General features: G+C 42.4%; 1 protein-coding gene and 1 pseudogene across 1 annotated transcript; one reads left to right on the top strand and one right to left on the bottom strand.

The window, feature by feature from the left end:
- Positions 1-33,362: 33,362 nt before the first annotated feature.
- Positions 33,363-50,574, bottom strand: Chi3l2 (chitinase 3 like 2). The gene is made up of 11 exons (XM_074050775.1): positions 50,447-50,574; positions 48,551-48,580; positions 47,809-48,010; positions 47,443-47,499; positions 44,033-44,183; positions 43,369-43,493; positions 42,982-43,111; positions 41,523-41,705; positions 38,888-39,004; positions 38,027-38,166; positions 33,363-37,145 (listed from the first exon to the last, which is right to left on the bottom strand). Exons 1-10 carry the CDS (start codon positions 50,469-50,471, stop codon positions 38,029-38,031), a joined length of 1,158 nt encoding a protein of 385 aa, XP_073906876.1. The 5' UTR covers positions 50,472-50,574; the 3' UTR covers positions 33,363-37,145; positions 38,027-38,028.
- A 13,348-nt stretch (positions 50,575-63,922) lies between these two features.
- LOC109699592 (outer mitochondrial transmembrane helix translocase-like) lies at positions 63,923-65,254 on the top strand (annotated as a pseudogene).
- The last annotated feature ends 2,779 nt before the right edge of the window (positions 65,255-68,033 follow it).

The following is a 68,033-nucleotide window of genomic DNA, read 5'->3' on the forward strand; positions in this document are numbered from 1 at the left end:
TCCCAATTACTTGGAAAGTAAAAGTAGGAGCATTGTAGTCCAGGCTGGCCTGGGCAACAGCACAAGGCCCTATGCGAAAACAAACCGAAAGCAGAAGAAAGGACTGGGGACTACAGCTCAAGTGCTAGAGCCTTCGTGCAGCAAGCATGAGAGAGACAGAGAGAGGGAGAGAGAAGGAAGGGGGAAGGAGGGAAGGAGGGAGGAGGAAGGAAGGGGCAAGGGAAGGAGGGAGGAAGGGCTGTCTTTGTCATTTGATTGTAAATAGAGGAGGGTTGGTGTCTTATGCAATTGGAATCATCTACATAGTGCTCCATGTATAATAGATGTATGCTTGTGAAATTAATGAATTTATAAAGAAACAAAGAGCCATATTTGTTCTTCCTACCAATGGTCAAACTTTGACCAACACGAATGGAACAGAAATCATAAATCACATGCATAGTTGCTCTCTGACTTCCAGGAAGACTTAGATTTCTCTCAGTTCTGAAGCTCAGGTCCCTTCTTACCTCCTAACTCATTTGCTCTTGCATTCTGTAGGCCTGGGACATCCTTTAGGGTGGTGATCACAAGGAAATTTGCTCTGATTAAGAAAGTGCCTGTGGAAACATTTAAACCAATTCTTGGGCCATGGTGCCTCCAAAGTTCTTCGGCCAACTGGCCTATGATAATTCAATTATGTCCAGACACCAAGGCTCACCTGTGGCTCCAAAGCCACAAATGGGAACAGACTCACAGGTAACAATAGTCCATAGTATAGTCTACATGGAATTTGAAACTCTTGTCTTGTACAAGTCCAGCACTTCTAGGAACACCCTTGATAGCCTCCCATAAATCAATAGTTCCATTCTTCAAGAAATCACAGATCTAAGAGAACATAAGAAAGAGATAAAGAGATAAAGGGTCTTTCAGCACAGGTAAAAGGACATGGGGAAGGGGAATGAAAGGAGAGTTGCTTGAAAAATACTGAAAAATGAAAGCCTGTGGCTCTATTAGAAAATTTCTTTGTTCATTTGGGATTTTGATTTTTTTATCATATTTGGTCAGTTATTTTCAATGCTGTAGAAGCTCTTAAAAAAAGTAATTCCCCAAGAGTCAGAAGTATTTATAAATTGGTGAAGTCTCACTGACAATATCCTCACTTTGTGTTTGGAATCCAGCCTAAAAAGACCCCCTAGTGAAGGTCCATCTGAAGTATTACAACAGGAGAGCTCATGTTATTTTCCTTCCAGACAGCCATGAGTTTCTACTTTCAGCCCCAATGGTTTGCTAAGTTAGTCAAGGAGCATCAAATATTGTTTATATTATTAAATACATGGAGCAAGAGAAGGCTACCTTTCTGCTCTTTCTAAAATTCCCAGGTATTGAACTAGAGGTATGGTTCAAGTGTTAGAGTGCCTGCTTTGCAAGTGTGAAGCCCTGAGCTCAAACTCCAGACCCACTGGGAAAAAAAGGGGGAAATGCTGAAATTTCCAGATATATACATTATACCAGACTCAGAACCCAAACTTCTGGTATAGGGCCCATAAGGAGCACAGCCAATAGTAGAGTCACCAATCCCATGGTTTCCAGGGATTTCTCAGAATGAAGGGTGTGTCCACAGGCTGAGAATCTAATAATGAGCTCCCCAGTGGGGCCCATTGTCCTTCCAATAGTTCATGACTGTCCTGCAATAGCTGCAGGTTCCACCCACAACTGATAGCTTAGTAATTAATTATTAGGTAAGCTTGTGTTGATTTGGTTGTGCCTGCTGTACAAACTGCTTATGACCGCTGTGTTATGCCTCTATCTCAACTTCTTTTAATAGCAAGCCAATATGTAGGCCTTTCATATACCCTTCTGATAAAAAACACATGATAGAAGGTCTAAGCAGTTTTTGTGATATTCTAGTATGATCTGTTGGTTAATGGCTGAAATTCTATATGGCATACATGAACAAGGAATTAGAAAAGTAGAAAATAGACAAGACCAAAGGGGAGCAGAAGGGAATGGTGAGAGAGACAGGTTATGATCTATTCAGATATAAGCAATGGTGTCTCATTTTCTTTTTTTGTTTTATTTTGTTTTGAGTTTTTCTTTATTCATTTATTCATATGTGCATACATTGTTTGGGCCATTTTCTTTTCTAAAAACAAAGTGCTAGCTGGGTGCCAGTGGGAGGCAGAGATCAGGAGGATCACAGTTCAAAGTCAGCCATGGGCAAATAGTTCATGAGACCCTATCTTGAAAAAACCCATTACAAAAGAACCAGTGGAGTGGCTAAAGTGGTTAGAGTGTCTACCTCCTAAGTATGGAGTCCTGAGTTCAAATCCTAGTGCTGCTAAAAAAAACAAAAAAAATCAAAGTGCTCCTTATTAATTTTCATTCCTACTGCATAAAATTATCAGTACAGTGTTAAGTCAGTGAATTTTTAGTGAATATTAATTAGCAAATTAATTGTAAAAGCCAAATTTCCCACTTGAGAAAATTACTAAATTGATGACACATTTGTGTCTGAATCTCCATGTGATTTACATAATGTTTGCTCGGTGCAAGGTTGAGGTAGGTCTGCTGAGTATTTGTAGAAAGGATTGTTGTCTTTAGTGTACCCCTCCTAGGACCATGGAGGTCATAGGTCATGATGTGGATGTAGTCCAGGAACCTGAGGTAACATAACGGACTTAATGCCATTCCTAAGGACTATTTCCCACACTGTTTGTTGCAGGCAAAAGGCACTTCTTCCAAAGCCTCCTGAACAAGGTCCCTGAATTGTAAGCAGAGAAGGTTAAGTGTCTTCTGCATAAGTGACGTACAAAACCCACAGAGCTGTTGAGGGACAAGTCACCACTCACTGGGAGAGTGGGGGAAGCTCATAACCAGACTGGATGTTGGAGATGCCAGCAGCTACTGTGGCAGTGACCATCAGCCCAAGCTCATTGATCTGCTTGAACTCCTGCTCAAAAGCCACACATATTTCCTACACAGGAGAGGGAGAAGGAAGTCTGTGAGTATCAACTCTAGGTTGACTTTCACGACTTTGAATTAATGTCTTCCATCCTAATCCTTTAACATTTTACTGCAGTAGGGTCTCCAGATCTGAGATTGTAGGGAGATAAGTGCTCTGTGTGACCCCAGTATTTTTCATAGGAAATTGGTGAATACTTTCCAGTCAAAATGACATCAAACTCAGGTCACCTGTACCAGGGCAGTGAAGGGATGCTTGTCCCAAAGAGTACTCCATAAAAGGCAAGGCACCCCCAGTCTAAATCTAGCCCATCAAACTCATACTGGTCAGGTATCTAATAACTGAGTCAATGAAAGCCCAATGGTTCTCAGGAGTGAAGACATTGGCAGTAAATCTGAGGGAGACCCAGAGGTTACTTAATACTTTGTAGTAAAATCAACCTGGGTAGTCATTTAGAAAAAAGCTTAAGGATCGCTAGCAACATTTCAGTCACCAATAGTCAGGAGAGTTTTCAGTTGATGGTTTCTGATGGAAAAGTAGCAAAGTGTTGTGTCAGACAAATGGAAAGAAAGAGAAGCCATTCCAACATTTAGCAGCTACAGTGAGGAAGAAGCCAGGAGAAGCCTCATGCAGCCTTCTCGCCCTGGTTTGTCTCCATTTCCATCCTTACTGGCTACATTGTGAGTGGCTGGAGTAGGTAACTCAGCTTGGTCACATCCCCACAGTTATAGTTGTTCCTAGGAGCTAAGCCCCTGACTAAGGAGACTGACTTCTTTATTAATGCCAGTTTTAGGTTACATCCAGGTAGAAAAGTCTCTTCCTCTTAGTCCACTAGTAGTTGGACATGTCTGAATTTCCCTTGGCTACTAAACTTCAATTGATAACCACTTCCTATGAGCCAGCCATTCCTCTTAGTGTTCGCATCATCCCTGCACCAGGAACAGTGAGACAGCTCTGCAGGTGCCCCTGTGCTGCTGGTTGGCCTGTTTGGAATTTCAGCTTGGAGGCTGCTGTGGAAGGTCTTGTTCAAACGGCTCTTGAAGGTTAAAAGATTTTGAGCCTCAGGTTTTTTTATCATTTACTTGTTTTTCAGACCATTGGTGACTTGGTAGAGTCATGCCATTTCCTCTTGTTCTGAATCCCAGCAAAGGTGTGGATTAGGTCCACAAAGGTGTGGAAAGGTGTGGATTAGGTGTGGATTAGGTGAATGCACAGGAAGGCGTCAGTAATTAACGTAAGAACTTTGTGTACTGCAGAAAATAAAATAGTAAGATCTCGCTTAGATATATATCTGTCCTTCCAGGACAGAAGCAAAGAACTTTAGAAATCAGTGCCTTTAGCGGAAATAAACTTTAAAACTGAATTAGATGTTTTCTAGACTCCTCTCCATGCTACAAATAAAATTACTAATGTTAACTTACGTACCCAGCATTGTTCAAGAAATTTACTGACATTTACTCATTGGTCCTCACAGGTACTGTTATTTTTCTCATTTGGAAAGTGAGACACCGAAAGCATAATGGGACAAGTGAGAGCCTCAAGCAGTAAGAGTGCCTGCCTAGCAAGCACGAGGCCCTGAGTTTAAGCCCCAGTGCAGAACAAAAGTGTGTGGGGGAGAGAAAACAGAAAGCATAATGGTATAAGCCTACTCAAAACTTGTATCTGTGTTTTTTCATCCCCCTGAGAGAAATGAGCTGCCCACCAGGAGCCAAGTCCTGCTTCTACTTCAGATTCAGCCAAGTTGTAGGACTCATCTTTGCCTTAGTTAATTGGCCTATGAGTTGGGGTAATGGTACCTCACAGAGAGAAGAGTTGCTTTCCAGACTCAGTAAGATGACAGATTTGAACATACTTTTCACAGAGCAGAAGGCTCCATGTTGATGCCTCACCATGTTATTTTTTTCCTGGCAGCACTGGGGTTTGAACAACAGGGCCTCACAATTGCTAAGCAGGTGCTCTTACCACTTGATCCACTCTGCCAGCAACTGTTAGAATTTTTTAAAGACCATAATCTAGTTGGTTTCAGCTTTAGGATTTTTAGGTCAATGTTTCCAGTCCTTTAAACTTAGAACAACTCTCTAAAACAAGTATGAATACTCTTTGCTTGAAGTGGAAATACTAGAGGGTTAAGTTTGCAACTTATAAAGAAACAAAAAGGGAACAATATGGTTGAACACCCCAAGAATTCATACCATTTGTGGCGGTCAGCACAAGGAGCTGTGAGTTGTGAGTCAACAACTGCATTTTAGCAATACCAGATTACCCCTGTGTTTTGATTCTTTAGGTAATTTTAAGACCCTCTGCAGGTTCCCAACCCACTGAGGCTGACAAAGCCTCAGGGTCCCTCCTGAAAGCCCATTCCCTTCCATGCCCAGTCCAAGATTATTGAAATCCACAAGTCCTTGGGACATGGCAAAGGGAAGGAAACTGCTGGGCAGTGGGAGACCTATCACCAGGGAATGAATTTTGTCCCCATACTTTAGCCAAAAGCAATAATCTCAGGCTATTTTGTTTGAATTTGAAATATAAGAAAGTTTTAAAGAGGCAGAGAAACAACAGGTAAAGTGTGTCTCACTGGCACAGGGGCAAAGAGGTTCTTTACCAGAAAAGAGGGTGAGCTAAGCCATCTTCCCTTTCCAACCTGCCATTTGTACCCTCCTCCTGCTCCAAAACCTTATCAAATTCTCCTTGACCATGACTGCCTCTAAAATGTTGATGTTGGCAGTGCTCACAACGCTTAAACCCATTTGAGAACTCTATTGATTGTGAAACAATACTCTCTTGATTTCATTTTATAAGAAGAAAAAATTGGATCCAAGTCCAGAAGCCCTACTAATAAGCTCCATTATGGAGGAACTTTATAATCCACATTGATTGATGTACAGTGGGCTATATTCTCTGATTGGGTAGTGATGCAGCTAATTGGCTATTTCACTCACTCTTCATCAGGCAAAAGCATTGACTAGCTTTGCATTCATTCATTCATGGCAGTCATTTATCACTCATGGTAAGAACACAGGGCCTTCCTTAGCCGAAGGTGCAGAGGACTGTGGCCTATTTTTCTTTGCCCCAAATTCATTACTTCATTTTCTTCTATTTGTGTTCTTATTCCTATGCTTTCTACTCTGAACCAGTGTTCTAGTCCCCAAAAGGTCTTCACTTATTGCCTTTCTGCTCAAGAAGCTACTCTTCTATGCATTTTCCTGGTTTATTAGGTCTCAGCATCCAACACAATGCACCTGGTCACCAGATCCTCAGTATAAGGGGTGACACTTTCTAGGTAGTTCTTTCCTCTAGCCCAGCAGCTTTGGTTCATGCCCATATTTCTATGAATGGCTCCAGAGTTTTCCTGGTCACTGGAAATCTCACCACACGAGTCATGATGTCATCTCACATGGGTCTTTTTGACTCATCGCCTTCCTCTGCTTTTCACAGAGGTTTGCTAGCTGAGATACGAGTCTCGGAGGCAGATTAGCAAGAAGCAGCATTTATTCTACTGGCACAGACCCAGCGGACTCGTGTCCAAAGGCTGACCCCTGAGAACAAAGGGGTCTCACCTTACATACCCTTGCAAGCAGATTACAGAAGCAAAAAAGCAAAGCTTAACCCACATATGGCTGCATGTGACTTCATTGGCTATTTCATCTCCCCAGTGCTATGTGACCTTCATGTTTCAATTCTTTTAAGTTTATCTCTCTGCTTTGCCATCCCCGCCCCCTGACTCATTGTCAGAACACAGCCTGTCTGTTTCTTTCCTGGCCTCCCCTTTCCTGCTACATCATTCCCCTCTCTGATGCTTGGACCTACCCAGGGTCAAAGAGCATCGTCTTGATCTAGGGGTTTGTATTTCCATAGCATCATTACGTGTGCGGCCATTTTTTTTCCTATAATGGCTAGTCTATCAAGACTATTATGGAGGCTTCAGAGGAGCCAGGCAGGGCAGTGTTAACCATGCTCCCAGGACTAGGCCTGTTGCCCCTATCAGAGTTTTAAATCTACCTACGGCAGAAAACCACCCTCCAAACAGGTTATTGGGATCCCATCCTCTCCAAGTCTGGATGGGGACATGGGCAAGCTTTCTCCTCTTGTCTGTGATCTCTTCTATGACCTTTCCTTCATCATCAATCTGTAAGCAGCAGTTCTTAGGTTAAATTTTCCACAAACTCCTCCATTAGAGGCCAAAAAATAGTGTAAAGCCAAGCAGTTCTGATAGATGGCACTGTGCATCTTAGTGCTTTGTTTTGGCAGAAAATTGAGGGTTCTTGTGGTTTCATTAGTTATAATTTCAACAACAGCCTGCAGCTTGATGATGTGGTTGAGCATATATATAAGGGTGCAATAGCCCCAGGACCTGTCATCTGCCCGGGTGGCAGAACCATAGTACTGGATAATTTGCTCAGAGGGCCATTTGTCATCTTTCCAATTGCCAATTTGTAAGTCACCCCATTTTTGTCTACTTAATCTTTCTTCATATATGGGGACTCCCAGTTTTTTACCTTGTCCAAGAGGAAGCAAGAAGAAAGATGGTCTGATTGAGCCTAGCACACAAGATCCAAACAAGCTGCTAGGTAGCACTGTGTAAGCTTGCGTTTTACAGATCCAATACAGTCTCCTGGGCACCTGCCAATCTGTGTTTGCTATAAGGTTGTTCCATGCTCTCTGGAGATTAGAAAAGTTGGCCAGTGGGTGAGGCTGGGGTTCTGTGTGGTCTGGAGCTCCACACCTTTGGGTCTCTTGGGCAGTGTCATTGTAAAACTTCTGTCCTAAACAATTTAAATCCCTACTGAGGTGGAGAATTGGCCTTCTGGGTGGGAGATACAATAATTTTCCATGATGGAAGATTTAGGAGCCAGATCCCTTTCCTGTGCTTTGGAAAAGCAGTCTCATTAAAAGGTTCCCATGGATTTAACTCTTTTGCTTCCCAAGCCCAATGGTCTCCTATGTTGGTCCCCCACAAACATAGCATGAAGTGACATTTAGTGTCTGGGCTACAGACTCAGCTAGTGAGAGGAACAAGTTTTTAGCTTTGGCAGAGATTGAAAATTCATTCCTCATTTCCTCATAAAAGGAGTGAAAAACTTGGTAAGAGGAACTCTCACAGGTAACAGTTACTAATTTGAGGTGCATCAGACTGCCAGGGTCAAGGCCCTTTCCATCTATCCTTATGCCAGTTATATGTCCCCGTGTGCAATACAATGGCTCAACTACAGTGAAAGTTACAAGGTTACAGGTGCCATGGGTGCAGTCAGGGGCAGCTTTTCCCTTTGTGAAGGAGGGCTGTGTGTTCAGCCCTCTGCCATGTGGCCCATGAAACACAACTCCAATAAGGACAATAATAAGAACCCACATCATCACAGGACAAGAGTTGTCTCCCCAGCATATATACTTATCATTAGATGTACAGGCTCTTTCCCAAGTTAGACCCCACCACTCACAACCTGTACCTCCACACCCACCCTTGTCTATGGCTGTACATACATCAAAGAGCATTGACGCTGGTTTATCAGGACTAAACACCTGGGTGCAGCTAATGAGGTTCCCAGGATTTTGGACATTCCTGATCGCTAACCATTGCTTCTTAGGGTAGTAAGTGGGGTTAAAGCAGATATGCTGGTTACCATGGGAGCACAGTGAATAGATGGTATGGTTGTGAGTGCATGACCTGAGGACAGTGCCTGCACAAGAATAGTAAGTATGGAATAGCAAAGTCCTAGTGACAACATTTCCTCTCCGAGTAGTATGCATAGAGAGGTCACAGGAGGAGGGCTCTGGGACCACAGAGGGAAACCACATCTGTAACAATAAACAGTAATTATGCATCCTTCCCAAAAGAGATAGAAGAGAGCAAATAAAAACCTTTCACCATGAGTCCAATCAGTGGGGGCGGTTTCTGCCAAACCTATGGCAAAGATTATGGTGAGAATTACAGCAACAGATACAAACCCTGTGTGACAAGGCATCACAGTGAGATAACTGGTGTGAAAACTGTCCAGTTGTCCAGTTGGAGAGTTGATTCCTCAGCTTCTGCCGTGTGTAGACTAGTCAGCTTCCAGGGAGTGACTAGTGCAGGGCTGTTGTCCTGCAGTTCTTGGTCCCCTGTTGTTTCCTAGGAAGTGGAGTCCTGCCTGGGGAGGGCGCTCAGGTTCTGGAGATTGATAATCCTACATGGTGAAGCTGGATCAGGGATGCACTCCCATTTGAGAGAAGCTGGTTTGACTCACTGTGGTGGATCCAAGGAGCAATCTCTGCTACTTCAACTGCGGTGGGAGTAGTAGACAAGATAAAAACAAAAGGGTCCCTCCAATGGGGTTTTAATGGGTGGACATTTTATATATATATATACTTTTTTTTATCTAGACAATGTCTTTTTTATTTTTTTAAACTAAGTAGAAATTACCATGGCAACAATATATTATCAGTATATTTGTCCAAGAAAACACATTGTTTTAAAAAGTTAAAACCATCATCTTTAAGTATCAAAGGACATGTTTAGAGCCAGTAAAAATGGTTATCTTGTCTGTATTTAAGTAGAAGACCCTGTCTAAAAGTATGAGTTTGTGTCTGGAAGGGCTTTAATGCCAGATAGCCACACATGCATAAGAACCATTTCTTTAATCCTCTCGGCCTTGGTTATTTTTGAGAGGTCTGTCACGAGTGACTTCATTGGAACTTTGATGGCATCCCTCCTTTGTCTCCAAACTGCTTGTCTCTGAGCAGTCTCTTCTGAAGATCTGTCTTCCATCCAAGTACTAACCAGGCCTGACCCTGCTTAGCTTCTGAGACCAGACGAGATTGGGTACATTCAGGGTGGTATGGCTGTAGACTGAAGATCTTGATTGGTCATCATCGGGATTTGCTTTTTCCTGGATTTTGTTTGGTCCCATGCTGGGGGCGGGGCGCAATAACAAGCATATCAGGTGGGAGTCAGTGCCAACTAGACCCTTTTGGCCAAATTTAAGCAACAAAGAGGCTTAGAAGGAGTGGCTCTTAAGCAGTGGGCTTCTAGACAAGGACAATACAAAACAAAATCTAACAAAAACAGATGTCTAAAAAGCTAACCTGGTTGACACATAAGTAGTTATTAGAGTCATTTTTTAGTGCACTTGATTGTAAATGCCCCAGAAGGATCAGAACCATAATGACAAAAACTTGAGTCATGATTAAAGTTTTGATGGACAATTTGTCAACTAATAGAACAGTATATCAGTACTAATAACTTTCTGTTACCATTTTTATCTAAATTTTGTATTTTAGAAGGCTCGATATACTTGAAAAACATAAATATAGGAATGAGCAACAGCATCATAACACTAGAGAGGTTAAATATACATATTAGTTTAGTTGTTCTTGAAGTAAAACCTTAGATTTTTATCAGTAGAGGGAGGAGAACAGGGTCAGTGACCCCAAATAGCCCAGTCACAGACACATATAGGATACCAACTGTATTAGAATCACCCAAGACAACAGTTGTTTAACCATGAGTTCATCTAGAAAGTTTTACATAAACTGTTAGAAAGTAAGAGGCATGGAAGAGGCAGAGAGATGGCTCAAACACCAGTACAGGGTTTATTGTTTAGGCACAAGACCTGTGGAGGGAGACCCCAGCAAGAGAGCTAGAGCCCATTACCAAACACAGGCTTGGGCTAGATATAGGGGGCTAGTGGAAAAGTACCAGGAAGGTCACTAAGGGATATTGTTGCTGAGCAACCAAGAAAAATAAATTGTAGTTAGGTCACTGTCTGCCCAACCATCCTTGGTATCTATCCAGGGAGATAAAGGTAAGCCATCTGCAAGGGGGGAGGAGGGCAAATCCTAATATGGCTGTCTTCATTGTTAACCCCAACATAAACCAACTCTTAAATGAACATGACTTAGTTACTTTAGTAGTTAAAACCCCAACAAAAATCACCAGAGAACACAGGTAAATATTCATGGGGACTAAGTGTGGAGTTAGGAAAATAGTGGTCAAGAATCATGGCTCAGATGTTCATAAGGGCTCACATCCCAGATTGTTGACATTAACACATGGCTCACGACATACTGCAGGATCCCACCAACCTGTAGTCAATGGAGCCCCCCTAAAATAACAGGCTCAATCCGGACATCCCAGGCCAAAAATTCCCTCCATCCAACATGTGGAAGGAGTAAGACTAACACCTCCACTCTGTTGAGTCCAATAAAAACTGGAGGTCTTGACTTCCAGTGTCGTGTTTCTTTTTGAGTTTTTTAAAAATCCTATCTGGAGGGTGACCTTGGCTTTACATAAGTAAATCTGTCTTAACCCTTATATCAGTGCACCAGTATTCCTTATGTTTAGCTGCCTCTTGTTTTTCTGTGTTTTTATAAACTCATTTTGTCTTGCCAAATTTTTGGCTTAACCTGCTGCACCAAAAATTCCCTGACAGTTATCTTATAAAACAAAAACCATTTTTAAGACAATTTTTTGGTAAATGTTATTAAGAACAATATAATATTTTAAAGATAGCTTTGGTTGTTATGAGCTTAGAGAATTAAGTTTTAGTTTAACATCAGTACATTAAATTTTGACCTAATTTTGACCTGGGTATTGAGGGGGGGGGAGCGGGAGGGGGTGGAGTGGGTGGTAAGGGAGGGGGTGGGGGCAGGGGGGAGAAATGAACCAAGCCTTGTATGCACATATGAATAATAAAAGAAAAAAAAAATTTTGACCTTACAAAACCTTTAATGTAATGCTTAGATTTTACTTAACTTAATCACTTAAATAAGCATCTATAAGCTCCATCTTTTTATGACAACTTACTCTGTACCATTATGACAACTTACTTTGTATCCCCTGGGGGAGCTTGTCTTTATCCTTTTTTAAAGTATTTTTTTATCCTTTTATTTTAAAAAATCATGTTTTTAATATCATGTTACTTGTTGAAATTAATTTATAAAATCTTTTAATTTACAACCTTATATTTGTATGGGAAAAAAACAGAAAGAAAGCAACCTTAAAATTATTATTTTTTTGTATAAAAACAACTTATAGAAAGCCCATTTGTTAATAGACCCCGTATTATGAGAGAATTAAATTCCAGATTGTAATTATGAAACATGTGAAGGTCATTTCTTTAACTACCCAAATTCCAAGATTTTTGTTGCAGGCTGTGGCTCCCCTGTTCTTTGTTTTTTTTCTCCCTCTGGTCTAAGCCAGAGTGTTAACTCCTGAATGCCTGCATCTTAGTGAGACCTAATTGAAGAAAGTTTGATAACCTGTTTTCTTAAAAGTAGCAGTAGAACAGAGTAATAATTTTTACATTGACTCTATAATAAGAACTGTTCTCAAGATGTTTACATACACATACACACTGTGAGCACACGATTAGATTGATGCATAATCTGACCAGAGATTAGCAAGGGACACATAAGCATCTCAGGACTGTCTTAATATCAGACCAAGCTTACTGCACCAACCTTTTGGAACAGTTTTTTTTTTTTAAACCAACAACAGTCAAAGTTGTCCTTCTTTTATCCTTTTAGGTAGGTTCTCCCTGTTTATACTTCCTAGAAGTAAAGGTGCCAGCAAGTTCAGTATTTCTGGCATATTTTAATAATCCTAAATTGTTTTTTATTTACTTTTTATTTTTAAGACATAAAAACTCAACTGAAGGAGTGTATTAAACCTTTCATCCTTTTTTGTCTTTAAACATTTTATGACATGTCATTTTTTCTTTCTCTCTTCTTCCTCCTTTTATCCATGAAGACCTTATCTCAATTTTGTTTCCTTTTCTTTCAAGCCAGACCAGAGCTTATGTATCAGTGCAAGTCTATCCTTCATGTGTTAATTTTTATAAGAGCTCAGTTAGTGCTGAGCCTCAGTCCTCCTTTAGGATGCCCATTTTAGGTGAAGATGTGCAAACTGGGGCACCAAAGCTACCCATCAAGACTGATGACTTCTCCTCAGTCTGCCCAATAAATTGGTACCTGAATTTAAATAAACAACAGAGTCTGGTTTTTGAAGACCAGTTTTGGTGGGAAGATGGCGGCTAGAGGTAGGAAGCAGAAAGCGAGCCTCCTATAGTGAAATCTTGGAGAGACGCTGGAGACACACTTTGCAGGCATAATCACCAAGAAAAGGCATAACTTTGACTCCTCCACATCTCCAGCCGGCGCAGAGAATCTCCACTTCACGTTAAACGGAGAACCGAGGAGGCCCCCGGGCCGCCAGTGGCCGGCGCCCATACGGCTTGGGAAGACGCGGACCAGGTGAGCTTCGCGGTACCGCGGTTCCCCCACAGACAAGCCTGGGCCAGAGCAGCATAGCCCCCTGGACAGACTGACCTCCACCTGGGAAAAAAAGAGAAACTGAGTACTAAGCAATAAGAACAGTTAAGACACGCTGGAAAGAGGGTGGGGCGCCCTGAGCGCTGAAGATTGGGGGAAGGGAATCCTTCCCGGGACTGGAAATAAACGAGCCGGGCGGGCCGGAGAGGCTCTGGCGGGAGCGGGGCGCGCCCAGCAACCAGGAGCGGGGACGCTTGTGAGAGGAGGGAAGACCCACTTCCCACGTGAACTGTAAATAAACACGCAGGCCTGACAACGCGGGGCAGTGTCGCCTTTCCCAGTGCTTGGAAAGGGAAAAGCCTGTAGCAGAGGCCCCCCTCCCCCGCACAGGAGAACTCTGAGCAAACAAAGCCTGTGGGACCAGGTGAGTGCTAGCTCACCCCAGAGATCTGCATAAATAACGCCGCCAGCTACAGGCTGAGAGCAGCAGGCAGGCAAGCCACAGTTGCAGATACCACTCTCAGAACTGCCTCCAGACGCTTTTTTTTCTTTTTCTCCCTACCTTTGATGAGAGAACAACCGAATTACACCTGCAAGCCGAAAAACTTACTGAAACTGTATTGCATTTGAACTGGGGACACTTGGTGGGGCTTTTTTTTTTTTCTTCTGTGTGTGTGTGAGTGTAATTTTGTTCTACTTTATGCATCCCCTTTGATGAGACAACTACAGAACAACATCTGAGGCACCAACTCCAGGACTGGAGATTGAGACGGACATCCAAATTATTAAGACTGAAATTGCATTGCATATAAACTTGGAAGTTTTTTGGTTTTTTTTTTAATTTTCTATTTTCCATTTTATTTTAATTCATTTTTATAAATAGATATTACTTTCATATACTTATTTTTTATTTTTTTATCTTTGATTTTCAATCCTCTCTCTGTCACTCTATTGTCTGTTCAGCTTACTGTCGATTAGTACACTAACACTCCCTGTTTATACCTTTGAAACTCTCTTGTCTGATACCTTGTTCTGCTTTCTCCCTCTTGTCTGTATATTTGTTTTCCCCTTTTCTTTAACTTCTTGCTTTCCATCTCAGCTCACTCTTCCATTCTCAATATTACCATTGTTATTATTACAAGCTAGAAAATACTTAATTACACACAGTACAGGGACAGTAACAACACCAAGGACAATGACAGGAAGACAGAAAAAACAAGGAAACCAGTTTCCCCACAGCAAAAAATTAGTACAGGAACCAGAGGGGAATGAAGAGAACAGAAACTCAGAGCCAGACTCCAACAAAATGAAGATAAACTATGCCAAAGGACCCAATGAAGCCTACAAGAATAATTTAAAAGAAGACATACTACAAGTACTCAATGAGAATTTTATAGAGATGATACTGGATAGGGTCAACCAAAATGTACAGGAGACACTCAAGAAATTCCAAGACAATAAAAATAGAGAATTTGAAAAAGCAAAAGAAGAAATAAAGGAAACCATAGAAGCACTGTATAAACGCCAAAGTGAAAGAGAGAACACAATGAATAAATGGATAAATGAACTCAGGACAAAAATAGACAACAATAAAGAAGAAAACAGCCAGGATATGGAAAACCTCAGAAAAAAGAACGAAACAGAACTGCAAAACAAAACGGAAGGCCAATCCAGCAGAATAGAACAAACAGAAGACAGAATCTCAGAACTTGAAGATGAAATGGTAATTAAAGGAAAAACTGAAGAACTACTAATTAAACAACTCAAGACCTGTGAAAAGAAAATGCAAGAACTCACCGACTCCATCAAAAGACCAAACTTGAGAATCATGGGCATCGAAGAAGGAGAAGAGGTGCAAGCCAAGGGAATGCGTAATATATTCAACAAAATAATAACGGAAAATTTCCCAAATCTAGAGAAAGATATTCCCATACAAATGCAAGAGGCCTCCAGGACACCAAACAGACCAGATCAAAATAGAACTACTCCACAACATATCATCATTAAAACAACAAGTTCAGAAACTAAGGAAAGAATATTGAAGGCTGCAAGAGAGAAAAAACAAGTAACATACAAAGGTAAACCCATCAAAATCACAGCAGACTTCTCAACAGAAACATTAAAAGCAAGAAGAGCGTGGGGTGAGATCTTCCGGGCACTGAATGAAAATAACTTCAACCCCAGGATACTCTACCCAGCAAAGCTATCATTCAAAATAGATGGAGCAATAAAAGTCTTCCATGATAAGCAGAAACTAAAACAATATGTGACCACAAAGCCACCATTACAAAAGATTCTGCAAGGGATCCTGCACACAGAAAGTGACACCCAACTTAACCATGAAAAGGCAGGCAGCACCAAACCACAGGATAAGAAAAAGCAAGACAGTAGAGAGTAACATCAAGTTAGGTACACACAATCAAACCTTCAAACAACTAAGACAACTAAATGGCAGGAATCACCACATACCTATCAGTACTAACACTTAATGGACTTAATTCACCCATCAAAAGACACCGTTTGACAAAATGGATTAAAAAAGAAGATCCAACAATTTGTTGCTTACAGGAGACTCATCTCACCGACAGAAATAAGCATATGCTTAGGATGAAAGGCTGGAAGAAGATTTACCAAGCCAATGGCCCCCGAAAACAAGCAGGAGTAGCAATACTTATCTCTGACAAAGTAGACTTCAAACCTACATTGATCAAACGAGATAAAGAAGGACATTCCATACTAATAAAAGGGGAAATAGACCAAAAGGAAATAATAATCATCAATCTGTACGCACCCAATGTCAACGCACCCAATTTCATCAAACATACCCTGAAAGACCTAAAAGCATATATAAACGCCAACACAGTGGTTGTGGGAGACTTTAACACTCCATTATCATCAATAGATAGGTCATCCAAACAAAACTCAATAAAGAAATCCAAGATCTAAAATATGCAATAGATCAAGTGGACCTAGTAGATGTCTACAGAACATTTCATCCAACCTCTACACAATATACATTCTTCTCAGCAGCCCATGGAACCTTCTCCAAAATAGATCATATCCTAGGGCACAAAGCAAGCCTCAGCAAATATAAGAAAATAGAAATAATACCATGCATACTATCTGACCACAATGCAGTAAAAGTAGAACTCAACAACAAAAGTAAAGACAAAAAACATGCAAACAGCTGGAAACTAAATAACTCATTACTTAATGAAGAATGGATCATCGATGCAATAAAAGAGGAAATTAAAAAGTTCCTAGAAGTCAATGAAAATGAAAACACAACCTACCGGAACCTATGGGACACAGCTAAGGCAGTCTTGAGAGGAAAGTTTATAGCCATGAGTGCATATATTAAAAAGATTGAAAGATCCCAAATCAATGACCTAATGATACATCTCAAACTCCTAGAAAAACAAGAACAAGCAAATCCCAAAACAAATAGAAGGAGAGAAATAATAAAAATAAGAGCTGAAATCAACGAAATAGAAACCAAAAAAACCATACAAAGAATTAATGAAACAAAAAGTTGGTTCTTTGAAAAAATAAACAAGATCGATAGACCCCTGGCAAACCTGACTAAAATGAGGAGAGAAAAAACCCAAATTAGTAGAATCAGGAATGCAAAAGGGGAGATAACAACAAACACCATGGAAGTCCAGGAAATCATCAGAGACTACTTTGAGAACCTATATTCAAATAAATTTGAAAATCTAAAAGAAATGGACAGATTTCTAGATACATATGATCATCCAAAACTGAACCAAGAGGAAATTAATCACCTGAATAGACCTATAACACAAAATGAAATTGAAGCAGCAATCAAGAGTCTCCCCAAAAAGAAAAGTCCAGGACCTGATGGATTCTCTGCTGAATTCTATCAGACCTTTAAAGAAGAACTGATACCAACCCTCCTTAAACTGTTCCATGAAATAGAAAGGGAAGGAAAATTGCCTAACACATTTTATGAAGCCACTATTACACTTATCCCAAAACCAGGCAAAGACAGCTCCAAAAAGGAGAACTATAGGCCAATCTCCTTAATGAACATTGATGCAAAAATCCTCAACAAAATAATGGCAAATCGAATTCAGCAACACATCAAAAAGATTATTCACCACGACCAGGTAGGCTTCATCCCAGGGATGCAGGGGTGGTTCAACATACGAAAATCAATAAACGTAATAAACCACATTAACAGAAGCAAAGACAAAAACCACTTGATCATCTCAATAGATGCAGAAAAAGCCTTTGATAAGATCCAACATCATTTCATGATAAAAGCTCTAAGAAAACTAGGAATAGAAGGAAAGTTCCTCAACATTATAAAAGCTATATATGACAAACCTACAGCCAGCATTATACTTAACGGAGAAAAACTGAAACCATTCCCTCTAAAATCAGGAACCAGACAAGGATGCCCACTATCTCCACTCCTATTCAACATAGTACTGGAATTCCTAGCCAGGCAATTAGGCAAGAAGAAGGAATAAAAGGAATACAAATAGGTAAAGAAACTGTCAAAATATCCCTATTTGCAGACGACATGATCCTATACCTTAAAGACCCAAAAAACTCTACTCAGAAGCTTCTAGACATCATCAATAGCTATAGCAAGGTAGCAGGGTATAAAATCAACATAGAAAAATCATTAGCATTTCTATACACTAACAATGAGCAAACTGAAAAAGAATGTATGAAAACAATTCCATTTACAATAGCCTCAAAAAAAATCAAATACCTAGGTGTAAACCTAACAAAAGATGTGAAAGACCTCTACAAGGAAAACTATACACTTCTGAAGAAAGAGATTGAGGAAGACTATAGAAAGTGGAGAGATCTCCCATGCTCATGGATTGGTAGAATCAACATAGTAAAAATGTCTATACTCCCAAAAGTAATCTACATGTTTAATGCAATTCCCATCAAAATTCCAATGACATTCATCAAAGAGATTGAAAAATCTACTGTTAAATTTATATGGAAACACAAGAGGCCACGAATAGCCAAGGCAGTACTCAGTCAAAAGAACAATGCAGGAGGTATCACAATACCTGACTTCAAACTATATTACAAAGCAATAATAATAAAAACAGCATGGTACTGGCACAAAAACAGACATGAAGACCAGTGGAACAGAATAGAGGATCCAGATATGAAGCCACACAACTATAAGCAACTTATCTTTGACAAAGGAGCTAAAAATATACGATGGAGAAATAGCAGCCTCTTCAACAAAAACTGCTGGGAAAACTGGTTAGCAGTCTGCAAAAAACTGAAACTAGATCCATGTATATCACCCTATACCAAGATTAACTCAAAATGGATCAAGGATCTTAATATCAGACCCCAAACTCTTAAGTTGATACAAGAAAGAGTAGGAAATACTCTGGAGTTAGTAGGTATAGGTAAGAACTTTCTCAATGAAACCCCAGCAGCACAGCAACTAAGAGATAGCATAGATAAATGGGACCTCATAAAACTAAAAAGCTTCTGTTCATCAAAAGAAATGGTCTCTAAACTGAAGAGAACACCCACAGAGTGGGAGAAAATATTTGCCAACTATACATCAGACAAAGGACTGATAACCAGAATATACAGGGAACTTAAAAAACTAAATTCTCCCAAAACTAATGAACCAATAAAGAAATGGGCAGGTGAACTAAACAGAACTTTCTCAAAAGAAGAAATTCAAATGGCCAGAAAACACATGAAAAAATGCTCACCATCTCTAGCAATAAAGGAAATGCAAATTAAAACCACACTAAGATTCCACCTCACCCCTGTTAGAATAGCCATCATCAGCAACACCACCAACAACAGGTGTTGGCGAGGATGCGGGGAAAAAGGAACCCTCTTACACTGTTGGTGGGAATGTAGACTAGTACAACCACTCTGGAAAAAAATTTGGAGGCTACTTAAAAAGCTGGACATCGATCTACCATTTGATCCAGCAATACCACTCTTGGGGATATACCCAAAAGACTGTTACTCCAGAGGCACCTGCACATCCATGTTTATTGCGGCACTATTCACAATAGCCAAGTTATGGAAACAGCCAAGATGCCCCAGCACTGACGAATGGATTAAGAAAATGTGGTATCTATACACAATGGAATTTTATGCAGCCATGAAGAAGAACGAAATGTTATCATTCGCTGGTAAATGGATGGAACTGGAGAACATCATTCTGAGTGAGGTTAGCCTGGCTCAAAAAACCAAAAATCGTATGTTCTCCCTCATATGTGGACATTAGATCAAGGGCAAACACAACAAGGGGATTGGACTATGAGCACATGATAAAAGCGAGAGCACACAAGGGAGGGGTGAGGATAGGTAAGACACCTAAAAAACTAGCTAGCATTTGTTGCCCTTAATGCAGAGAAACTAAAGCAGATACCTTAAAGCAACTGAGGCCAATAGGAAAAGGGGACCAGGTACTAGAGAAAAGGTTAGATCAAAAAGAATTAACCTAGAAGGTAACACCCACGCACAGGAAATCAATGTGAGTCAATGCCCTGTATAGCTATCCTTATCTCAACCAGCAAAACCCCTTGTTCCTTCCTATTATTGCTTATACTCTCTCTACAACAAAATTAGAGATAAGGGCAAAATAGTTTCTGCTGGGTATTGAGGGGGGGAGTGGGAGGGGGTGGAGTGGGTGGTAAGGGAGGGGGTGGAGTGGGTGGTAAGGGAGGGAGTGGGGGCAGGGGGGAGAAATAAACCAAGCCTTGTATGCACATATGAATAATAAAAGAAAAATGAAAAAAAAAATTAAAAAAAAAAAAAAAAAAAAAAGAAGACCAGTTTTATCCTCTTGGCTTTTCCCATTCTCCTGGGTATTAGGGTTTTTGTTTTTTATTTTTTTTTTTTAACAATTACTCTAGAAAGTTTATTAATTACAGTTTTATCCAGTGACCCTTCCAGGGGCCATCCTACACCAAAAGCAGGCCAATCTATTTCACAAAGGATGCTTAGCTTGTTAGGAGCTAACTTAACTCCATAATCTCCATTAAATCCCTTTTTAAAGTTATTAATCATACACTCCAAGGGAGTGTTTTTACTCTGATTTTCACCCATCTCCTCCCATTATCAGATGGCAAGACAGACACAGAGGAGGAGGGGTTTTGGAAAAACACTCGCTTTATCTGTCTCCTGCCGCTCCCCTCGTGGGGCCTTAGGTGACTCTTTGACCCCAGTGAGTCTGTATAAGCCCCAGACCAGGGGCCCCATTGGGGCTCACCCTTGACCTTATGAGTTCACCATGGAACTGAGGATGAGGACTCCTCACTTCGCAGCTGGGCTGTGTCTCAGGCTCACACTTTCATACACTCTCACACAGCACAGTACTTCCACCCTGCTCCCTAAACCAGAGAGACACAGTTTCACCTCAACAGGTAGTTACTAGCGGTCTCTGGGAGGTGATCAGGCTCCTCTTCTGCCTCCTGAGCAGGCCTGAATTCGAATCCGGGTTCTTACCAGTATGAAGAGCAGTGCTCCTAAGTTGGTTCCTGTGCCTCAGTGGGTTCCTTTGTGCATCCGAAACCCTCGCCCTGACCTTCTGGGAGAATGAATCCCCCTCTGGATCAAGCTGTCCATTGGCACTTGGTGGGATCTCCTCCTGGTGGTCGGGGGGATGCACCCTGGTGACAAGGTGCATCTCTTGCAATCCTAGACAAGCCCCCAAGAAATGTTGCTGGAGTTTGCTAGCTGAGGTACGAGTCTCTGAGGCAGATTAGCAGGAAGCAATATTTATTGTGCCGGCACAGACTCAGTGGACTCGTGTCCAAAGGCTGAGCCCTGAGAACAAAGGGGTCTCACCTTACATACCCTTGCAAGCAGGTTACAGAAGCAGCAAGCAAAGCTCAACCCACATATGGCTGCATGTGACTCCATTGGCTATTTCATCTCCCCAGTGCTCTGGGACCTTCATGGTTCAGTTCTTTAAGTTTTATCTCTCTGTTTTGCGATCCCCTCCCCCTATCTCGTTGTCAGAACACAGCCTGTCTGTTTCTTTCCTGGCCTCTCCTTTCTTGCTACAACAGCTCACTGGTGACTGAGATCTACAGTGACTGCTCACTGGTCCTGGAATCACCCTCTTCCCAAGACCCTCCATTCAGCTCCTTATTGCACTGCCTATCACTGTGACAGTTTACTGTAATTTCCTCTTTTTCCTTCTAAATCTGGTGTATTTATAGCCCCAATTCCCTGGGGAAGGTATGGATAAGGTTTAACGACTTCCCATTGCCTTTTAAGGAGAGTTCTTTCCCTTTTGCCTGTCATTAAGACTCCAGAATCTTTTTTTTAAGATATTTTTTTTAATTTATTTTTTCTTTTATTCATATGTGCATACAATGTTTGGGTCATTTCTCCCCCCAAGACTCCAGAATCTTGAATCATTTACCTTTCTGGCCTTACTTCCTGTTTGTCTGTCAATATAAATCTCACATATTAAATCATTCTATTCTCCATATTCAAAAGAAGTCTCCTCTCTTCCCTTTTGTTGATGCTGTTTAGAACATAGAGTGTTTTCTTCCTGTACCTATCTCCCATCACTGTCTCTAATGACCCAGCTCAAATGCTTTCCCCCATACTGTCCTTGACCATGACAACTGGAAGTGACCACTTTCTGCATCTCTGCTTCTCTGGCATTTTGTTTGTGCCATGCAGATAACTCATTGTTTCTTTTTATGGACTGTTTGAAGGGATGAGGCCATGCAGTGGAAAGGGCCACATAAAAGGAGGTTCAAATCCTTTCTACCATTAAGTTTCAAATCCTGCACCATCTACTGGGCATGGGGAATTAGAAAGGTTCCTTATTCTCAGTTTCAGAGTCTGTAAAAGAAGATACAAATGCCCACTTTGCAGGGCAGTTTTAAGCATTAAATAAAGTACTTGTGAAGAGTCAAGTGCATAATAAACATTCCACAAATGATAATTGTAATTATAGGATACTTGCACATCTCCTGTAGAACTGAAAGCTCCTTAAGAATGCCAGTTGAACTGATGTTGGCTTCAATTTTGCTGCTAAAATTGGAAGCTAAGCTTTGCAGGATGTCTTTTAGGTCAGTCTTTAAAGTTTGAGGAGGGCTGCAGTGAAGGTCATAGCCATAAAGGTGAGCAATGAAGCACCGTGTGCACCAAGTACACCTGCAGGAAAGGTGCGTGGTTTCTCATCTTGACTCCAGCCTTCCTGGGTCCATCCTGTGGTTCCCTAACTGTGTTTCAGAATGCTTAAAGCCTTCCTCGCCCTTTAAGGTGAAAGAGATGAGTTAGCAATATGGCATTTGAAGCTCTCTGCTGGTGCCGATGGGTCCTGGACTCAGTTTTACCTTTGATTTGTCTACTGCTTTTCACAGTAATAAAACAAAGCAAAAGCCAGTAAATGTGTTGATATGAACACACACACACACACACACACACACACACACACACACATATATATATGTGTATATATTGTGCAACTGTGTATATGGTGTTATATATATATTATATATAATATATGGTGTTATATATATATACACAGTTGCACAATATATACATATATATATAAAACACCAGATACACAGTTGCACAATTGCATTCTTCTCAAGTGCACATGAAAGAATTGGGTGAAGGGACCCTTGCTTCCAGACAGTTCACATCTCTTCATTTTTTTTTGATGGGACTGGGGTTTGAATTCACGGCTTCACACTTGCAAAGCATGCTTTCTTCCACTTGAACCCCAACTCCAGTTCGTTTTGCTCTGGTTATTTTGTAGATGGGGTCTCTTGAACTATTTGCCTGGGCTGGCTTTGAACTCCGATTTTCCCAGTCTCAGCCTCCCAAGTAGTCAGGATTACAGGCATTTGCCACTGGTGCCCAGTCAGACAGCTCACTTTTCTTAAAGTATTCACCTACTGAGGAAAAATACTCTAATGAAGAGATAGAATCTAGCAGGTAGCTCTCATAGATGTGTACAAAAGAAAGTGGAGAGTGTTAATTTGCCTATGAGAAATTACAAAAGCCATCCTTCTAGTAAAAGGTGAGTCACAAGTTGGAATGAAGGAAGAAAAGGAGGAAGTCCTCTATAATGTGTCCTCAGGTGCTGCAGTCCATAGTAAACACCACGGGATAGGAGTGCGCCTGCATCAACCTGTTCATTCATTCATGCTCATTCACTGTTAAAAGGTCCACAGTGCTTTCAAGCTCCTTAATAAAGGAAGTAGATTTGCTTACGCCAACCCAGAAAGCTGGGATGGCCTGAAATCTGCTTCAATTAATAGAGCGCAGCCGGAGTGACACTGTGTGAGTTCTGGTCCTGGTCCCAAAGAGGCCATGTGGCTTTTGCTCTCACACTCTAGGAAAGCAGACAGCTTGTGGCCAGAGCTAGCCAGAGGATGATAAGAAACATGGGGCCAGTCACTCCCATTGGTCTCAGCTGACAGCCAGACAACCCTCTGAGTCATCTAGTTAACCATCAGCTGACCACAGATACATGTGACAGCCCGGCCAAGTCCAGAAGCACCCAGCTTATCACAGCTCAAACTGCCAGCCCACAAAATTGTGAGCTAAACAGTTGCTGGTGTTTTAAAATATTTAAACTAAGAGCTGGTGGAGTGCATCAAGTAAGTGGTAGAACACCTGCCTAGCAAACCCCTTAGTCCAAATCCCCTACAGAACCACCGAAAGAAAACAAAATTAAACTAATTTTTAAATTGTGATTTAAAAAACACATATGTAAAATTTACCCTCTCAATCATTTTTAAGTGTACAGTTCAGAAGTGTTAACTATAATCACATTGTTGTGTAATAGCTCTCTAGAACCTTTTCCTCTTGCAAAACAGAAACTCTATATGCACCAAAAACCTCCCCACTTCCCACTCATGAAAGTGGAATCCTATGCTATTTGTCCTTCTTTGTGACTGGCTTATTTCACTCAGGATAATATTCTCAAGTTTATCCATATTGAAACCCATGAAATTATTGCTGTCTTATGTGACATTTTGGGGTGATTTATTACACTTGCAAAAGTTACCTAATACAAAAAAGGATTGATTACTAAGAGTTCAAAATCAGTTATGTATTTCACACCTACAACACACCTCAGTTAGGACTAGTCACAATACCAAATGCTCAGTAGCCACCTGTGACCAGTGGCTCACATGTTGGTTAGAATGGCTATAGACACCAGCAGACAGCTAAAACTTGCCACTTATTTATGATTTATTTATTTATATTTGCTGTGCTGGAATCAAACCCAGGCGTTGCACATGCTAGGCAAGTGCTCTTCTGCTGAACTACACCCTGGCCTTTTATTTTATAAGCTCCCTATAAGATTCGCTTTGATGGGTTGCATTTTGGTCTTAAGCCCTTCCTTTCTTTGAGGGCTGCTATAGGAAGCATCCAGAGGTAAAGCAGACTTTGTGTAAGGATGTCAGTCTTCACATTACATAGTGTCCCAGTTATTAAAATACATTTTTGGCCTTGGACTCTAAAAGAGTTGCACTTGTCTTATTGTTTTGTTCTGAGTTTCTAGAGATTATAGGTTGTGTAACTAATTTCATTTCCCATTTTTCTTTGGCTACCAGAAACATAGAACCAAATTGTGGCCCATACATAGTACTAGTATAGGACAGCATTTTCCAAAATGTCTTTGGTTTGTCACTAAGAAATAAGCACATCCTCAAACTACCCCCCAGGAAAGCCTGAGTCAAGGCTGGGTTCTTCTGACCGACTGTTCCGCACTCACAATACTCTGTGAAGCTTTAAGATTTGGTTCCTCTTTGCCATAAGACTCTTGGCCTTCAAAGATCTCAAAGGGGTTGTCTGCTGGTAGTCTTGCGGGAAATTACGAGCCGAGATACAAGTCTCTGAGGCAGATTAGCAGGAAGCAACAGTTATTGTGCCGGCACAGACCCAGCAGACTCCTTTCCAAAGGCTGAGCCCTGAGAACAAAGGAGTCTCACCTTATATACCCTTGCCAGCAGGTTACAGAAGCAAAAAGAAAAGCCCAACCCACATATGGCTGCATGTGACTTCATTGGCTATTTCATCCCGCCCCCAGGGCTATGTGACCTTCATGGTTCAGTTCTTTAAGTTTTATCTCTCTGCTTTGCCATCCCCGCCCTCTGCCTTGTCTTAGAACACAGCCTGTCTGTTTCTTTTCTGGCCTCCCCTTTCCTGCTACGTTATTCCCCCCTTTGATGCTTGGATCCATCCAGGGTCAAAGAGTATCACCTTGATCTAGGGGTTTGTATTTCCATAGCATCATTACACGTGCGGCCGTTTTTCTTTCTATAATGGCCTCCATAATAGTCCTGATAGACCGCAGCACCAGGGGAGCCAGGCAGGCAGTGTTAACCATGTTCCTAGGATTAGGCCCATTGCCCCTATCAGAGTTTTAAATCCACCTAAGGCAGAAAACCATCCTCCAAACAGGTCATTGGGATCCCATCCTCTCCAAGTCTGGACGGGGACATGGGCAAGCTTTCTCCTCTTGTCTGTGATCTCTTCTATGACCTTTCCTTCATCATCAATCTGTAAGCAGCAGTTGCTTAGGTTTAATTTTCCACAAACCCCTCCCTCAGAAACCAGCAAACGGTCTAAAGCCAAGCGGTTCTGATAGATAGCACTGTGCATCTTAGTGCTTTGTTTTGCCAGCAAATTGAGGGCTCTTGCAGTTTCATTTGTTATAATTTCAACAACAGCCTGCAGCTTGATGATGCGGTTGAGCATATATATAGGGGTATGATAGCCCCAGGACCCATCTTCTGCCCAGGTGGCAGGACCATAGTACTGGATGATTCACTCAGGAAGCCATTCGTTATCTCTCCAATTGCCAATTTGTAAGGCACCCCGTTTTTGTCCACTTAATCTTTCTTCATGTATGGGGACTCCCAGTTTTTCACCTTGTCTGAGGGGAAGCAGGAAGAAAGATGGTCTGATTGAGCCTACCACACAAGATCCAAACCAGCCGCTAGGTAGCACCATGTAAGTTTGCTTTTCACAGATCCAATACAATCCCCTGGGCACCTGCCAATCTGTGTTTGCTATAAGGTTGTTCCATGCTCTCTGGAGATTAGAAAAGTTGGCCAGTGGGTGGGGCTGGGGCTCTGTGTAGTTTGGAGCTCCACACCTTTGGGTCTCTTGATCAGTGTCACTGCAAAACTTCTGTCCTAAACAAGTTAAATCCCCCACTGAGGTGGAGAATTGGCCTTCTGGGTGGGTGACAAAATAATTCCTGATGATGGAAGTTTTTAGGAGCCAGATGCCTTTCCTGTGTTTTGGGAAAGCAGTCTCATTAAAAGGCTCCTGTGGGTTTAGCTCCCTTGCTTCCCAAGGTCCATGGTTTCCTATGTTGGTCCCCCATAGTATGAAGTAACATTCAGTGTCTGAGCTACAGACTCAGCTAGTGAGAGGAGCAAGTTTTTAGTTTTGGCAGAGATTGAAAATTTATTCCTCATCTCCTCATAAAAGGAGGAACTCTCACGGGTAACAGTTACTAATTTGAGGTGCATCAGACTGCCAGGGTCAAGGCCCTTTCCATCTATCCTTATGCCAGTTATATGTCCCCATGTCCAAGCCAATGGCTTAACTACAGTGAAAGTTACAAGGTTACAGGTGCCGTGGGTGCAGCCAGGGGCAGCTTTCCCCTTATGAAGGAGGGCTGTGTGTTCAGCCCTCTGCCATGTGGCCCATGAAACACAACTCCAATAAGGACAATAATAAGAACCCACATCATCACAGGACAAGAGTTGTCTCCCCGGCACATATACTTATCATTAGATGTACAGGCTCTTTCCCAAGTTAGACCCCACCACTCACAACCTGTACCTCCACACCCACCCTTGTCTATGGCTGTACATACATCAAAGAACATTGACGCTGGTTTATCAGGACTAAACACCTGGGTGCAGCTAATGAGGTTCCCAGGATTTTGGACATTCCTGATCGCTAACCATTGCTCCTGAGGGTGGTAAGTGGGGTTGAAGCAGATATGCTGATTACCATGTGAGCACACTGAATAGATGGTATGGTTGTGAGTGCATGACCCGAGGACAGTGCCTGCACAAGAATAGTAAGTATGGAATAGCAAAGTCCTAGTGACAACATTTCCTCTCCGAGTAGTATGCATAGAGAGGTCACAGGAGGAGGCTCTGGGACCACAGAGGGAAACCACATCTGTAACAATGAACAGTAATTATGCATCCTTCCCAAAAGAGATAGAAGAGAGCAAATAAAAACCTTTCACCATGAGTCCAATCAGTGGTGGCGGTTTCAGCCAAACCTATGGCAAAGATTATGGTGAGAATTACAGCAACAGATACAAACCCTGGGTGACAATGCATCACAGTGAGATAACTGGTGTAAAAACAGTCGGTTGTTGGAGAGTTGACTCCTCAAGCTTTCACTGTGTGTAGACTAGTCAGCTTCCAGGGAGTGACTAGTGCAGGGCTGTTGTCCTGCTGTTCTTGGTCCCCTATTGTTTCCTGGGAAGTGGAGTCCTGTGGAGGGAGAGTGCTCGGGTTCTGGAGAGTGATCCTACATGGTGAAGCTGGATCAGGGTTCACTACCATTTGAGAGAAGCTGCTTTGACTCGACTGTGGTGGATTCAAGGAACAATCTCTGATACTTCAGCTGCGGTGGGAGTAGACAAAACAACAACAAAACGGCCCCTCCAATGGGGTTTTAATGGTTGGACATTCCATTTCTTTACCAGATGGCATCTCCTGGCCTATATGGGTGTTAGTCTAATGGGAAGTCTCTCCCAGACCCAGTCATTAATCTTTGAAAGAGTTAACCCAAGAGCCTGCATCTGTTGACTCAGGGTAAGTTCACCTATTTCCTTAAGGTCCCCCCTTATGCCTGTGACTAAGGGGAATGGGCATCCATAGAGGACTGCAAAGGGTGAGAGCCCCATCCATTTCCTGGGGCTAGACCTAATCCTTAGTAATGCTATGTGCAGTAATTGATCCCACTGCAGATGGGTTTCTAGGAATCTATTCATGCACTCCATTTTTCCTGAACTCTGGGTGTGGTAGGCCATGTGCAGCTTCCAGGTACAAACAAACACCAACAGATATATGTACCCTTGAATTCTTGGCATTTCACTGAAGTCCATGATCAAGTCTTGAAGGGGAGCTCCACCAACACATTGGGCACGAAGGGGCGCTCTTGGCCCTTGTCTGGGGCTGTTTTTGGCACATAAGGCACATCTCTCACATACTGTCTTATTTATGCTGGAAAGCTGGGGGACATAAAAATGCTAGGCAAGGGTGGTCTCAAAGGCTGTTTTCCCTGAATGAGTTCCTTCATGGAACTCTTTGACAAATGTAGGGGTCAGCAGCTCAGGGATACCAATAAGTTATCAGTAAATTTCCACCATCCATTTGGTAGAAAATTTCCCTCCTCAGTCTTAAACCGGGACCATTCTTGTGGTGAGTACCATGGGTCCCATTCAGCTAAGGGGCATGGGAACAAGGCAACTGTCAGAACAGCTGGGGCTGGTATCCTCATGAAGGCCACTTGTTTGGCTTCCCTGTCAGCTTTCCTGTTTCCCTGAGCAATTGTTGCATCTCCCTTTTGGTGCCCTTGGCAGTGCATAATTGCCACTTGTTTAGGGGCCAATACAGCATCTAGCAGTTTAAGGATTTCTTGCCCATACTTGATACTTTTTCCTCCCGAGTTGATGGGTTCCCTCTCTTTATATAAAGCTCCGTGAACATGAATGGTTGTGAAAGCATATTTAGAATCAGTATATATGTTCACCTGTACTCCTGCAGTGAACTGGAGTGCCCGTGCAAGGGTGACAAGTTCAGCCTTTTGTGCAGAAGTCACTACCAGCATGTAGTGCTAGTGCCTCAATTACTGAGTCCAAAGTTACCAGCCTGACAAAGCTGCTGCTGTCTGGAAATACTCAACATCCAGATTGCTGATTGACTGATTGGTTAAATCTGGCTGGCTTGAGAAAACCTCATCCATATAACCTATAAGTAGTCATGCTCAGGGAGACTGGTGTCAGTTGGTAATAGAGTGGCCGGGTTTGGAGTCTTAACAACCTCCAGCCGGATGCATGGGTTTTCACATAGCATACTCTGGTATTTGACTAGCCAAGAGTTAGTCAGCCAATAATTTCCCTTATACTCCTTAAGTGTCAGGACCGAGTGGGGAACTCGGGCAGTGAGTTCTTGCCCCAGGGTGAGGTTATCTGCTTCTGTTACTATAGCTACAGTAGCTGCCAATGCTTGCAGACAAGCCTGGAGAAACCACATCAAGTTGTTTTGATAAATAGGCCACCAGGTGGTGCCAGGAACCCAGCAGCTGGGTCAGGACTCCTACAGCCATCCCCAGTATCTCATGTACATATAGGAAGAAGGGCCTCATCACATCTGGCAGACCCAGAGCAGGGGCGTTTGCGAGTTCCTTTTTTATTTCCTTAAAGGCTTTTTCTTGATCCCTTCCCCATACCAAAGGCTCCTGTTGTCCCCCCTTTGTGGCCTCATAGAGTGGTTTGGCCAGGAGGAAGTAGTTATGGATCTAGATTTGACAGAAACCTGCAGCTCCCCAAAATTCTCTGATTTACCTGAGGGTCATAGGGTCTGAGATGGACATACAGCCTGTTTCCTCTCAGGGCCAAGCTTGCATTGCCCCTGGGATAGGTGGAAGCCAAGGAATTTGACAGGGCCTTGGCAAATCTGGGCTTTTTTCCTAGAGACTTTATAACCTGCTTCCCATAAAAGAGAAAGGAGAAGGTGTGTCCCTTCCATGCAGTCCTCCCGAGTTGGCCCAGCCAGCAGGAGGTCATCTACATACTGGAGGAGTGTGCAGCTGTGCCAGTCAGCTGAGAAGGCTTTTAGGTCGGATGCCAGGGCAGTCCCAAATACAGTGGGTGAATTTTTGAAACCTTGTGGCAACCAAGTCCAGGTTAGCTTTCCCTTTTCCTCAGTGTTGGGGTTTTCCCATTGGAAGGCAAAAATGGGCTGGCTCTGTGGGACCAGGCAGATGCAGAAGGAGGGTGTGTCTTTAAGATCTGGGCAGATCAGCTGGAACAAGGCCTAAAAGCATGTATGGATTTGGGACTATGGGTTACAAAGTTACAGTTGCTGAATTTATTGCCCGGAGGTCCTGAACTGGTCTGAAGTCCTCAGTCCCCAGTTTCTGGACTGGTAATAAGGGGGTATTCCAGGATGACTGACAAGGTTGGAAGATCCAATGTTTTAAGAGTCTGTTAACGTTTTTTTGAATTCCAACCTGGGCCTTTTGAGAAATGAAGTATTGTTTCTGGCTGACAGGGGTGACTCCCAACTTCAATTTTACCACTTCTGGGGGCACATTTCAGGCCAGACCTGGGGGTTATATTCAGCCCATATACCTGGAATCTTGAAAGGGAGCTTTAGGATCTCAAGAGGCCTCTCTTCAGAGGCATAGAACTGCCATTCCTCCTCTTGTGTAACTGTGAGAATTAAAGTCTTTGCCTCAGGTCCTCTCAACTTTAAGGGTGCTGTGTCAGCTGAATCAAAAGTTATCTGTGCCCTCAGTTTGGATAGCAAGTCTCTGCCTAACAGGCCTACTGGACAATCAGGGAGATAAAGGAATTCATGCCTTACATTATGACTCCCTAGATTGCATTGTCTAGCCATTAGGAAGGGGCAGCAGACTTGGTCCCCTGTGGCCCCAATAATAGTTGTATGCTTATTGGAAAGAGGACCCACTGGTTGGGTCACACTGAATGCTCAGTGCCCATGTCCACCATGAGATCAATGGGATGGCCCCCCCATCTTCATTTGGACCATAGGCTCCTGGGGGTCCAGTAGTATAAAGCCGAGTCTGTCCTAGTCTTCCTAGGCCTTCTAGGCCTGCCAGACTGACAATGTTTTCCTCCCAGGAGTTGGGTCCCTTGTGGGTGGGCTGATATTTTCCTTCAATGACCTGGGCTTTGCCTCTAGTCTTGGGGGCTTTTTGGGAGTCTTTGGCCTGCTTGGGACATTTATTTTTCCAATGCCCTTCCTGGTGACAGAAGGCACATTGGTTTCTCCCCAGTTCCTCCCTAGGGTAGGGGTGTTCTAGAGGCATTTGTTGTTGCCCTCAGGGACTGTTTTTGCTTCTGCCTGGATTTGCTCACTTGGGCCCACCTGACTGTCCAGCGAGGACTGCTGCAAGGAGGTCCACTCTTCTTTTCATCTTCCTGTCAGTCTCCTACTTAGCCTCCTGATCTCTATAGATAAAGACCTTTGTGGCCACCTCCAGGAGCTGACTAGCATTCATTCCAGCAAATCCCTCCAGCTTCTGCAATTTTCACCTTATGTCTCCCTGGGCCTGGCCAACAAAAGCAGCATTTATCATCCTCTGGCTTTCAGTGACTTCCGGGTCAAAGGGGGTGTACATATGGAAGGCCTCACACAAAGGCTCACAGAACTGGCTGGGGCTCTCATCTGGCCCTGAGGTTTGGCTCATGTTCATGGCCTTTATCCTCCTTCCTCATGCCTCCCAATAATGCCTCCTGATATCGCTCAAGTCGCTGTAATCTCGGCTATTATTGGGGTCCCAATGGGGTCCTGTTCAGGGAAATAGGCCTGAGCATATGCCTGGGCATTTAGGGTACCCTCAGGAGCATGATCTTCCAGCCACTTTAGAGCTGCCTGTGTTATATGGCGCCACTCTTCAGTACTGAATAGAGTCAGGAGAAGCTGTCCAGGTGGGTTTGTGAGTCTGGATGGTAGACTGCATCAGATCAATCAGAGCCTGAGGCTTTTCCGTGAAGGAGGGGGTGTGATGTTTCCAGTTGAGGAGGTCTGTGGTGGTAAAGGGCTGATAGACAAGTAGCCGTCCTCTTCCTTGTATTTGGCCTTCCTGGGCATAATAAATGGGGCTCTGGTCATAATGCATGGGGCTCTGGGCCTCCCTCAGGGGCATCTGCAGGGCAGCTGGAGTCTGAGGAGAGGAGGGGTCCTCATGGAGATTGTTCAGGTGCTCTTGATTGAATGGGGAATGTGGAGTGAGCACTGGTGGACTCGGAGTGGGTACAGAGTCCATAGGACTCAGGGGGCTTAGAGTCATCGAGCCCTCTGAGGCTTCTGAACCAGATTTTACAGGTGTGACTGTCCCTTGTGTTGCCCCATCCAGTGTCAGAGGCAGGGTGCAGAACTGGGCACTGGTGGCAGAGGTGGATAAAGTGGCACATAGTGGGGTGGTACCTCCTCAGGTTCCTCAGCCAGTATGGGTTCCTTTGCTTTTTCTCTACACTTGGAAGCTGTAACCACCCTCATCACCATAATTCTACAGGCCTCTTCCAGGTAAGGCCTCAGCCGTGTGGGCCGGCTGAGGACAGCATCCTGTCAGCAATCGATATAGGGTAATTGTCCTGGGTGTTCAGACTTTTCTACAATTACTCTATAAGCTTCATTAACCACAGTTGTATCTAGTGACCCTTCCAGGGGCCATCCTACACCAATAGCAAGCCAATCTACTTCACAAAGAAACTTGAGCTTGTTAGAAGTTAACTCCATAATATCCATACACTCCAAGTCCATCTCCTCACTTTTCCAGATGACAAGACAGACACAGAGGGAAGGGGTTTTGGAAAATCACCTGTTTTGTCCATCTCCTGCTGCTCCCCTTGTGGGGACTTAGGCGACTGTTTGACCCTAGTGAGTCCATATAAACCCTGGACTGGAGGCCCCATTGGGGCTCACCCTTGACCTTATGAGTTCACCATAGAACCAAGGGTCAGGACTCCTCACTCACTTTGCAACTAGGCTGCATCTCAGGCTAGCATTTTCATACACTCTCACACAGCACAATGCTCCACCCCACTCCCTAAACTTGAGAGACACAGTTTCACCTCAACAGGTAGTTACTAGCGGTCTCTGGGAGGTGATTAGTCTCCCTTTCTGCCTCCTGAGGCAGGCCTGAACTTGAACCCAGGTTCTTACCAGTATGAAGAGCAGTGCTCCTAAGTTGGTTCCTGCACCTCAGTGGGTTCCTTTGTGCACTCGAGGCCCTCACCCCAACTTGCTGGAAGGATGAATCCCTCCTCCAGATCAAGCTGTCCATTGGTGTTTGGTAGGATCTCCTCCCAGTGGTCTGGGGGGATGCACCCCGGTGACAAGGGAGGTGATAACTCATCATGTCCCTTAATCCCAAATGGGCCCCCAAGTAATGTTGGGGGAAATTATGAGCTGAGATACAAGTCTCTGAGGCAGAATAGCAGGAAGCAATGTTTATTGTGCCAGCACAGACCCAGTGGACTCGTGTCCAAAGTCTGAGCCCCAAGAACAAAGGGGTCTCACCTTATATACCCTTGCAAGCAGGTTACAGAAGCACAAAAGCAAAGTTCAACCCACACATGGCTGCATGTGACTTCATTGGCTATTTCATTCCCCCAGTGCTATGTGACCTTCATGGTTCAATTCTTTAAGTTTTATCTCTCTGCTTTGCCATCGCCTCCCCCTGTCTTGTTGTTAGAACACAGCCTGTCTGTTTCTTTTCTGGCCTCCCCTTTCTTGCTACAGTAGAGAGGGGCCAAAGACAGAGAAAAAATAGGAAGGAAAGAAAAGAAAAAGAAAAAAGTTGACCAGTGTCTCTCCCAACTCCTGTCAAATAAGAGTGTCTGTTCTCCTTAATCTCCTTTCAAATCTTGCAAAGCAAATGGTTCTCTCATCAAAGCAAGTATGAGAAAGGGTTCCAGAGTTCAGGACTTGGGGGCCAAGACACAGACTTTTAATGGGTTCTTAGGCCAAGGCTAATGTGTTGGGCAAGCTTCCCATACTCTACCTCCTGCTAATCTACAGATGGATAATGAAAGTGTTAAGTTAAATTTTGTCTGAGTCTGTCCCTATATTTTGAATTCCTACATAATAGACTGCAACCTAACTTAGTAAGTAAACAAGCTGAAAACCAATTTATGACTTTTAAAAAATAATAGATCTTCAGACCCATGGTGACTACAGTGCAGTAGATAGATATAAATGCCACCTTTCAGGTATACCTGCTCCCTCCAGCACTGATACAATGTGGTATTTTCCAACATGACTAAATTAAACTTATGGGATTTGGGGAAAAATAGATAGCCAGATCTCAGCCAATCACAAGAAGACAATGATAGACCATGTCCAAATAAGGCAAACTTCCAACTGTAACCAATCAAGCTATTTCTGTATCTTATGTCCTTGTTCTGAATATCAACACTTACTGCTCACATTGCAGAACAGAGCTCTCTGAACTTCCTGGTTCTCAGTGCTGCCTGATTCATGAATCATCCTTTACTCAAATAAATTCTGTTAAGTTTATTTTGTCTAAAGTTTTCCTTTTAATGGAAGTAATAGCAAACACAAATAATGTTCCTATGTTTCAGAAGTGATCCAAATGCTTCACAAATATTAACTGACTTTACCACCACGTCACTAGGATGTAAGAACTCTTATCATCATTCATTTTACAGATGAGAAAACTGGGGGACAGAGAAAACCAACACTTTGCCCAAGGTCACACAGCCAGTCAGTTAGTGACAAAGCCAGTGCGAGCCCACATGATCTGACTGTTCTTGATTACTCTGCAGTTTTGCCTCTTGATAACTGAACTACCAGAGGCAGCAAAGGAATAATACAGAGTCAGAAAGACAGAGCTGTACCCTGAGCAAAGTTTGCCTTGTAAGAAGATCTGACTGGGTGTGGCAGCACACACCTGTAATTCCAACACTTGAGGCTGAGGCAGGAGGGTCCTGAGGTTGAGGTCAGCCTGGGCTACATCATGACACCCCGTCTCAAAAACAATCTGAGTAGCATTTGAGGGTATTTGGGACCAATCTCTCCTAGAATCCATCAGTGCTTGCCCTTCACGCTCTTTGCTATGTACATCTAGTATTTTCTCAGCCACAAGGGCTATTTAAAGCAGTTTTTGTCACATGTCATAATTGAACATGTTCATTGGTTAGTATATGATGTTTTGATACTATGTACATTGTACAATACCAAATCAGGGCCACTGACATTTCCATCACCTTAAAAGCTGTCATTATTTGTAGGGAGACCATTTAAAATCTAGCTATTTTGAAATACTCAATGCATTATTGCTGACTAGTTATTCTACCATGCAATAAAACACCATACTTATTTCTCCTGTGTAACTGCAATTTAGTACCATTGACTAACTTTCCCCCCTCCCCCTCCCTCTGCCCTTTTACTTTTAACTTTTTTTTTGGTGGTACTGGGATTTGAATGCAGGGCCTCCCACTTGCTAAGCAGACACTCTACCACTCAAGCCATGCCCTTGGCCAACTCTTTTTTACTTTTGATTCAGGGTCTCTCTAATAGCCCAAGCTGGCTTCAAACTCAAGATCCTCCTGCATCACCATCCTGAATGCTGGGATTACAGGGTACAACATCACACTTGGCTCTACTCTAAACTTTTATGAGATTAACTTTTTTAGATTCCATAAATGGGTGAAATCATTGTGGTGTTTATCTGGTTTTTTTTTTTTTGGTGATACTTGGGTTTGAACTCAGGGCCTCACACTTGCTAGTCAGGCACTCTATCACTTGAATCACTCTACTAGCCCTTTTTGTGTTGGGTATTTTTGAGGTAGGGTCTCATGAACTATTTGGCTGGACTGGCTTGGAACTGCTATCCTCCTGATGTCTGCCTCCTGAGTAGGATTACAGGCTTGAGCCACTGGTGCCCAGCTATCTTTCTGTTTCTGACTTACTTCATTTAACATAATATCCTTTAGGTTTGTCTATGTTATCACAAATAACACTATTTTGTCCTTTTTATGACTGAATGGTATTCCATTGCATATATTCATCTGTTGATAGACACAGGTTTAACTTAATCTCTTGGCTATGTGTGTAGTGCTTCTGTGAATATAGGAATGCAGAGGTCTCTAACATACTGATTTAATTTCCTTTGAATATATACACAGTAGAGGGATTGCTGTGTCATATGAGAGTTCTATTTTTAATTTTTTTAAGGAAACTCCATTCTGTTTTCTATAATAGCTGTACTAATTTATATTTCTAATCACAATGAATCAGATTTCCCATTTCCCCACCTTCCTCACCAACACTTGTTATCTTTTTGATAGTAGTATTATCACTGAGGTGAGTGCTATGTCTTTGTGGTTTGGGTTTGCATTCCCTGATGGTTGGTGGTGTTAAACAGTCTTTGATATAACTGATGACCATCTAAATGTCTTATCAAGGCAATTTTGAAGCAATTCTTCTAATATTCCCACTCTTATTTCCTTTTGGGTCATGTATCTGCCTCTTATCTCCTCATCCACAGAAATTCTGGTGTCATCACACTCTAAGATCCATTCTGTGTGCTGCCAGTTCTCAGACACACATCCTTACACTCCCTGAGCTCTGCTTAGTTCATCTAAAAATTGGGCTAATTTTGCTACTTCATAAGCCACAGGGATTAAATATGTGTGTGAAAGTGTTGTTCACAGGTTAGGATAAAAATGATTTTTTTAGAAGGAAAAGATTGGTTGAGAAGTATAAATATGGGAGAAAACAGTTCACCCAAAATTAAGGCATCTGTGCCCAGAAACAGCCTCAGCCATGGGAAAAGGGGGTCCCTGCTCTGGGCACTATGGTTTAGAGAAAAGATTGGCAAACTTTCTGTAAAGAACCAAGCAGGAGGTATTTTAGACTTTGTGGTCCATACTCTCTCTGTCTCAACTTCTCAACTCTGCTATCATAGAAAACAGCCACAGAAAATATGTAAATAAACCATGCATGACTGAGATCCAATAGAATTGTATTGAAAAAACAGGCAGTGGGTTAGGTTTGATCATGGGCCATAAATTGCTGACTCCTGCTTGGGAGGAGCTTACTGTGGTCTTCTTCCAGCTGCTCCTCTCCCCATGACTGAGTAGACTGCAGGACTGGGGCTCAAATGAAGCCACGCTGGCTGGAGCAAAACAATTATTTAACTCAACACCTGCAGGAACACAAACACTGGTCCAATTCAAGGTCTGGAATAAAGACATGAAAGAGAGTCTAAGATCCAAGATACAATCAGGGAAGGCTTGAAAGAGTGAGCTCTAGAGGCCAGCCGAGGGGAAACCCCAACCCCACACGAGAACTCTTATTGAAGCAGCAGGCAGCAAGGTCACCTCACCTACTCCACTTTCAGTTACACCTAGACACAAAAGGAGCAATAAATAGCTCAATACCCAATTCAGTATGCTGTGGTCTGAATCAAGTTACTGATCCAAGGATGCTCATAGCTGGAAGGTTCCTACCAATCACCTACTATTTTCCAAATGTATGAGGGCATTTCTCCTAGAGTAGCATGGCTTGCCCACATCAGTTGTCAGTCTGTGCTGCTCACCCCCACCATGGAACCAATGGATCTCTACATGGCTTGTTGGTTAGCAACAGTCTTCACCTGCCAATAGGACTACAATGTACTTAGGAAGCATAGGACCAGGGATGAAGCAGTCTTAGAGCCACTGCCTTCAAGATAATAGGTAAACTTGGGCAAGAGCACATTGATAATGACTGTGGGACTTCCCAACTGTCTACACTAAGAAGAGTCAACTGTGGGTGGGAGGAGGGAGCAGTAGGTAATAACTGAGATTGAATTTCTCATCAGTTCAGTGAGTTAAGGGCACAGGGTCAAACCTATTCAGATTTAGAAAATTAAAACAGACTAATGTTTCTATAACAAAATTGTTGTGGGATCAAACAAAACCAGCCTAATCCATAAGAAAACATGGTAGAAAGAGTAAAGGAGCATGGGAAAGGATCTATCCAAATCTGTGAAGATTGTCTCCCACCACCCATCCTTATCTCCTGTGCCCTGTTCTATCCAGCTCTCTGCCCACCCCCACCTTTCACCTCAGACTGTTACCTTCATAAGGAGCCAAGGTTTCTCTTGACAGCTTGGACAAGTGGATAGGGGCCTTTGTTGCAGGATTTGCCAGTGAAGTCATCCTGATCAATAGACCAAATCATGGCCCCTCCAAGGTTTAAATTCTTTAGAAACTGAACCTGTAGGAGGGACAGAAGGACATTCAGAGATTGGAAGAGGCCTTTACATGCTCATGACCAAGTCAAGGTCAGAGGATTGTTTGTGCTTAGAATGGAACAGATCGGTTTCATGGGGTCAGAGACTCCCCGAAGCAAAGGTTGCTCATGGTGAGAAAGAGAACGCCACACACTATTAGTCATCCCTCACTGTGGCTCACAGAGTGACCACACTACAGGACCAGCATTCTTGAAGGCTGTGGAAACTCTCAAGGGTAGAAACCAGTGAGCCTTTAGCAAGACAAGAGGCCCAGGGTTGTCAATACACTCAAGCCTCTTTCTGCCCTAATGCCTTCCGGTTCTGAGAACTGGTAGGTTCAGAAATCTGGGGTTTCTTGGATGGGCAATCCATGAAAAGGACCCAAGGATTTGTCCTGCAAATAGACAAGGTAGATAACCACTTCATGTAGGCAGCAATGTCTCCTTTATGTCCTCTCCCCTCTCCTTACTCCTCACTTCTCTCCACTCATCATTTTTCCATTTATTCTCAATCTTTCCTTGCATCTTTTCCTCTTCTCATTCCTATACCACAGGTGCTCACAGGCATGGCTTAGATGGGCTTCCAAGGACACTGGATCCCATCCTGGAATCTGGGGGCCCAGAAGCATCTCCCATTCAACATAGAGTACTGAGGCACACACCCCCACGAACAGGAGCATCCCCTGTCCTGGTATCGCCCACCTACCTTGGTTTCTACACTCTCCACATCATCATAGCCCACCCACTGGTTCCCCTTGACCGCATAGGGGACCTGCTGATCCTGGAGCCTGGTGATTTTGGCTCCTTGCAAGAACTGGCAGATCTGGTGAGGGAAAACAGAAGAAGAGGGTAAGTAGTGAGCTCTTTTTGAAATTTAGTGAGGTGGGCAGGGCAGGCTAGTCACTAAGGGCTTGGGGAAATGACTTAATTTATCATACGGAATGAATGGTCCAAGGTAAACCACTGGAAACTGTGCTAAGACCTCATCAGGAGGAGTCACATACAGAAGTCAGAAAATACATCAGTTCCAGATCAGACCCAGCAATGACCAAGAAATCTTCCTATTTCTTCATTTGTGAAATGGAAAAGATCATAGTAACCTCCTAAATACCTACCTCACACTATTGTTAAGATTAAATGAAAGAATACACATTAAAATATTTTTGAAAGTAGTAAGATGGGAATCACCATCATTCTCCATCTTGTAGTTTATTCCCACTAATTCCCTAGTGTTCCCTGCCATTCACAATATGCTGTGTCCTGAGATCCCCCGCCCTCACGCTTCATCTGGTCGCCTATTACTACCTCTTCTGTTAATATAAGAGCTGATACAAAGAATAAACGTTCAGTGAAAAAAAACGCATTTCAACATCACATAGAAAATTCATTTTGGAGACTGGTGGAGTGGTTGAAATGGTAAAGCACCTGCTTCGCAAGCATGAGGCCCTTAGTTCAAACCTCAGTACTTGAAAAGAAAAAAGAAAATTCATTTTGGATTGCTTACTCTTTTGGGATGATTTATACTCATGCTTCCCTCAATGAAGGCAGAAAATGAAAGTTGACTATTTAAACAAATATCAACTTGTTAAAGTGACTTAGGGTGACAAACTGAACAATCCAATCAAAACTCTGCTACAGTGGAGTGAATTTCCAGGGGCCATGTCAAAACTCTTGTGCCCTTATGTCAGCTGTGGTTTCTATGGACCTAGAACTACCCACGGTTGGAAGCGTCAGAAGGCCCAGCTTCTTTTCCCCCTCCAAGCTGTCAGGCTTCCTGAAATTGAGATGAAGATTCCTATGATGACTCATTCCCTTTTCCTTTGTCAACTGAACAGATGTTACATCAATTATTCTTCTGCATTAGGAGAGGGGAAAAGTGACCATTACACCCGCTGGCTACCTCAGTGACTTGCAAGTCACTCCTCACCAGCTGACAGCATGCTCAAGACATGAGAGGTGAGGCAGGCTGGGATTACCAGGATTGACCAGCATATAAAATGATGCTGTTTCCTCTACCTGGCCAAACTCCTATCCATCCTTCAAGGCACAAATCTCTCCTCTTCCATGGAGCTAGCCCCAGTCATCAATCTCATGGTCCTCCACCCCACTCATTGGCCATGTATTTGCATCTTATTTTGTAATACCTCAGTAATTTTATTATTATACTTACCTTGTTTTTAAACTCTCACTTAATTAGTTATGTTCTTATTCTACATTCTTCCCACCTTTATGATAAGCCTTTTGTTTTTGTTTTTCCCCCCTAGTTCTATGACTATATACATATTCGTGTATATGTATAGATAGATTTTCTTCTTTATTGTGTTTTGGGGATGGTGGGTAATTCATTCTCTCTCTCTCTCTCTCTCTGTCTCTCTCTCTCTCTCATTGCTGTTATCTTTTTTGCTTTTTAGGTAAGTCCTGCTGTAAAGTTACCCTTGGTGGTGGCTGCCCCAGGGCCACCTTGGTTGTGTCACTACCTGCTATATTCAGGCAGCCCTACATGTAGGGGCTGGCCTTGTCCTAGTCCTCGTGGTCCTCATGTGCTCTTTCTGGCTCTTGTGGGAAGCATGGAGGGTGTGTGGGAGGGGTGTCTCCTGGCATCAGGTGGCATTGGCAGTATGAGGGGCTTGTGGTCCCAATGTGACAGGACACTGCTGCAGCCATCCTTCTTGAGGTGTCTTTGCAGGTGCTCAGAGCACACGATGGTCTTGCAGCAGCTGTCACAATGGTTGGGCCACAGACCTATGTGCTTGTGCATCAGAGGTAGGGGGAGAAGGCATGGGCGCCTTCCTTCTTCAGGTGCAGGAGGTTTTGTTTTGAGCCCTATTTACTTCTCACTGTGTGCTTTGGCTTCAAATATCACCTTTATGCTGTTGATGTGCAAATCTACCTTCTAGCACAGACAGACTTTCTGCGACCTAAGCCCACATAATCAGCCACTCATATTTCACATTTGGATGTCCCAAGGGCCACTCAAACTCAGACTGTCTCATGATGGGGACCACTTGGACTCTACTTCCTCTCTTGTCTTCCCTATTTCAGTAAGTGACATTGCTGCTCACCTAGTTGCCCAAGGCAAGAATCTAGGACAGCCTCCCTGTTCAATCTGCAAAACCTTCCTCTATCCATCCCTGTTCCAGGCTTGCTCCATCTCTTCTTCAGAGTTCATCTTATTTCATTTCATCTAGAAGCATCCTTGCCTTCCTCCTGAAATTGGAGTTAGGAGCTCCTCTTAGGGGCTCCAATAGCCTTCTGTATTTCCTCCCATCACTGTAGATTGGGACTGGAACTCTTTCCCAGACATAGCAGGCAGCTTGAGAGCACAGGGAAGTTCCAGGTACCTCGTAATAGGCCAGGTCGCCTGGAGACTTGGTGATGGGACCAGCAGCTCCAGAACTAGAGGCAGGAGCTCCTATGGCAGTGTTTGCAGAAGCCAGTGTGAAGGAGTGTCCATATGTAGGGATTCCCATGATTACTTTCTCTGCAGGCATTCCCTTATGTATCCAGTAGCCCACAGCATACTCCTAGAAAGGAAAGAAAGAGTGAGGCCCAGGTTTATGGGGAGTGGGGAAAAGATGTGAGGCCTTGCTTAGCCTCCATCCGAAATCTCACACAGGTGACTCTTTTATTCCTTTTCTACATCCAAGTGTGGACAGCCCCACCAGCACCAGAGTGTTTATTCTAATGCACCTAATTTTCTCCAGCAGTAAGAAACTCTCTGAGTTCTTCTGACATTGTGAAAGAATCACAATCAGGCAAGAGACTTAGAAAACATGAAATCAGGGTTGTCGTCATCTTTCTTTCCCCTTTGAGTCAATGACCTATAGTCTACATGATGGTCTACATGATGGCTAACCCTACTTACTGATGAAGGTGGCTATCAGACTCCTAATTTTCAAGCCAAACAATGACCTTGAATCCAATGAGACAGGTAAGAGGCTAGTTTTGGCCCAGAACAAAATAAGGAGTTAGAGAGTTGAGGATATGTCTCCTCATCCTAAAAGACAATGGAGAGAAAGGAGTGGAAGCTGATCTGGTTCAGCCATGTGGAGCCCTAGAAAACTCCAAATAGAAATCAGAAGATCTAGCTTTAAATGAATCAAATTTGTAACTTTATTTTTACTGTGGGTTGAGCCCAGGAAATCATGCATGCTAAGCATACATTCTATGACTAAGCTATACACCTCCAGTCCCAATTTTATAACTTTACATGTGAACTCCTGAAAACATACAAACTGGACCCTTTTGTTTTTCAAAAATGTAGGTATATACATCCATATATGTGTATAGAACAACTTTTTTTTTCTTAGACTTTCCATTTCCCTCCACTTTTCAGGACCACTTTTCAGGCATCAGCAGGTCTTTCAACAGTCACGGACTCTCTCTGGCTTCTGTTTCTAAACCTGTGGATGGTGAGTAATGCTTTCTGATCCGCTGACTTCATAGGATGGTTTGGAAAATCAGACCAAGTAGGGAATATGGATGGATATGGGAGGGTGCAAATTTTGACCACCTGTGTAGGTGCCAGGAAGATAGAGAATCCAGAAAATTGGGGTAGGTGACATGCTGGGACAGAGATGGAGCTGATTATACATCTAGGTCCTCTGAATTTTTCATGTGACCTTTTACTGGTGCCTGGGTAAAGGAGTGTTGCTCACTCACTGATTCCTGGGGTTACCTGAGTTCCTCTAGGTATTTGTTTAAATCTTCCTCAGTGCAAGAGTGAAGGAATTCCAGGTGCTGTTCTCTCCTCAGTCCCTCCCCAACAGTGCTGCATTGTGGTTCCTCTGTAACACTCACCACATTATAGTAAGAGCTTGTCCCTCTGTCCAGCTGCCCTTTTCTCAGAGGGCTGTTGTGACCAGTGACGAGAGGCTTTTCCCAAGACCCATGGAAGTCAAAAGACAGGAGATTGATGAAATCCAGATCGCTAATGCATCAAAAGCAAAAGCAGGGATTCTGTGATGAGCAGGGTGGAAACAATTGCTGATAATTATTTCGTGCTTTGAATGTTGTTGGAAGGATGGAAATTTACTGGAAGGAAATGGTTCCTGGCTACATGGTATATGTTTAAGTCAGTGACCTTCCTTCTCTTTCCTCCCCTTGTGCCTCCAATATGCAGACATGTATCACTTGCATGGACCAGGATGGAGGGAAAGGAGTGACAAGGTGCTCTGAAGTACTCACTCTGCCAGTTTCTTGATCTGATAGCTGTTATCAATCATTTGCCTCCCTGCAGAAACACCTGAAGTCAAGAGAAGCCTTTCCTTGGTGGATTTAACAGAGTCCTTCTGAAAGGCTTCTGCCAACTCCTGTGAAAAACAGGAAACAAGATGCCAGACCTTCCTCCTGGAATATAGTGCTAAGCTTCTTGCCTGGAATCGATGAAGTTTCTAGAACCACATTGGGTGAGAGAGATGACTCCTTCCTCCTTGTCTCACATGGGGAGGCCCTTGTGCCTGTATCTGCCCAGGAGGTCTCTACGTTAGGTAGGAGAACCCCAGCCTTACCTCACCCAGCAAAGAGCTATCTGGGTTTCCCTTGTGACAGATTTTCTGATCTATCTGATAGATTTTTCCATGAGGCCATCTTATCCAGGAAATTCTGTGGCCCCATGCTCTTTTATTTGGACTTTGTTGCATTCTGGTCATTCGTTCATTGCATGAAGAGGACTTTGTTGTTTGGTGTTGTCCCTACCCTAAATTAGAAACAGGAGCTTCAGTCTCCAGTGGGGAATGCTAAAAGGAAGGGGCTGTGTCTCCCTAATGGTTCTAATCTCCTCCTCCCTCCCTCCAGTGTGACTATGGATTCTGCACGCTAAAGGTCGAGTGTCCCTTGAAGTCTGGCTTACATGAATCAGCATAGCGAACTGAGTGTTGTCTTTCCGATCTGGATAGATCCAGCTTACATCCAGTCCATCCAAGTTATGGCTCCTCAGAAACAGGATTACAGAGTTAATAAATTCCAAGCGTGTTGTAGAAGAATCAACCATGGGGTGGAACCTGGGTACAATCGATACAGGTTTTTTTTTTGAATGAACAAGCAATAACCACAGCACAAGATATTTTTTACAGAAATCCTGACGTAGCTTTCCTGTCCACAATATTTGCCTACTGTTTGTCTATTTCAACTCCTGCCCCTTTTGGGACTAATGGGGAGAAGGACTGTCAGGCCAGAGAATTGATCAGAACCTATGACTAGGTTCTCTACTGGGGAATGGAGCTGCCTTTGACAAAAACTGTTTCTGTGACCAAACTAGACAGGTACATCTTGAGCCCTCTTCTCAACTAGACCTTGACCTTTGGCTTCTGTGTATATCTTTGCAGAGTCTAGTTATAGCACAAATTCTGCTGTTAGGGATCAGGGGCATGGCTCAGGTGGTAGAGTGTAGTGAGAATCCTCACTCTTGGTGTTACTCGCCTTCAATATCAGACCATCCTTACCTCCCACTGACCCCCGGGTGATTGATATCTAGTCATTACAACAGCCTGCTTTTGGCAAGAATCCTGTCAAGTAAGTTTAGCAATCCATCAGCCTGATCTTTGGCTATAAATCCTCACTGTCTTTGCTGTTTTCAGAATTGAATTCTGAGTTGTACTATACTGAGGTCTCTTTTCCCTTAATGTAGGAGTTCCTGAATAAAGTATATCTTGATCACATTAAATACTGTCCAGCTTTGGTTTTCTTTAGCACCTCGCACCCTTGGAGAAGCAGTGTGCCCTGAGGTGTGTTTAGATTTAAGAGATCAGGGTTCAAGTCCCAGGTCAGAGTCCTTTCCAGTGACTACTTCATCACTAACCAGCTCTGAGGGCTCCAGCCTGACCATCTCTAAACTGGGACCGAGGATACTAATCTTGCTACATGTGCTTCAAAGTGATCACATTTAAGAACACTCCATAAAAAGGAGCAGGACTGAGGGGACTTCATAGTCACAAACAGGCAACTCAGATTTCCCTGCTGCTGGGGCTGCTGATGAAAAGTAGAAGGACTCTAAAAGCAGTAGCTGTTCACTGGCTTTCATCTGAACTAGAATTCTTAACCTGTGAAGTTGATTCTCAGTTGTCCACATGAAGAGCATTTAAAATCCAAAGCTGTTAGCTGAGATATTGGTGTTTTCCTACTCAGTACTGGCAGTGGTTATGTCCTTTGAGTTGAGTCACTTCTCTCTTCTCATGATACCTCCCACCACCAGTACAGTCTTGAATGAATTTTGTTTCAGTCAATAATAAATTGACGTTTGGTTCTTGTGTTATCTTAGCTGCTCAGTGAAGAAGATAGCAAGGAACTGGCCTGGTGTCAGAAAACCATGGAGGAAATCAGTTCCTAGTTTCTTGCTTGGGCAAGACTGGGCAATGACTGGGCAGACAGCTCCAATTTTAGAATAGATGAACATGTAATAGAAATTTATGAACTTGCTCCTCAGAAACAATTTTGTGCATTATACACATTTGAATATTCTGCACAGCATCTAGAACAAAACCTGGCATTTAACTAATGATAATATCAATGATAATAGAATACTGGTTATTGAATCTTTATTGCATTTGGCACTACTAAACAGTTTGTTTGTGTTGCCTGCCCTCACAATGACATCCTGAGGTCAATTCTGTTATTATCCTCATTGTATATTAAAAAAAAACCCAAAAACCTGAGGTTACAGATGATGAGGAACTTGTCTGAAACCACAGAGCTTGTGTGCACCTTGAATAAAAATTGAAGCCAGAAGTGTCTGTCTCCAAAGTCCTACTTATTATCTCTACACACTAGTACATAGTAAGCACTCAATAAATTATTTATGGAAGGAATGAATGAATGCATGCATGCATATAACAATGAATGAAGATATTTCTTTCTTTTTTTTTTTCATTTCTTTTTTGGTGGTACTGGAGTTTGAATTTAATGCTTTACGCTTGCTAAGTAGGTGCTCTACTGCTCGAGCCACACCTCCAGCCACAACATGTCTAATAGAATAAAAATTTAAGCAAGTAATTTAAAAAGAGAATTTGAGAGCTATAGAAGGTTGGATGCCATGGAAACCAATTCATAATGGAAGGATGTTCATGGTGGGGTTAGCATAGACTCAAATCTGTAATGCAGCCTGATTGTCTTTCTGTGTGCAGAGGGCTACAGAAGCCTTCTAACATCCTCTTCTCTGCTAGAACTGAACCCTGACAAGCTGCAAGAGGAAGTCGTACTACCAGACTTCCATGAAAACTGAAACTCTGCTGACTGAGTTAAAGACCTCCAGACCTTGAAAACTATTTGCATTTTAACAAATTAAAGCAGAAGAAGTTCAAAATTAACTATAGTTGACGATTAAAAGGGGATCTTTTATCCTTCCATAGTTGGACTTCTTTAACTCTTGATATAAATGAGATACCATTTTCATGTGAATAGAAAATATAGTTTATAATGTATGTTTTGTATCAACAGCCATTTTTTTTTAAGCAAAGCAGTAGGGATTGTTTCCTCTGTAGCTCTGTTCATTCTTAGATCATTTGGCTACACAACTTTGACCCAGTAGAGCTGTGGGTCAAGGCTGAGTTTTTAAGTGGAAATAACCACCGAACCCACTCCATGGCACAAAATCTAACTCTCAAGTGACTAAAAATTTGTGCTTTCCTAGGCTGGTGGAGTGGCTCAAGTGATAGAGCACCTACCTAGCAAGCATGAGGCCCTGATTTTTAATCCCAGTCACACACACACATACACACACACACACACACACAATGTATATAGGTACATACATATGCTGGGTGCCAATAGCTCATGCCTATAATCCTAGCTACTTGGGTGGCTGAGATTGGGAGGATAGAGGTTCATGGGCAAATTGTTCACAAGACGTCATCTCCAAAATAATGAGAGCAAAATGGACTGCAGGTGTGGCTCAAGCAGTAGAGCACCTCCTTTGCAAGTGTGCAGTCCTGAGTTCAAACCCAGTCCCAACAAACAAAGAAACAAACAAAATTGTGCTTCCCAATTAAAACTATCTCCTCCTAATCTATAAGGTGAAAACCCTTTGTTTACTGAATGTTGCTCCAACCCAGTTTTCTCAGGCCGTAATTATATGGTTCATGTTAGGCTCCTCTGGAGTTCCTTCCACAACACAGAAAATGTGTGACAAAACTCAGATCAGTTCTTCCACCTGACCAAAGGAAGACCTCTCAATGCCTAGTTCAATATCTCTTCTCAGGGGAAGGAAAAGTGATGGTGATCAGAAATTAGGGGGAAATGAACAAAAAATAGAGACTGTGGTCTTACCCTTTGGAGCCAAACAGGTATCCTCCAACGGACAAGAGAATTTTCAGTTTGGGATTCCTGGAGTAGAAGAATAAATTGATTATTTCTTTTCTGAATTCCAAGGAAGCCAGAATTCCTGGCTAATGATAGAATTTGCCTGAATGGTAGAATTCTTGATGCGATTAATATGGACCAAGAGAGCCTGGTTGTCTAGCAGGGGCTTCATGGGAATGAATGAGGCATGGGGAGAATATTGGGATGAGATTTATACCAAAAGAAATGAAAATGAATAAATGAATGAATGAATGAGATCATAAGCTTAGGCCCAGTTTGGAACTAACTTCCCTCCTTCAAAACCCACCTAGCTCCCACTCCCCTCCTACTGACTTGGTTTTGAGGCTGTTGATGGTCTGGTAAAGCATGGCTTCATTCTTGTCATTGATGATGACCTTGTTGTTACTGATGCTGGCGAATGAGTAGATGAGATGAGAGCACAGGAAAGGGTCGATATTCTCAGGTGTGAATTTCCCTGGTTCCTGTCTGTCCTGGGACCAGTTGGTAAAATAGCACACAAGTTTGTAGGCAGATCCTGGAGTAGAGTGTAGGGAATCAATTAGATTCTAGTGCTCTTGCCTTAAAGCCCAGAAAGTTAACAAGTTTCTCCCCAAGGCAACATTGTTTATTCAGCCAGATTCTCTGAGGGTCATTCTGTGGACCCTTTTGAGTACCAGATCCAAGTAAAGAAGTACATTGATGGACAGAAACATCATCAATATGTAAAACACCCACTGAGCATCGATACTTAATGTGTGTGCGTGGATGAATGACAAGGAGATGACACATATGTGTGTGCATGGTGTATATTTTTACCCACTCAGGCAACACTGAACATAGGATGGATGTGTGTGTGTGTGTAAGAGAGGGAGAGAGACAGAGAGATAGTGACAGAGACACAAAGACAAAGATGCAGAGATACACAGAACAAAACCTCAGAGTCATAAATGTGTTTATGTCAGAACCTGAGAAAGTGATCAGTAGAAAAAGCATGTAGCAGTGACAGAAACCAAGCATCAGAATGTAAGGACCCAACCCAGGAGACCCAGGAAGTAGTGACCCATTGGCCACTTACCTCTCTGTAGAAGCATCAAGACCACTAGGCCTGTAATAGATGGATGGAAAGAGAAAGCTGTTAAGTCAAACCTGGCTCGTCTTCCCCAGATGATGGAGTCCCTACACACAACATACAGTAATACTTCCTCTGGGCTCTCCAGCCACAGATTTGTGATCTTCATAGAGTCTTAAAATCCCCAGACCATGGGTACCTTGGGGTCCCTATAGTCCTAGGCAGAATCATTTTCCAAACTAGGAATTCATTTGTTCATTCATTTATCTATCAAGTCACCTACTCTACCAAACATTTTCCAGGACACTGAGGGAATTAAAATGAATTTCATGTCTTCCCTGCTCTCAGGGGTCTCATAGTCTAGACCAGTGTTCATATAGGCAGGGTGACCATATAGTTTATTGTCCAGTAGGGTCCTTTGGAGAGTAAAAAAGAGCACTAGTTATACTTTCTCTAGGACAGTTGCCTGAGCCAGCACCGTCCTAGGCAAATTGAGATGAATGGTCACCATATAGATAAGCAACTAACTCTTTTTCAGTTATTTGTTTTTGGTAGGATGGGGTTTGAATTCAGGGCTTCACACTTGCAAATCACGCTTGAGCCACACTTCCAGACCATTTTGCTCTGGTTATTTTGGAGATGGGAATCTCACGAACTATTTGCCTGAGCTGGTCTCGAGTCTCAGTCCTCCCAGTCTCAGCCTCCCAAGTAACTAGGATTATAGGCATGAGCCACTGGTGCCCGGCAGCAACTACTCATAAAACAAGGTAAAGTTAGTGGCTCTGACATGCTCTCAGACTACACGTCTGAGGTCACACCGAGCCTCTTCCCTACAGGACACCTCCCCCCAGGAGGACTGGTGAGCTCTTTCTGGTTTTAGTTTATCATTCAAAAAGGAAAGAATAGGACCTTAGGTCTTAGAAACTTCTCCCAATGGGCAAGACTCCTTGAAGTACAGTCCCTCCAGCCTGGGACATGTCCAGACTTATTTACACTAGGATCCTTGGAGTCATAAAATGGAGAAAGAGACAATTTTTAAAAAAGAGAAAACTCTGGAGGACACAGCTGCTGAGCTGGTACCTCAGGTGCAGAGTTAGGGGCTCTAGGATTCTCTTCTGCTAGGTCACATTCTGTTTAGGAAGTGAGCAGAATGGCAGCATGGGTTCTCCACGTGCTCTCTGAGTGGTCAGAGAAACTCTGGCAACCACATCTCCAAGGTGTGACCTCCCTACAGACTCCCTTCCTGAGGGCCCAGGATGAAGAACTTCAACAGTAAATTCAAAAGGCACTTTCCCAATGGGCTGCTCATGTCTTGAAAGGGTGTAAGAAGAATGAATGAGCACAGTGAATGTTTTCTTTCTCTATCAGGCATATTTCCTCTCCTGGTGAACTTTTGTTGTTCACCTGTATCCCTGCTTATTTAGTCTCATTCCTACTCTTATCCAAACTCCAGCACTATGAAAGTCAGAGTTTTGAATCAGAACTTTCTAGATGAAAGGGGGAGTTTAGAATATATTTAATCTGACAAATCATTCTGCAGATGAGAAATGTGGATGTCCCCCAAAGTTCTAAAACATAACCAAAGCACAGTAGCACTGTCCATGGAAGATGTAACTCTCTACACAGTTCTCACACATCAAGAGACTAAGAAAGCTTGGGCTATGTCCTGTCCTGAGCTCCAGCTCTAGTGCGGACAACAGGCACCTCTGTGCAAAATGAGAACATTCTGACAGTCCAGGGACTCTGGCCACTGCTTGTTCCTTGTGCATTTTGGAAAGACCAGATGGTTCTAGTATCAAAAATATCCTGGACTCAAGGAACGGAGCCAGATCACTTCCACAGGTCTGTGTTACCAATCTCTCCTTACTAACTTTCCTACTGAATTATCAGCCCCATGCTCACCTGCCCAGAGAGACTTCTGGTCCATGGTGGTGGCTGCTCCTGGATTCTTGGCTGGCTTGCCCTGGAATGCACACGCTCTACGCCTTTTATCCTCTAAGATTTCAACAGCCTGGTTACGGGAAGGAAGCAAAAAGATGTCCAAGTGATGCCAGGACTTGCCCTGAAAAATCTGCCTTGTGAAACTTCCAGGCAGTGAAGCCCACATTTAAGCAATGTCAACATTACCCGTCAGAAAAGAACTGCTACAAGCATAGCTGCTGAATGAAGGGACTTTTTCATCTAGTCTCACCTTAAAGAGACCTGACCTTGGAAAGGGAACGATGTTATGCTTTGGCTCTGCCTTGCTATTTTACCCTCCAGCTCCACAGCTGTTTTTTTTTTTTTTCAGTAACTTTTCTTTCAATAAGGCTTTGCTATTGCTTTTCAGTTTGTGTCTCTGTCCAGTTCTCTGTTTGAGAAATGCAAGGACCTGAGACCTTCTAGACCAGGGTCTCCTTAGATTACCCTATGCCTCTGCAGTTTGTTTTATAAAGACACATGTGGAACTGGAAGTATGGCTGGAGGAGTAGAGTGCCTGTTTAGCAAGTGTGAGGCCCAGAGTTCAAAACCCAGCACTGAAAAAACAAAAAAAGACACATGTCAATTCACCTTTTTCTCTAAATAATTACTTAGATGTTCTAATGCCATTTATTTAAAATACATCTATTCTCTACTGATTCAAAATGCCATACTAAAATAGCAAACTTGGCCACGTGCCAGTGGCTCATGCCTATAATCATATTTACTCAGGAGGCAGAAATTAGGAAGAGCACAGTTCAAAGCCAGCCCGAGCAAAGAGCTCTCAAGACCCTCTCAAAAATCCCCCAAAACACAAAAAACAGGGATGGTGGAGTGATTCAAGCAGTAGAGGCCCTGACTTCAAACTGCAGCACCACCAACAACACAAAAAAAAAAGGTAGCAAACTTATTTGTAAAAGTTTCTTGATATTTTGTCCCTATATTCTGTTCATTGATTATCTGTGCATCTTACCATTGTCACATGTTCCACATATACTTTTATTTCTGCTTTCTACAGGTTGCACATCATATTATATCTTGTATGTTTCCTGAGAACATGTTCTTTTGCCTGGAGTCATAGGTACAGGAGACCTCTTTAATGAGTTAGATATGAAATATGAGCCCCAAATAATTAAATAAAATCAATTCTATGGTTACCAAATAACAGAATATTAAAGCTAAAAGAACTTTTTTTTATTTGTTTATTTATTTATTTTTATTATTCATATGTGCATACAAGGTTTGGGCCATTTCTCCCCCCCTGCCCCCACCCCCTCCCTTACCACTCACCCCACCCCCTCCCTCTTCCCCTCACCCCCTCAATACCTGGAAGAAACTATTTTGCCCTTATCTCTAATTTTGTTGAAGAGAGTATAAGCAATAATAGGAAGGAACAAGGGTTTTTGCTAGTTGAGATAAGGATAGCTATATAGGGAGTTGACTCACATTGATTTCCTGTGTGTGTGTTACCTTCTAGGTTAATTCTTCTTGATCTAACCTTTTCTCTAGTTCCTGGTCCGTCCCCTTCTCCTATTGGCCTCTGTTGCTTTTAAGTTATCTGCTTTAGTTTCTCTGTGTTGAGGGCAACAAATGCTAACTAATTAACATTCTGTCTTTTTTTTTTATGGTACTGGGACTTGAACTCAGGGCCTTACATTTGCTAGGCAGGCACTCTACCATTTGAGCCACTCCACCAGCCCTAAAGCTAAAGGAATTTTAGATGTCATCAGGCCTTTATGCAGATGAGAATGTACACCAAGAGCAATGGTTTTCATTTTGGGATAGTTGACTGGCCAACAAGTGAAGCTAATTCCTAAAGTCACACTTAGATCAAAAAAATGTCCGGATGTAGAAGGACACAACTTGGATCTTTAGCACAAGGCAGAATGGAGGAAAACACTTGGCTCTGCCTTTGGTATCATCAAAGAATCCAGAAGCTTAGCAATTTCTATATTTTCTCTTATGATCGTGTGCTACTTTTGTAATCAGGAAGAAAACACAGTAAGTGTTCTTTTTAAAAGTATTTGTGCTCTGGAAGAAAAATAATACTTTAAAAAATTTATATGTGGATTAGAGAGGAACTGGGGCTCAGCCATGTTTTTTTTTTTAGCATTTAACATGGAACTTTATTTATCAGGAGTTCATTCTTGCTGCAATGAGCTAGATGTTTATGCCCTCCAAAATCCATGTGTTGAAGCTCCTGTACAAACCAAAAGAATGAATTACGTACCTCAAAGACACAGTGGCACAGGGTGAACATTCCCATTACAGAAGGAAGAATAAAAGAATAGAAAGTACAGATGAGGCCAAAGACCAAAACTCAGCTGAGAAGACATTAAGTCTGAAGCCTTCATGTCTGGCGTCCGGCCCACACTGTAGTGGTTTCTGAGCATCCAAGGTCTCAGGCAGCTTCACACCTATGTCCTTGCTGGCTGCAGCCCACAAGACCATCTTCTCAGGGTGGCTATGCTCACTGCCTACAGCTTCCCTTGGCAGTTGTTTCACATCCTTGGCATCTCTATCTCTTTGGGGTTTCCACTGCAGCATCAGCCTCACACCCACAGCTCTGCGTATCAACCTGCCAGGACTGCCAGAAGGTGATACTGGATTGTTGATCCCGAGTTTGCGTCCTGATGAAGTGGAAGATGCTGGACCAGGAGTTAACAGTGAAGCAAGAGAGAAGTTTATTGAAAGGATAGCAAAGCTCTCTGAAGAGGAGGGGCTTAGTGAAAAAAGCTAAGTCTAGGGAATAACATAGGGCTCTGCCTGACTATAGGTAGACCTATTCTACCATGAAACTACATTTGTGATTGGCTGTCATTTTAGTTGATTCCGACCACCTGGCCACCCCATCCTTATCAAACTGGACGTTTCAGGATGGTCTGGTCAGCTCATCCCGGCCTTGAGGTTAGTTACTTAAAGTTTAATTCACTCTTTACTTAAGAGTAATTTATATCTGAGAGTGTACTTAACAAGGCAATGGCCCAAACCTAGGAGCTGGATAGAGTAGAGGTTAGGAATTTCAAACAAAAACTCTCTGTCGATTGAGCAAGACATAGTTTACATAGATTACGTAGGTAATAACAAATAGTTACATAGGTAATCTCTCTCTCATGTAACAAGACAATGACCCCAAACCCAGGAGATCATCCCAGGTGTCAAAAGAACCCAAAGCTTTAACAAATATTCCATCTTTAAAGCCTGACCCCATCCTCTGTCCCCAACTTGCTGAAAGTGCATTTCCTTCCCAATTAACCCCACTATGTGCTACCTTTTGGCCTCCCTGTCTTCTTTATTTAAGATAAAGTCACTTCTGCTATTTACTTCCCTCACAAAGAGACTCTGACCCAGCCATACATTCTGGCCTCTGAAGCTTTCCTTTGAAATCTTGGTGGAAGCCTCCCTGACTCCATAACTTTTGCATTCTGTATGCCTGCAAAACCCAACACCAAGGTCTGCTGCTGATACAGGCTGTATTGTTGCCTGTTTGAGCCAGGGTCATAATGACCTCTGGTGCCTTGCTGACAGTGGTTCTCTAGGTGGTGCCAAGCCTCTCTTCCTCAAAGAGTCTTGCAAATGAATTTACCTTTTATGCCTTTAAGCCTGCAATGGGTGGGGGCATCTTTCCTATTGTCTTTGTATAAAACACTTGTTTCTTTTTAATAACTGCAACACCCCTTTTGACTGGAACTTTATTTATTTATTTTGGTGGTACTATGGCTTGAACTAGGGTCTTGTGCTTGCTAAGCAGGTGCTCTACCACTTGAGTCACTCTACCAGCCCTTTTTTAGTGTTGGGTATTTTGTGAACTATTTGCCTGGCCTCATTTCAAACCATGATCCTCCCATTCTCTGCCTCCAGAGTAGCTAGGATTGCAGGCCTGAGTCACCTGTGCCCAGTATGGCTAGAACTTTATACATACTCCTTTTCTCACAAAACTGCAAGTTTTTCTAATCTTCTCTGTTCATCCTTGAACCTGGGATAAATCTGGCTAAAAGCAGCTAGTAATACCTATGCCAAGACCAGAATCCTGCTGTGTTATTTTGACATTTTCTACCACCAGGTAAACTCAGCCTCTCACGAAGTCCTAAATTCTTTGCTGCAGTATATAAGGATAGCCTCTATTTCCAATAGAATCCTCATTTCTACATAAAACCTCATAAGCACAGCCTTTAATGCCTGCATTTCTACCAGCATTCTAATCTTCTGAGCCCCCACCAGAACTGCAAGTTAAGCTCTACTTAAAGCACCATAGGCTTTCTCTAGCCTCCTTCTCCAAACATTTCCAAACTCCTCCTACAAACCAATTCCAAGGGCTTCTGACTGAAATACTTCATCAGGTGTAGTCACGGCAATGACCCTTCTTCTCAGTATCAATTTTTTGTGTTGGTTTCTGTTGCTGTACCAAAACACTGAGATAATTGACTTAAAAAGAGAAAAGTTTATTTTGGCTCACAGTTTTGGAGGTTCAGTTGGCTGGTGTTGTGGCTTTTAGGACTGTAACCAGTCAGTATATCATAAGGGAGCAGGTGTTAGAAGCAAGCTGCTCACTTCATGGAAACTAGGAAGCAAATAGTAAGACATTGGAATCCCACAATCCCTTTTGAGGGCATGCCCCTATTGACCTAAAGCCTCCCATTAAGCCCTACCTCTTTTTCTTTTGGCAGTACTGGGGTTTGAACTCAGGGCTTCATGCTTGTGAAGCAAGCTCTTAGGCCCCGCCTCTTAAAGGTTTCCACTGGCTTCCAATAGCACCAAACTGAGAATTAAGACTTTGGGTGACATTCTGGATACAAACTACAGTAGTCTCCAGTTAAAGATAGTTTGAGGTAAAATGAAAGTAATACACACAAATCCATAGGCCTTATCCTTTAAATGGATTTTCTGAAATTTGTTGCTTTAGCAGCAGTTTCAAATTATTGCATTGGATAGATATTTTGTGGGGGAACAGAATAAAAGACTGGTTGGGAAGAAATAGGAAAAAAATGATGGTTTGATTCGTGATTTTTAAAAAATTTACAATGATACAAAAATGATTCACATTCAGTACGACCCAGACTTTGAATTTTTAAGTTTGGTCTTTTCCAAGATCAGTGATATGAAGTATCAGACTGTCTTGCAAGACCGGGCAGTAGTAGCAAGGTGCAGCTTCCAGTCAGCCACAATCCCACTGTGTGGCTAAAGCTACTATGTTTGATTAATTCAATGTATTCAATGCATAATTTATAATATTTTCAACTTACAATGACTTTATAGGGACATAGTCCCACCATGAGTTGAGGAGCATCTATACCTATGAAAGATTTTCTGTCACAGAGCAAGAGAAGTATGAAAAAGAACTGTCATTATTGTATATTGGTACCTCCATGATTCCAGGCTAAGTCTAGCATAACATCAGAATTTATAACAAAGTTTAGCAAATAATTTGGTTAAGATACTTGACAGAAATGGGAATGGCTCTGGGGATTATCCTTCCACTAGCTTTGATATTGAACTCTATGGAGTCGGGAGCTCCCTGGGTCCCCATCAAAGGTATTTTTATGGGAAGAGATGGCTCCAGACACCCAAGCCAGCCCCAGCCAGAAAATTCCATCTTTTTGATTGCGCCAATCAAGCTTACCTAAATTTTCACAGGAAGAGTTTTGAGATGTTAACAACAACAAAAAGTTCAGGAATCATTTGTCAATTTTAAGATTTCCATTTTGGGAGGAGAAAAATATGTTTCACAAATGTTTAATTACAAACCCAAGATTCCACTAGGTTAGAATCAGAACCTAACATAAACCTCATTTTTTTGGCAGTTCTGGGATTTGAACTCAGGGCCTAGTCTTGTCAGGAAGGTGCTTTACCACTTGAGCCACACTCCCAGCCCTTTTTTGCTTTAGTTATTTTTAGGGTAAGGTCTTGTGCTTTTTGTCCTGGCTGGCCGCAGACTGTGATCCTCTTACCTTACACCTCTCATGTCACTTAGGTTACAGATGTGCACCATTACACCTGCTGCCTTATTTTAACTTCTATTAAAACTATAGGCAAATATAATACTATAATGTATGCAGTATATGCTAAATGGAACACTTATCTTTAAAATGTAAAAAGAAAATTAATTAAAAATATTAATGGGATATGTACGTCAGCTACTGTAAAAAACAGTAAACCAGATATGAACCAAATATGATTTTAGTCCATCTTTTCAGTAATTTATGCTTTTAATGGGGGAGACAAATTTATAAATAAATTGTTACTTTTTCTTTTAAAAGTTTAATTTCTAAACCCATGGAACTTTCAGCAGTATATTATCAAATTTTTGGAATTTTTTATATATTCTGGATGCAAATCTTTTATTGGTGATGTGGTTTGCAAATATCTCTCCTTAATTTATGGCTTGTCTTCATTTTTGTTTTTTGAGAAAGGGTCTTCCTATGTAGCCTAGGATGGTCTTGACTTCAGGATCTTTATGCCTCAGTCTCCCAAGTACTGAGATGACAGTCCTGCACAACCACCCCTGGCTACCATGGTGTCCTAATGATTAAAGAAGTCCTCAGCCAGGATGATGAATAGGTCCTTGCTGAAAGGTTGTTGCCTACACAGAGCTTTATTTTATAGCTGTTTTGTTCTTGAAACAGGGCACTCTTACAGCCCTGTTTTCTTAGCTTCAAGTTAAACATTCTTAATTAGTTTGTCCCCAGACAGGTTATCACTTGATTAGATTCAGTTAATCTGTTTACTATTTTATTCTTTTCTGAATTACTTTTATGAACTTCCTATGTGCAAGTGACACAATACTTCAGGATTAAATGACATCTGCTAGTATTCTTTTGTGGCAATGTCTAACTCTGTGGACCTATTTTAAGGTCATGCCAATAATAACCTACATTATCCAAAACTAGAATATTGATTCTGCTTTTATAATCAATTTTTCTTAAAATGTGTTCAAAAACTTTGTTTTTGTTTTTTCTTTTTTTTTATTGTTTTATTATTCATATGTGCATACAAGGCTTGGGTCATTTGTGTTCAAAAACTTTATAGTTATCATGTAGCATATAACTTTCAAGAAAATAAAAGTAAATAATATGGTTATGGTTATTATAAAGCATAACCTTTGTGATAGCAAAATAATGGCCATCATATATTTATACCTCAGCTTATCTACTACTGTACTTAGAGGCAGTAATTAAAATAATAAACTTTAAAAGTTTTTCTTCAAAAAAAAAAAAAAAAAAAAAAAAATAAAAGTTTAATTTCTAGAAATGTATACTATAGCAAAATCCTAAAGGAGACTCAAGTATATAAAGAAGAAAATGAAAGTATTTATTCATTCTCTAAAGAAACCAGAAATATTTTGGTATGTATCATTCCTAGTTCTTGTTCTCTCACTCTCTTTTTCTCAATCTCTCCACACATTGGATAATTTATGCATCCTTTTATGTCATCAAAATACAGTTGTTCACCACATATGGCATTTTGGTCAATGACAGACACATACATGAGAGTGTCCTCAAGGTTATGTTGCCTAGTGATGTTGTCTTAGTTTGTGTAAGTACATTCTGTCAAGTTCATGTAATGACAAAATTGCCTAATGATGCATTCCTCAGAACCTATCCCATCATTAAGTGATGCATGAGTATAGGTATATCAATTTATATGCCCTTTTCAATGGCTACATCCTGGACTGATAGATATTTCAGCATTTCCAAATTTTGTAATCACAGATAATGCTGCAATTGTGGCAAGGAGGAGGACCAGAAAAGAAACAGACAAGTTTGTGCTCCGATAATGAAGCAGGGGGATGGGATGGCATAGCAGACAGATAAAACTTAAGGAATTAAACATGAAGAAGATCACATAGCACTAGGGGAATGAAGTCACATGCAGCCATATGTGGGTTAAGTTTTGCTTTTTGCTTCTGTAACCTGCTTGCAAGGGTATATAAGGTGAGACTTCTTTGTTCTGGGGCTCAGCCTTTGGACACGAGTCTGCTGGGTCTATACCGGCACAATGAAACATTGCTTCCTGCTAAACTTCCTCAGTGTCCCGTATCTCAGCTTGAGATTCCTGCAACACAATGAGATGAGGTTGTATAAAAGATCAGGCACCACCATTTCTCTCCTCCTCATCAACATGTATACTCTCAGCTATGACTGGAGCACCTATTACCCCTAGTAAACACTGGATGCTATCAGTATTTTATAGCTTTTATATTAAAAAAGATCCTTTATCTTCATTTCTTTCTTTCTTTTTTTTTTTTTTTTTGGTGATACTGGGTTTGAACTCAGGCTCTTGTGCTTTCTAGGCAAGTGTTCTACCCCTTGAGCCTCACCCTAGCTCTTTTTTGCTTTAGTTATTTTATAGATAGGACTTGCTTTTTGCCTAGGCTGGGCTCAGGTAGTGAACCTCTGCCCTTCAGGTACCTGGGATTAAAGGCATGTCCCATGAGGCCTGGTTACTTTAATTTTTACTAAAATTAAGTTAAGCAATGATTTTTTCACATATTTTTGTCTGATATTATCTCTTAGTCTGAATTGTTTGGCCATCCCTATTGGAGTATTCATCTTTTTATTTTTTATTATTTATTTACTTATTCATTTTTGAGATGAGGTCTTGTTATGTAACCCAGCATAGCCTAGAACTTACTCTACAGCCCAGGGTGGCCTTAAGCTTGTGACTCTCTGACCTCTGCCTCCAGAGTCCTGAGATTACTAGCACATGCAAACACACCTGACTTGTCCATGTTTTTAATATTACTTTTGGGGAGTTTCTCTGTATTATACAAATTAATCCTTTATCATATATGTAATTTTTTGATTTTTAAGTTTCTGTTTCACTTATATTATCTTTGGGCAATAAAAATTTTTTATGGAGTCTAATCTGTAAATCTTCATTTATGGCTCCTGCTTGTAGCCAGGGAAAGAGGTCATAGGTGAGAGCTGTGTAAGAGGCAAAATGAAGGAGCAGAGAATTGAATACAAATGTCTGGGCAGTTCAGACAGAATGGAGGACCACACTGAGTGGGAATTCTGCACTACCCTTGTAGGAACCAGCCTGGCTTCCCCCAGAAAGCAAGCTTTGAGCTGGGATCAGAGAAAAAGCCTGGGCACTGCCAGGGAGAAGAGAATAAGAAACGCCCTGGGGCTAGCCCTTAGAGAAGTTGTTGTACGAATCTCAAGCTGAGATATGGGATACTGAGGCAGTTTAGCAGGAAGCAGTGTTTCTTTGTGCCAACACAGACCCAGCAGACTTGTGTCCAAAGGCTGAGCCCCGAGAACAAAGAGGTCTCACATCATATACCCTTGCAAGCAGGTTACAGAAGCAAAAAGCAAAGCCCAACCCACATATGGCTGCATGTGACTTCATTGGCTATTTCATTCACCCAGTGCTATGTGACCTTCATGTTTCAATTCTTCAAGTTTTACCTCTCTGCTTTGTCATCCCTTCCCCCTGTCTCATCAGAATGTAAGAAAAATGATCTTTTCTATCAAAGTATTTATTACCCTCTTAGATTACTTAAAAATTTCTCAGGTCACCATCTTAGGTGACTTGCATGGTTAAAGGGTCCTTGCTTCTTCTTCCAGATTACTGTACAACTCCATTGCCCACCAAACTGCATTCCCTAACCCATCCCCGGAGCCTTTTAGCCAATTGGGAAAGACTGCGAACCTTTGACCTGGACAAATCCCAGGTGAGGGGCAGGGATAAAAGGAGGAGCCACTGACAGCCATTTTGTGCTTGTGTGCTTGTGTGCTTGCTTAGCTGGAATGAGCACATGCTTGCACCCTCTTGATCAAGAGAAATTGTCTTGTCAAGATTTTCTGTCTCTTGTGTGTCTGTTTTCAGTTCCAGAGGGTTATTAATTACAACAAGAACACAGCCTGTTTTTTTTCTGGCCCTCCTCCCTGCTACAAAGTCTCAGTGAGAACCAAGCATCCAGTGGTAGACAGGGGAACAAGTGACGCTGATGAGAGTTTTGGGGTGCTGTGGGAACCGAGACTTACCAGAGGGATAGTAGCATGAGGCTGTCAATTTATTGATCTGGGTCACCTTGACTTACAAGGGCCTGGGAAGGTCCTATTCCAAATCCCAGGGTATACCCTAAAGGTAAGAAAAACTAGACTTACCAAGGTTAAATCAGAAATATGCTTTAGGGATCAGCGTAAGTGGAAAATCCGAATCCAATTTTGCTATAAAGAGGAAATCACAATGAAGGAGAGCTTCTAGTGGTCAGCAAGGAAACAGACACTGTCTGGGATCCAAATACAATCCTGGGTCCACAACCTCCCCAAGGGGGACCACAGCTGGTGACCAGAGGAGGCAGCGCCCTCTGGTGGCAGCTGTTAGGCAGCTCAACACGTGTCCTGCATGGAACTGGTGCCCTGGGAAGGTACTGTGGATGCCGCTGCTTTCTCAGTCTCTTCTTAGCACACAGTTGTCTCAGAAAAGTTGGAAGGACAGATAGAGTGATCTTGATCACTGTGGAAATAAGTATGCACCAAAAATGAGGAACCAAAAGGGAGAACACCAGCGAAAGTGAAAAGGGAAAATAATAATTGTTTTAAAGTAAGAAGAAATGTTCTGTTCTAAATACAGCAAAGTGGATTTTTTTTTTAGTATGCCATAACATGCTTGCATCCCTGAGGCTTTCTGGGGCCTGGTTCAGGTACTTGGAGTAACAGAAAAGGGCTTTTGTTAGTGTGCCCCAAGGCTCAGGAAGAAATGGATCTTTAGCCTGTCTCGGCATGGGGCACTTGCAGTATCTTGTAAGGGACCATCTACTGGGTGGCAGATTCTGGAGGGAGATTTAAAAAGGTGGAGTACCCTTAGGTATCAGAGTGGAGTAAAAGGGAGAGCAAGGATAGAGAGGGGCATTTGCTCCCTGGTGAGCACTGTGAGCCTGTGCAGCATCCAGAGAGCCTAAATAAACCCAGACCCATTATGAATGAGGGAGGAAGAGAATAAGCTGCAGGAGACCCTCCCCTCAGCACCCACTTTATCTGGGAACCCTTTGCATAAGAAGTTACTGTCAAACTGGAACTAAAATCTCTTGTACATTTTTCTGGTCTCTGTGTGTGCATGGCTGGACTATTATAAAGCTGGTTAATAATTGACTTTGATTCTTTTCCCTTCCATTAAGTGGAATGTGAGGTCAAGGTCAAGACTGTTTCTTGTCTCTTCCCCCTCCCCCATATCTTCAAACAAAATAGAACCTCAGAGCCCAGTGTCGTGACACATAGCTTTAATCCCAGCACTTGGGAGGTGAAGGCAGGAGGATTTTGAATTGGAGACCAGTCTGGACTTTATAACAAGACCCTCTCTCAAAATAAACAAAAGAAAGAAAGAAGGCCCTAGTAAGTCATTGTTAAATGAACAAGTGCAGAACGGAATGAAGTAGAGTTTCATTTGTGCACCTCGGCTAGCTCCTGTCTACAGAAGGTCCATCTTTGCTAGTAGTTCACTTCTGCTGAATGAATGAGTGACCTCTTGGGAGCCCAGATTTGGCGGTTACTAGGTTGGCTGTGAATTGACAGCTGTTACATTAATGTTTGCATGACTTGACCCACCTGTGGGAACTTTGCTTAAATGCAGGATGTGGGCTAGGAACTTCCCCTCTTCCTTGTTCTGAGAGTGGGGTTGGGCAATGAAAGTGCCTCTGATTTGCTAGTGGGGCCTGAGCAGGGGCTGCCAGACTTGCAAAGCTGAGAGCTGAGGGAGGAAGGAAGACAAAGAGGATGTAAGCACCAAGTCAGGAGCATGAAGCCGGCCACAGGGACTCATGCTGTAAAAATGGGGCCAGGATACCGAGGGATCTGAGATAATCACTCATCATCCACCCACAGACTTGACCTAGCCATTTGCAGGTCAGAGTCTATCCTGATAAAGTGGGAATAATCAGAGAACCTCCCCAAAGGACTGTTTGAAGGGGGCAATACAGCAACTCACGTGAAGCACTTCACACAGTACCTGGTTCAGGCTCTACACTCAATATATTTATCTCATATTTTCTATCAATTTCTGAATGTTTATTTCTATCTTCTGTCACATTAAAAAAAGAAGGGAAGCTGGGTGTGGAGGCACATACCTGCTATCCTAGCACTTAGGAGGTAGAGTGAAGATTTTTGAGTTCAAGGCCAGCCCAGGCTAAATGGACAGTTCCAGGCCAGCTCAGGCTACATAGTTAGACTCTGTTCCCAAACAAACAAACAAATATCCAGGCATGATGACTCATGTCTGTAATCCCAGCTACTCAGGAGGAGGAGATTTGGAAAATTGTAGTTCAAGACCAGCCCAGGCAAAAAGTTTGTGTGATCATCTCAACTAAGTAAAGAAAACTGGGCATATTTGCATGTACCTGTCATTCCAGCTACTTGGGAAGTGTAAATAGGGGTTCAGAGGTCCAGGACACTGGGGCATAAATTTGTAAAATACCTAAGGGACGGTAGCATGGCTAGCAAGTGTAAGACCCTGAGTTCAAATTCCAATTTTTAAAAAAGTAAGAGGAAAAGAGAGAGAAGGGAGGTGAGAGTTGTGAGGAGCTAAGGTCTGTGGTATCAGGTGACACTCCTGTGGAGTCATCAACAACTGTGGGATGACTAGCTGTCACAGCCTAGCAGCCATCCCATATGTCACAGGCTGGGTTTCCAGAAATAGATGTGGAGTCAGAGTGTGAGCACATGTTGTTTATCAGGAGTTGCCACTTGTGAAGAAAAGGGAGGGAACAGGAATGGGCATCCTGATGCATCTTTGAGTAATTTCTGCCAACCTGGATGGAAGTACTACCAGTTTTTGTCCCCAAACTGAGTCTTTTATCCCTCTTGGAATTGTGGAACCAATAACAAGATCCAGCGCCATTTGCTTCCTGTGCAAGGCTGAGTGAGAGTCCCTGCTGCCTCTGTTTCTGCCTCAGGGTTAGCAATTAAAATGGCTCGATTCGAAGGCCTTTCTCATCCCTGGAGTTGGAATGAAATTGTTCATTTAATTTTTCCTTGACAATATTTGGTGTAGTAACACACTTCACTATCAAGCAGATGGTAGATGCAATTGCTCCAGCCAGAAAGCAGAAAGTAGAAGCTTAGAAACAGCTTCACCTGGAAAATATACATGGAGAAAACATACAGAAAGGAAAATGTAGGCATTAAACCTATATGATGGATCCACATCATTATGGCTTACTGTGAAACAGAATGTGTGGGAGTGTTCCAGATATCAGGCAGAAAACAAATGAATCGAAATGCTGTGGAAAATGCAAAGCTTTCAGAAGATGGAATGAGTGTTGCCATCCATCTAGCAGACCTTCCCAACATGCATGTGTTACAGCAGGTTTAGTGGATGTCATAACAAATCTGAAAGACACTGTCATTGTATTTATCAAAAAGAAGCATTTGTTTGAGAATTCCAGGCTTCTGCAGTCTCCACCAGGTGTTCTTCTCTATGGGTCTCCAGGCTAGGATAAAATGTGTATTGCTAAACTACAGCCAAAGAAACAAGCTGCTGATTCATAAACCTTCAGACTTCTACGCTGACAGGTAAGAGATATGGAGACTTAGAAAGAAATTGATTTTTAACCAGGCTCAGTGGCTCACTTCTGTAATCCTAGCCACATAGGAAGCTGAGATTGAGAGGATCTTGCTTTAAGGTCAGTCTGGGCAAATAGTTTGGAAGATCCTATCTCCAAAAAAGACAGGGCAAAATAGACTGGAGGTGTGGCTCAAGTGGTAGAGTGCCTGCTTTGCAAATGTGAAAACGTGACTTTAAACCCCAGTCCCACCAAAAGAGGAAGGAGAGAGCAAGAGAGAGAGAGAGAGAGAGAGAGAGAGAGGGAGAGAGAGAGAAGGAAGGAAGAAGGGAGGGAGGAAGGGAAGAAGGGAGGGACAGAAGAAAAGAATTGGCTACTTCTGCTCTCTCCCTAGCCATAAAACTTCAGCTGCCCACCATCTTTATAGGTAAAATAGATTCCTTTCCATGAAATTGTTCAAACTCTGACCGTGAAGCTATGGTCATGGTGAGAGCTCAGGTTGTGAGTCTCTGCGAAGGACTGTATACTGATGACAGATGCTGGTGACAGGAGCTACTCATTGTCCCCAAGACCTTGACTCGGCTATAATGAGGAAAATGCTTGCAAGGTTTTCATATCAACCAGCCTGCTCTAAAACAAAGAGAAGCAACCTTGAAGCTCATATTGATTGATAAATGAAAATGTGGATAGGTGGGTCGACCTGGTAGAAGTTGCCCAGGAAACAGATTTTCAGGAAATGACCTTCAAGAGATGTGTGGAGATGCTGCCATCTTACCTGTCAGGGAATATGTTAATTCTCCATCACAAGAAAGTCATGGCAAAGATGAAATTCAGAAATCTAGCTACTGGGGAGGTAGAGAGTGAAAGGACTGTGGTTTGAGACCAGCACAGGCAAAAAAGTGCATGAGACCCCATCTCAATCAATAGCTGGGCACAGTGGTACACTCCTGTCATCCCAGCTACACAGACAGCTTAAATAGGAGGATCGTAGTCCAGGCCAACTTGGGCATTAAGAGAGATCCTGTCTCAAAAATAACCAACACACAAAGGGCTGGGAGCATGGTTCAGGTAGTAGAGCACCTGGCTACCAAGCACAAAGCCCTGTGTTCAATCCACAGGACCACCAAAAAAAAAAAAAAGAAGATTAAATTTGGCCTGTGCAACAGCAGGAACTGTGTCAGGCAGTGGACAGATGAACGAGTCAAGGGATATTCCAGAATGTTTTAACTCATGTATGTTTAGATTAGGAGTAAAGATTACATGTACAGTTCAGTGATCTAGTTTGGTGGGCCTTCTTATCACTTAATGGAATAGAGTGGAAAGAGTTCTCTGAAAGCAGAGAGGGAGTTTCATATTTTTGGTTTTTTACCCTGAAATCTAAGTTATTGAAGTACAGTTGCTACACAATCAGTATTACTACAAATCACAAGGAGGAGGCCGAGCAAGGTGGGGTGTGACTATAATCACACTTGCTAGGCAGGTTTGTTAGGCAGTACTTGTTGAGGCTAAGGCAGGAAGATTATGAGTTCAAGGTCAGCCTGGGTTACATATAAACTGATCTTAAACTAATATGTGATTCATTCAGTCATTAGCGTGGAACTGGAGAGTGCTTAGAGGCTGGTTCCTGGACACGTGGGTGTGTATGTACGTGTGTATATTGCATGTATACATCCACATGTTTTATTGACATTCTGCAGATATATTTGAGTACAGAAACTTATTTACTCTAACTGCTGAATTCAAAAGTATCAAATAGTATGCAGCAAAACTAAGATTTAAGGTACTGTCTAACCAGTACAGTGATTCAGCCACTTCTAGCTGTCATTTGTTTTAGACTTTTTTTCTTTTTCTTTTTTCTTTTTTTTGATACTGGGGTTTGAACTCAGAGCCTCACACTTGCTAGGCAGGTGCTCTACACTTGAGCCATGCTGTTGAGGGATTCTCAAGCTGAGATACAGGACACTGAGGCAGTTTAGCAGGAAGCAATGTTTTATTGTGCCGGTACCACTCAGCAAACTTACATCCAAAGGCTGAGCCCCAAGAACAAAGAGGTGTCACCTTACATACCCTTGCAAGCAGGATACAGAAGCAAAAAAGCAAAGCTCAACCCACATATGGCTGCATGTGACTTCATCAGCCTTGTAAGCAGATTACAGAAGCAAAAAAGCAAAGCTCAACCCACATATGGTTGCATGTGACTTCATTGGCTATTTCATCCCCCCAGTGCTATGTGACCTTCTTCATGTTTCAGTTCTTTAAGTTTTATCTCTCTGCTTTGCCATCCCTTCCCTCTGCCTCATTATCGGAACACAGCCTATCTGTTTCTCTTCTAGTCCTCTCCCTGTTACATCAATGCCACCATCCCTTTTTGCTTTGGCTATTTTTGAGATACCATCTTGCTTTACGCTTGGGTCAGTCTGGACTATGATCACCCTATGTGTGCTTTTCTGTGTAGTTCGGATGACAGGTGCCCCTCATTGTGCCAGCTATTAATTAAGATGGGGTCTTGTGTACTTTTGCCCAGGTTGTACTCAAACCATGCTCCTCCCAATCTCTACCTCTTGAGTAGTTAGGATTATAGACTTGAGCCATCTCAACTAGCCCTGTTTTAGACTTTTTCTTTAAATTGAGCATTCCTGTCTGTACTTAACTAGTTGAATCCGCCATATCTGAATATATGTGTGTAACTCAAATATGACGGTTGTCAGGATAGTCAAATGAAAATACTTGTTCAGTGATCATCATTGAACGCTTGTTAGCTGGTTTCACCTTTCTGCTAGCATGTCAAGTAGATTTTTTTTTCAGTTTTAAATTGATTTACATTAAGATGGATTGAAAGCCTTTCATCAGAATGCACTTGAGAAACCTCAGCACCTTTCAATACTTGTATATGACTTTCTTTTAATGTAATGTGTTAATCATGCTTTTTAAATGTTATTTAAAAGTTCTTTATTTATGGACAAATGTAGTTTGGGCACCAAAAATGAAATGAGCTTACAATGAGTAGCCATTATCAAATGTGCCAAAAATCCTGATTTTGCAACTTTAATTTTTTTTTTTCAGTACTTGAGTTTGAACTCAGGGCCTACATCTTGAGCCACTCTACCAGCCCTTTTTAGTGATGGGTTTGTTTTTTTTTTTCAAGATAGGGTCTCACTAATTATTTGCTCCAGGCTGACTTCAAACCACGATCCTGCTGATCTCTGCCTCCTGAATAGCTAGGACTACAGGTGTGAGCCACTGGTGCCCAGCTGTAACTTTAATTTTAAAAAATTTCTCGGCATGTTATAAATATGGCCTGATTAAGGACAAAATTCCCACATTGTATCTGTAGTCATTTGATGATATGTGAATTACATAAGAAACATTTTTTGTTCAAAATTTCACTAACCAGGGCTGGGGTTATGACTTCATGACTCAAGTGGCAGAGTACTGTGTACCACGATTGAGGCCCTGAGTTCAAACTCCAGTATAGAAAAAAAGAAATCCACTTGTTACTGGAACCAGGGAGGCTCCAGGGAGGAGGTCTCCAAAAGGGTGGAGGCCTCCACCTGGCTGTTGGGTACCAAGTTTTGATGTTGTCACAAAAAAAAGAAAGTTTATTAGTAAAGCAAAGCAAAGATAGAAAGGTATCCCACACCCAGACCTGGGTGCGGGCACATCTGATAACAGGTTCAATAATGAGTGCTCTAACATCAGGGTACTTATGGTGAAAATAGCCTGGGGATTGGCTTGAATTTACCTTAGCAAAAGTGCTCCTCTTTGTTCTGATACCTGACATATCTAATCATTCTTGTTACACTGTCTTATCAGTTGGGCCTAGAGATTTTAAGGTTGAACAAGGGTGAGTCCTGCCAGATGCCCTCTTCAAGACAGGTGTCTGGCTGGGCCCCAGTGGCTCATGCCTACAATCCTACCTACTCAGGAGGCAGATATCAGAAGATCATGGTTCGAAGCCAGCCTGGCAAATAGTTTGGAAGCTCCTATCTTGAAAAAACCCATCACACAAAAAAAGGGGGACTGGCA

The sequence above is a fragment of the Castor canadensis genome, chromosome 12 (assembly GCF_047511655.1).
Source record: "Castor canadensis chromosome 12, mCasCan1.hap1v2, whole genome shotgun sequence".
NCBI classification, from domain to species: Eukaryota; Metazoa; Chordata; class Mammalia; order Rodentia; family Castoridae; genus Castor; species Castor canadensis.

What these genes read in the sequence shown, in the direction of transcription:
- Chi3l2 (XM_074050775.1), bottom strand. Translation starts at nt 50,471, where the DNA reads ATGGACCAGAAGTCTCTCTGGGCAG. An exon ending in GCGACCTGGCCTATTACGAG is followed by an intron (nt 39,005 to 41,522) that starts GTACCTGGAACT and finishes TTCCCTCACCAG; the next exon opens with ATCTGCCAGTTCTTGCAAGG. An exon ending in TGGAGAGTGTAGAAACCAAG is followed by an intron (nt 38,167 to 38,887) that starts GTAGGTGGGCGA and finishes TCCCTCCTACAG; the next exon opens with GTTCAGTTTCTAAAGAATTT.